We start from the raw sequence: 72,089 nt of genomic DNA on the forward strand, positions 1-72,089 counted from the left end.
GAACTTGTTTTATATTAGTAAATAAAACATCATCTGACACTTTTGTCACTTATGTATGGGTGCTGATGAAAATAATGGGAATGCTCAGAGGTTACGGGACATTGTTTATCAAGGCATGTAGGTGACACCACCAAGTGTAAGTAGTGCTATTCAGCAGAATGATTGATCCTGACTGCATATTTTAAAGCCCCTTTCATTGCTTATCGAAACCTTTTAGGTAATGCACTCCTCTCAGGTATCATTTTATGTTTGAAAAGCTTTATAATTCATAATGAAAAGTTGCTTAGTTACCCCAAGTGAATCCATAGCTTCATTTATTCTCCGTGCAAATGATTGGACTCCATTTTGACCAGTGTTTATGGTGTTTGGCAATTTTTCAGTAGCTACTTTGCTCTGATATGATGAATTTCTTGCATAATCCTCTGCTTTGCATGTGAGGAGATGAAATAATCTTAGCAGGTAGAAAGAAAATGAAAGACCTGCATGTTTTAGTTTTGGAAACATCCAAAACATAACATCACTATGAAAGAGTGCCCAAAACAATACCAGTTAGTCTAGATAAAGACACCCATAAGAGACAGGTATGTGCTGATGAGACCACATCTGGGACAGCCAGCCTTTACCTTGTTCTATGGCCATCTTACTCTGCATTAAGACATTGCAGCAGGGAAGAGAAGGGAGCCCCAGAATTTACCAAATTGGACTCAACTGCCAGGAAAGTGCTGTCATTTTTCTCATTGGTATCTTTTTCTAAGATTATCATGGGTCTCTTTCTTTAACAAAATGATGTAAAACAAATCCTCATATGTATTAAGTGGCTAAACATGAAGCTATTGCCCTTGTACGGAAAGAGTAGAGACATACATAGCTGTTGAGGAAATGAATGAATTTATTGATTCAGGAGCCATCTGTGTGGTGATTAACTGGGCCTCGACTTTGGGAAAGTGTCAATCTTCCCCCGTCCTTAGATGATTTCTGTCTCCCCAACACTGTGGAATTCTTGCGTGCTCCAGCATTTCTGATATTGTCTCTATTTCATCCAACCCCTTGCCTTCTCTGTGAACCAGTGGTATATAATTGTGAAATGATGCCTGTAACAGGAAGCCTGGGGAAAAAGATGAAGACAGCATGGGTCTTGAAGTCACACCAACCCAATTTAACCCAGGTTAAAATTTGCAAATTTCTGATTGGCGACAGTCTTGGGAGAATTACTTAATTCCACACAGCCTCAGTTTTCCCACCTAAGAAATGGGAATGACAATAGAGAGTCTGTGTGTACCTTCTAGGAACACTCATTTATTTTATTTAACACTTTGGTGGTACTTCCTGCCTACATGCCAGGTTTTGCTCTAAGCATTTGATGTACCAATAAGGTAGCTACTGTCTACTTTACAGAGGAAGCAACTGAAGCACGAAGGGGTTAAGTAATTTGACCAGGGTCACACTATTAGTAAGTGAAAGAGCCAGGATTAAAACCTAGTCGGGCTAGCTACAGAATCTGTGCTCTCAACTACTGTACAAAGATGCCTTCTGTCATGGTAGCTGCCATTATTATTGCCATTGCTATTATTATCATGATCACTGCAACCCAAAGCACACGGAAGGTTTGGAGTTAAGGGGAGAAAAGTGGCCCATGTGGTGCCAGTTAGAGCAGTGTTACTGAGTCAAGGCCAGCCCTTCCTTTTCACTCTTAACTCAAAGCCTGTGGACAGACATCATCCCCAGTGAGCAGCCCAGAGCTGATACCACAGCATAGCATCCTCAGTTTTGTAAAGTGATAAGTGTTCACATAGCCCATGGGCTCAAGGCAGGTGTAAACCATCAAATTTTCTTTTCTTCATGTCAAATACACATGTACTCTTGATATAATGTTAAAATATCCCCTCTTGTGAAGATCTTCACCATTCAATCCATGTGTAGGGCATCTTTTTTTGAAAATTAAGTTTACAGAAGAGAAACATTTTTTAAATTAAAAGATAGTTCTTTTTGAAATCTTTCATTATGTAGATGGCAATAACAAATGTATTCTCCTTTTCAAAACAGAAATTGGCTGAGCTTCTTTCAAAGAGGATGGCCACTTCCCCCCTTCTTGAAAGTGAAAAGATGATGTAAAATTATCACCATGAGAGAAAGAGAGATTGAGAGTTGTCACCTTCTGGAGTCATCAGCTAAAGCTACTCAAAAGAGGTCCTGGCTTTGTCAATTGCTTTTACCTAACAGATATCCCTAAAATCAGTGGAAACCAGGATTTCAAAGAACATGGAAGTAACTATTGAGCTCAGACAGATGAACTAGAGATGGATGAGAAAGGGGAAGGCATCTCAGATCAAAGCCTATTGTTCAATATAGGAAACAAAGTCATACTTACAATCACAGATGATTGTGATCTAATTCTTGGTGAAACAATGTAAAACCATATGGAATACACCTTTGTTTCCTAAAGACTGATCAGAAAGAATAGTTTAAATTCATTTAAAATTTCTATACGCGTCACCACACTTCACTTCTTATCAAGAGCTACTCATATCTAGAGAATTTGTAAAATCAGTTTAAAATGACAAAATATTCCTGGAAGTTGTATGTGGATATTTTTTCCTGCCTATGTATAGGACTTTTTTCTACATGAATGTTAATAGCAGAATTATTCATAATAGTCAAAATATAGAAAAAAAAAGATGTCCTTCAACAGATAAACAGGTAAATCGGGGTATATTCATACAATGGAATACTGTTTAGCCATAAAAAGGAACAATATACATACTGATAGTTGGTACAACTTGGATGAACCTGAAAAACATTATCCTAAGACATCAAACACAAAAGGTCACCTGTTATATGATTACTTTCATAGGCTATATCCAGAATAGGTAATTCTATAGAATCAGAGAGCAAATTAGTAGTTACCAGGGTCTGGGAGGGAAAAATTTGGAGTGAGTGACTATTCAGTGGATGCAGGGTGCTTTCTGGGATAACAAAAACATTTTGAAACTAGAGGGAAATGGGGGTTGCACAACACCGTGAATACACTAAATGCTCCTGGCTTGTGCACTTTAAGTGTATCCTATGTGCATTTTTTTTGTTATTGTTTAGTCGCTAAGTCCTGTCCAACCCTTTTGCAACCCTATGGACTGTAGCATGCCAGGCTCCTCTGTCCATGGGATGTCCCAGGAAAGAATACTGCAATGGGTTGCCATTTCTTTCTCCGTGTACAGAATTAATGAATTAACACATCCACAATAACCAAAATCCTCACAAGAGCAGTTGAATGCTTTCATCTTCCAATCTGGGCGTATGTGAGAGTGAAGGCATCGTGTAAACTCTGCAGAGGAACCCATCCTATCATGGGCTTACTTTCCTGTAAGACTAAAATGTCTCTGGCAAGTTTCATGAAATTCTTTAAACGCAAAGCACACTTATGTTTGAATGAAAGAAATGGAATATAGTTGCATGATCAAAATTTTAATATCTCCTTTTAATAGTACTTGATTACATGAGGTGAGCAGTAGCATTTGGTTATCAACTAGTAAGAAAAAATTTAAGGATGGCAGGAAAAAGATTTTTGAAAGTGGGAATCCTGAAAGGAGACCTCTGCTATGTAGCTGTCGGCATCAGAAAAGACTTTCCACATCTGAAATGCTGGCCACTTTCCAAAAACAAGAGAGGAGGCTACGTGCACATCTTAATAACTCCCTCACTTTAGTTTTTGTTTCTCCTTCCTCTATTTCTAAAATAAGCTATCTTAAAAAGCCTAAGGATGAAAGCAGGGGGAGAAAAGACACATGTATTGATAATCTGACAATTTTTTTTTTATTTTTAAGATTTGGTATGTCCAAAGCATATGCTCTGCCTCATGGCCAATATGGAAATGTCAGGGGTTTAATTGGCAGCTGTGAATAGCAGCACCTGCAAACAGCTCAGGGCTTGTTCCTGTGGTCTGGCAACATTCTTACTTTCTGCTTTAAATAAAGGCTTACTCACTGGGACAGAAATAACTGACAATGGATGATTGATGATTGCCCATCACGCAAGGGCTGACATCTACCATTCACCAGGTCCGTTTTCCAGTGCACGTCCAGATTTCATTAACAGGGGTGTGACATCCAGGAGCAGACCTGCTACAGATGGCTCTCAGTAACCTATTCAGAGCACCTAGAAGGGAGAGACCTAGTTTTGTTAACCTGGAGAAACAGAGCACTGGCATTTCCATATGCCTTGGGAAGATGGTTTTTAAAATTCTCTTTTCTTTTTTCCTGCCTTCTGTGATGCTTTTGTTTTGTGAGAGTTTGTGTAGTTTCATGTTAAGTATCAGGTTGCCTTATACAGTTCTCTGATTCTTATTACAAACTGGCTTGACATTTGAAGGATGTGATCTGAGGAAGAGGCATCCTAAAGGAGTTATATTTCTAATTATTAATGTGTAAGACTGATGTCCAGGGACTATTTCAGTTTTGAGTACAGTAATGTTTACTATTTCAATTAAGAGGGACAAAGAAAGTGCAAATAAATCAATCCACTGTGCAAACAAATGGCTAACATGCTTTTCCACACCTGGACATCCGTCAGCCCATGGTGGGCCTCTAGGTACAGCCAAAACACACCGGCAAATGTAGTATATTGGAAAGAGCCCTGGTGTTGCAAACCTTGGAAAATAAACACTGCTAAATTAAAGCAGCCGTGCAGTGTTCAATAAAACCCAGAGCACCTCCGGGCAGGTCTTTTCTTGCAGGAGGCTAACATTTAGCTTTCCTTTCTCCCTGTTTCTTCTCCCCAGGGTTGCTTTTACCCACTGATCATCTTTTGCACATCTGCCTTGAATACTTCTTCCCTCCAACTAAGGTTTGCTCTTCTCTGATGCGCTTATAAATAATTTCAACTTTTTGTGACTGAATCACGGTGTTTCTTGCTCTCTCTCTCCCTTTTCTTTCTTTCTTTCTTTCTTTTTTTTTTTTTTTTTTTTTGTGGTCTAGCTTTGGGACACTAACAATCCCTACATGCAATTTTAGGAGGGTGATGAGTCATTATACTAAGTAATTGGGTCTTCTCCTGGAATTTTGCCCAGGGGCTTAGTATTTCTTCTGCAACTTACAAACTTATTTCTACAAATAGTTGTATTATAGGCACTTCATTCACCAAACCGGAATCAAACAGCCAATTTGTTTTGAGCCCCTTTCTGAGTCTCACCATATTCTCCTAAGGAAACAGGGGAGACTGATGCATTATCATTTCCCAGATAGAGAAACTGGACCAAGAGAAGCAAAGCAACTGGTTCCACACCTCCCATCTCTAGCTAGCAGGAGCCTCAGTGAGCATCTGAGACCCCGCCTGGCACCAATGGTCTCTCCACAGGACTGTTTGGTGAGTAAGGATGTGGACTATACCTCACAAATCACCTGCTTATTTGAGTCCTTGACCCACGTGAAACAGTTGCCAGAGAATCACTACCCTGTAAATATCCTAATTCAACCAAAATCATTTTGTGAACACCAGTGAACAAGGATAGATTCCCAGGCATGTCCCAGATATGTGCAAAAACACTATGCTAGTTGCCACTCAATATATTACTGCAAAATCAGGGAGGTCTGCCTTGTCTCTGATGTGCTGAATATGCATCCATCTAGTTGGCTGTCCAAATCACTTTATTTTTTGGGGGGCCATAAAATCTGCTGTCTCCCTTTTTAACTGCATTCAGTTTTACAGTCTCTCCCAGAAAGAGCAGCTAATTATATTTCAGCAGAGAGAGAGGCAGGTGTTGGTTAAGATATAAGTCCTAGTTTTAGCCTTGACAATTCATGCAGTTCAGCTGGATCCTAGAGTAAAGTCATCAGTCTGGAGAAGTGCCATCTCATCATTTTAAGTCTTCCTGGGTTTGCAGGGGACCACGTGACTATAGATGTGAACTCTGAGGTTGGAAATGACAATAATAATTGGCAATAAAGTTTGAAATGGTTGAGTTGTTGTGTGCCTACAAGGAAACCTGGTTCATCTGTAAATCCAAATGAACAGACATGGAAAATGGAAAAGATCACTGGGATAAGCAGTCAGACTCCTTAGGGTTGAATTGTGTCTACACATTTACTAGTTATGTGACCTTGGGCAAGTCATTTACCTTCTCCACTTCTGTTTCTTTATCTGAAGTAATATCAGTATCAACCTGTAGGTCGGGGTGAGGATTCAATGAGGTAAGATATGTAAATAACACCTCACTGTGCCTGAGACAGAGCTAGGTATACATATTCTTTTTTTCAGAGAGCAATTGTATCCCAAAAGGCTAAGCTATCTGGGATAACAGCAGAGATAGTAAGGGCAGAAATGAGAGGAATATCCAGAAGGAAATCATTTTCTAATAAATGCTGGCATTTCAGAACATATCTGAAATAAATGTTTATTCTTGAAATTAGTGTATTCCTCCAGTAGTGAGATTATCTTAGTTTCCAGGAACACGGTATTTACAGTCCAAATGTCCAATAATTTCTGTGAAAATACTCTCAAATTCTTCTGATGTATTTGCGGGCATCTCTGGGTGTACGTGTTGTGTATGTATAACTTTCTTATAGATCTGGACATAGTAGAGGGCAGTATGGGCCTTCCCTCACAGCTTAGTTGGTAAAGAAACCGCCTGCAATGCAGGAGATCCCGGTTCGATTCCTGGGTCAGGAAGATCCCCTGGAGAAGGGATAGGCTATCCATTCCAGTTTTCTTAGGCTTCCCTTGTGGCTCAGCTGGTAAAGAATCTGCCTGCAAGGCGGGAGACCTGAGGTCGATCCCTGGGTTGGGAAGATCCCCTGGAGAAGGGAAAGGCTACCCACCACTCTAGCATTCTGACCTGGAGAATTCCATGGACTACAGTTCATGGGGTCATGGCAGTATGGTATAGACCAAGCAACTAAAGGATTTACTGAATTTTCACCTTTCTGACTAAGTGTTTTAGTCAAAGCCAGTCCTGGTCCAACTCTGTTGACAGTAATTCCTAGACTACCTTCATGGAGTCACCAGTTTTCCCAGGAATCTGCCAAGTGCAATGGCACATGATAGACCCTGCTACTTTCCTATCTCTGGAATAAAGTAGACCATGCATCTGAGTGTTGAATTTTGTCATTTTTAGTGATGAATAGTTCAAAAAATTTTAAGACTGCCTCTAGCATCTGCATCTGTGTATACCAGGTTTTCTTAAATGCTTCATTGGAGTTCTAAGGGTGTAAGTTATCCATGACTCCCTCTTCCATGTTCTTCTAAATATGATTTCTTGTGTACAAATCACCTTCTTCTTGTGACCATAACATGCTACCATTCATATTTAAGATTCTACTCAGGTTTACCTCTTGACCTCTCCAGAAAAAAAATTAATCCCTCATTCTCCAGGCTATATTTTTTACAAATACAAACAAGATTTTATATGTGTTAAGCTGTATAGCATTTCTTTGTTTTGTATAAATATCTAGACTGAAGTCTTTTCCACACAGCAGTCTTTGAAAGCAGGGCATTTCACTTATCTTTATACCTCCAATCCTTGTCAAGACCTTTCCACACAAGGTGTGGTGTGAAAAGAGCTCATAATAGTTACATAGTTACTCAAGGATTCATCTAAGCAAATATATGTGAATAAAATTCTCAAGCACTTCTTGAGAAACATGCCTTAGATTGAAATAGCTCTTTATCTGATGCCTCTGACAGCACAACCCAAGCAATATTTGCACGTGTGCATGCTAAGTCACTTCAGTTGTGTTTGACTCTTTGCGACCTTATGGACTGTAGCCTGCCTGATTCCTCTATGCCTGGGATTCTCCAGGCAAGAATACTGGAGTGGATTGCTGCCCTCCTCCAGGGGATCTTCCTGACCCAGGGATCGAACCCGTGTCTCCTATGTCTCCTGCATTACAGGTGGATTCTTTAGCCACTGAGCTACCTGGGAACCCTAATGTTTGTTGACTATCCCCTTAAATTCTTTAACTCACCAAGTCCTGATTGAATAGCTAGAATCACGGCAACTTAATTGGTGTGCACACAGCAAACTTTAAAAATGGTGATAATGACAGAGAATTATAAGCTTTGAGATTTTCAAGTCTTAAGTGACTCAATTCCTAATATTGGAAAAATCACTGTTTTCCTATCCTTTTGCAACAACATATTTTATGTGAGTGACTTCCCTCTTAATTTAGACAGAAGGAGAATACCCAAAGCAATTAATAAGGACAGAATATCTATCTATTTATTTATTTGCTTATTTTATTTTTGGTTGCACTGGGTATTCATTGCTGGGTGAGGGCCCTTCTCTAGTTGCAGAGAGTGGGGGTTACTCTCTAGTTGTGGTCACACGGGCTCATCATTACGGTGACTTCTCTTGTTGTGGAGCACAGGCTCTAGGGCGTTTGCGCTTCAGTAGTTGAAGCACATAGGCTCAATAGTTGTGGCTCATGGGTTTATTTGCTCCACGGGCATGTGGAATCTTCCGGACCAGGGATGGAATCCTTGTCCCCTGAATTGGCAGGTGGATTCTTATCCATTGAACCACCAGTGAAGTCCCAGGACAGAATATCTGAAATAATTAAGGAGCAAGCTGTGAGGACTGGGAAACAAACACATTCATTGCTTCTGGGGGTGGATGTTGTTCTTACTGGAGGGTAGTTGGGGGCGGGGGAGAACAGGGATGCCCTCCACCCTCAATCTCCTCCAGGCTTTTAGAGCAGAAAATTCTTCACGATTTTCATTAAGGACCATCATATCAAGAAGGCCTTCATTTAGCTATAACAGATTGCTTTGGGGTGTAATGTTTTTCAACTTGAGAGTAAGTATTTCTTCAATCATTTTTTTCACAGGGAGAAAGTGGTTATTTTGAATGCATGCAAAATGCAAATAGAGTGACTATGGATATTTGGGGAGTTCACGCATACTAAGTCCAGAGCATCTTTGATTTAAAAATGGAAAATTGGCAAGCAATTCATCAACACTGGCCTCTAATTGCTTTGTCTTCACAAAATAAAGATGCTATTTTAATGGCAGAGATGTTTCCCTTTGGCAAGTGGCTCTGGAGTAGGCGCAGAAAGTACAGGGGTATTTTCCTCTGAATATACAATCTGCGTCTTCAGCTCTGCAAGCCTGTGACTGACAGAAGGCATTTTAATTTTAAAACATGTTTTCCAAAGTGCCTAAACACACACTTACATGTTAATAGTTATTGCATGGTATTAGATGGAAAATACACACAAACTTAAAAAAAAAATTGTTGACTCCATGCATGGCCACACAATGGAATATAATGGAAACCAGAAAAGCAGAGGACTTGTGTCATTTTACAGGCAAGGAAAAAAAAAAGAAGAAAGGAAAAAAGAAACCTTTAACAATTCAGTCATGTTAAAATTAGGAGACAATACTGACAAAAGAAAACACACCCAACATTAAGGCAGCGTAGTCCTTCTCCATCACAGCAGGTCTAGACAGCTCCCACAGCTGTGTCTGCTCTCTCCCCAAGTAATGTGTGGCCCTAGCTGGAGGGTAGCGTGAGCTCAGAAGGGAATGTCAGCACAGGGTCTTAATTAACTTCCCCCTCTTGCAGGGGTGTCTGTATCACAGTGTGGTTTTGCATCTTCTCTGAAGCAGCCTAGTGGGAGAGCCTTAGGTGCACCACACTTTGGCTCACCAAACCACAGGGTTCCCTCACTGTCCTGAGACAACAGGTGGTCCCTTCCTGGAAGAGCAATATGAGGCTCTGCTTGCCCTTTGGGCCAGATTTCAACCTCCTGAGATGTTTTTCCTGGCTCTGAAGGAGATTCCCTGTTTCACTTACTGTGGTGTTTGGTCAAGACTATGCTTGGGGTGTGTCTCAATGCAGCCCCAGATGGGTCTGAGGCTGGAAGGCAATGGGTCGTTTTCTCCATGCCTGATGGCTCTAGGTGTTCTTCAGCTCTCAGGAGCAAGTAATCAGCTCTCCTCCCCATGTCCCCAGCAAGGGTTCTAAATGCAGACATCGAAATGCCTGACAAGAAGAGATTGATGTCAAGCAGGGCCCTGTGAGGCTCCTGGGCATGGAGGTCTTTTTGTCTCCCGTTTCTTATAGGCATGGAGAAGGCAAGGGCAACACACTCCAGTACTCTTGCCTGGAAGATCCCATGGACGGAGGAGCCTTGTAGGCTGCAGTCCATGGGGTCGCTAAGAGTCAGACATGACTGAGCGACTTCACTTTCACTTTTTACTTTCACGTGTTAGGGAAGGAAATGGCAACTCACTCCAGTGTTCTTGCCTGGAGAATCTCAGGGATGGGGGAGCCTGGTGGTCTGCCGTCTATGGGGTCGCACAGAGTCGGACACGACTGACACAACTTAGCAGCAGCAGCAGCAGCCTTGTAGGTAAGCTCTAGCCTCCATCGCTTTTCTGAGTTCCTAAGGGCAGAACAGTTGCTAATCAAAGGAGTGTGTGTGTTAGTCACTTGGTTGTGTCTGACTCTTTGTGACCCCCATGGACTGTAGCCCATCAGACTCCTCTGTCCATGCAATTCTCCAGGAAAGAATACTGGAGTGGGTTGCCATTTCTTTCTCCAGGGGATCTTCCTGACCCTGGGATTGAACCCAGGTCTCCTGCATAGCAGGAAGATTCTTTACCATCTGAAGTCCAAGTGAAAGTTGCTCAGTTGCGTCCGACTCTTTGTGACCCATGGACTATACAGTCCATGGAATTCTCCAGGCCAGAATACTGGAGTGGGTAGCCTTTCCCTTCTCCAGGGCATCTTCGCACCTGGGGCTTTAACCCAGGTCTCCTGAATTGCAGGCGGCTTCTTTACCAGCTAAGCCACAAGGGAAGCCCAATCAAAGGAAAAGCAGCAACAAAATGACAAGAGGCAAGATTAAAGGGACCAGAAAGGCCCATCAAGATTAGGAGACTGGAGCACTTAAGACCCTGCCCACATCCTAATCTTGTCAACAACTCTACCCTTTTGAAACTTTGCAGAAGAAACAAGAATACAAGACTATTACTGCCTTGATCCTTATCACACGCTTCTGTCTGACTATATAACCTCTTTCTACTCATCAGGGAGGGGAGCACAATTTTTAAGGAGCTAGCTTACTGTGTTTCACCTTTGTTTGGCAAAGTAATAAAGCCACTCTTTCTTTCTCCTCCATAACTGTGTTTCCATATTTCTGTTTGGCACTGGTGCACAGAGAGCCAAGATGTTGGCAACTATAAATATAATATAAAATTTTTAAAAATGCCAGACAAGAATATTGCTAATAAGATCATAGAGCACAATCCATCAAGTTAGGTGCAGCTCTTTACTCATGAGCCTGCCCCCCAGTTCTTCAGGGTAAACAGTGACATTACATCTAATCTAGTGTCTCCTTCAAAGACAATAATGTCTCTTTCTTCTGAACTCCTGTGACATTGATGACTTGTCTCTACCCACAGCTCCCAACTCAACTGGTAGGAGTCTGACACTGTGGGGGCCTCAAGGGAGGGTGACAGGCAGCATCCAGTGTCGCAACGCTGTTATCAGCCAAGGGAGGAGGGTTTTGCTGAAAGCTTAGGTGATCAATGGCAGTGACAGCCCTGAGAATCACCCCGGGGTTTGAGGATAGCAGGGTTGAAAAATGACACACAAGTGGTAAACGTTTTAGGGCAGGACTACCGTTTACTATAAACCTCATGGAGGGCAGGAACTTTTGGTCAGAAAAAACAATTTACTACATCTTCACTGAACATAATGGGGCTTCCCTGGTGGCTCAGAAGGTAAACCGTCTTCTGTCGGGAATGCAGGAGACCTGGGTTCGATCTCTGGGTGGGGAAGATCCCCTGGAGAAGGAAATGGCAATCCACTCCAGGACCCTTGCCTGGAAAATTCCAGAGATGGAGGAGCCTAGTAGGCTACAGTAGCAAAGAGTCAGACATGACTGAGCGACTTCACTTTCACTGAACATCCAAGTAAAATTGGATGACAAAATGGAGTTATTCATAAGGAAGGCTCCCGTTCTTTCCTGAACAGCTCTCTGGTCTGGGAGTCAGGAAACTTGGGCTCTTGTTCCAGAGCTGGGCAACTAAAGAGTTTCCAAACCTTAGTATGTCCTCCTGAATCTGCTGCATCATTGGTTGCCCCACTTCACTGAAAGACTAAAAGACACATTTTTTGAAATTATGAAGCTCACCTTTACTCCAGTTTATTCATTTGTAAAATGACATCACCGATGTGACATGATGATTTCTAAAGCTCCTTTTTTCTCTAACATAGACCAAGCTATGATTCTGACTATTACTCTCTGTAAGGCTTTCTCATTGTTCTCAGATACTTGAAATAATACACCTTGTGTACTTAGAAGCTGGATATTCAAAATTCTTTTTAGATAAGTGTTTAAGTGGTGTGCCATTTGCAAATGCTCGTGCTTAGTCACTCAGTTGTGTCCGACTCTTTGCAACCCCATGGAAATAGCCCGCCAGGCTCCTCTGTCCATGGGGATGCTCCAGGCAAGAATACTGGAGTGGGTTGCCATGCCCCCCTCCAGGGGATCTTCCCAATCCAGGGATGGAACCCAGGTTTCCTGCATCACAGGCGGATTCTTTACTGTCTAGCCACGAGGGAGGACCGTTTGCAAATGCTATTTGGGGCCAATTTTTTTTCTTGTTGAATCTGAGGTGAATCATAGGAGTTTGCCTCCAAATCCCCATTGTTCACAAAAGCATGCCCAGATCTGAGAGATTTATAACTTACCTAAATGCATCATTATCATTGTCATCATCATCATCTTCATTTCTTCTTCATTTTTCCCCTCTAGATTTAATGTAGTAGGCCACACTGACCGGGTTAAGAATTTTTCAAAAATATAAATGATCTAAAAGTTACTCTACTTGGCAAAACAAAGGCAGAGTAAGTAATTTTTCCAAATATCTCTTCAGACATGCCTTATAAGGAAGGTTTTCTTTCTAGGGGGATTTGGGCTCTCATTAATCTATTTCTGCTTTCAACAGTAAAATGAAAAATGGAATGAGATTATCAAAATGGATAGTCTGGTGTGGACCTGATAACATGTTTTTGAAAAGTGGTTTACATTTGACATTAGTTAAGCTCCCTGGGCCGGAGCATCTCAGGTCTGCTATGTGAGGCCTGTCTCTACTCCCAGCTTGGATACAAATATGCTTTATTGGTTTTAAATGCCTCTCAGGCTAGTTGGAAGGATGGATGAATTCTTAGGGCAGTAAGTATTAAGTCATTTGCAGTACTGTAAATATCCCCTCACCCTATCTTATTCGATATTTATACAAAGACATTTTTATGTAACATGCTTTTTCCTCAACCTGGATATATTTATTTTAAAATTTTATTCTCTTCATAGCATATAATTTTTGATGCATGGTACAGAAAGTATAAAGTGAGCAATTTAGATATTTAAAACGTGATGCATCTTCCTTCGTACCCTTTGGTACACTTAAAGTCCAACTCCTAATATCAGGAGAGTCTGAGAGGATTGGAAAGTCCTATTTCTAGCAAATTACAAGAACATTGGCAGTTAAACCAGCTAACTTACCACTTAAAAATAATCTTCTCAAAGCAGTATTTCAGAACAGTAACTTAAAGAAAACCAGCATGCTGACAACAACCTACCTTTATAATCTTGCTTCGCTGGTTATGATGATTGTGCTTCTAATTAAATGTGTGATTAGCAGAAGTGACTGAATCTACACTATGGCAGATGTGGCCAAGATAAGGGTGTCGTCCCTGTATCTCACTCAATTGATTAAAAATTTCTTGAAACCCCTAATGCTCTTCACGCCACTCAGAATCAGGTTTGTGGAGTAAATCATGAAATAAACTTCCCTCTCCTGACGTCCTTTAATGAGTGGAGCCCCGTCCTGCTCAATCCAAAAGCCACTGAGAGAGGGTCCATACTAAGTTAAAGAGCTTAGCTCTCACTGAGACTAAATTCAATGACTTCAGTTCAGTTCAGTTCAGTTCAGTTCAGTCGCCCAGTCGTGTCCAACTCTTTGCGACCCCATGAATTGCAGCACGCCAGGCCTCCCTGTCCCTCACCAACTCCCGGAGTTTACTCAAACTCATGCCCATCGAGTTGGTGATGCCATCCAATCATCTCATCCTCTGTCGTCCCCTCCTCCTCCTGCCCCCAATCCCTCCCAGCATCAGGGTCTTTTCCAATGAGTCAACCCTTCGCATGAGGTGGCTAAAGTACTGGAGTTTCAGCTTCAGCATCAGCCCTTCCAATGAACACCCAGGACTGATCTCTTTTAGGAGGGACTGGTTGAATCTCCTTGCAGTCCAAGGGACTCTCAAGAGTCTTCTCCAACACCATGGTTCAAAAGCATAAATTTTTTGGTGCTCAGCTTTCTTCACAGTCCAACTCTCACATCCATACATTACCACTGGAAAAACCACAGCCTTGACCAGATGGACCTTTGGTGGCAAAGTAATGTCTCTGCTTTTTAATATGCTATCTAGGTTGGTCATAACTTTCCTTCCAAGGAGTAAGTGTCTTTTAATTTCATGGCTGCAGTCACCATCTGCAGTGATTTTGGATCCCCAAAAAATAAAGCCTGACACTGTAGCCAGTGATATTTCCCCACAATGTGCAAAGAAACAAAAAGTTAGCAGGTAGCCGCCCAGAATGCAGATTCCCAAGGCTCCACAAGCCAGCGGTGCTGATTCAATGGGTCCTGGGTAGGGCTAGGGGCACTGTACCTTTAAAAACAGGCTCTTGGGTGATGTTGGTGACCATATCAGTGGCCTGAACTTTGAGAAGCACTGGAGAAGATCCTGCTGGGAACCCTTAGGTGGAAGGCTTTGCCCTGGACCTACATCAACCGTGTTTGAGGTCTGGGAACTCAATGTCTCATACCTCCCACAACAAATTACAAGAACATTGGCAGTTACATGAGGATGCTCGAATGCATTCTCCTTATTGTACAGAAAAGTTCCAGAGTCTAGACAGAAGTGACTTACTTGAACTCATGAAACACAAAGGGGCAGAACTAGCTGAGGAATGCACACTTCTCTACAAAGGACAGCCATCTTTCTTTGGCAGAAGGGTCTTGGCACTAAATTCTCCAGTCGAAGGCACAAGCTAAATTAATGACTGAGGTCAAAGAGGATGGAGGAGTCACCTCTTCAGTCCCTTCGTATTGCTCTCTTTTCATCCTGGATCTGCTCCCCATTCTTCAGCCTGCAGCCCGGGTTTTGGAGCTCCCTTCCAAAGTCCCTCCTGCTCACTGTCTCATCACCATTTGGTGTCCTGTATTTCAGTAGATCGGTGATACTCTATTTACTCTTAAAGTCAAACTGTGGCGTTAAGAGTTCCTAATGTGGCAACATTGCATCAACAGAGGGAAAAACAGGTACTTGTAGGCATTCGCAGAGCAGCTGCCACCTCCGGTGGGACCTCTCACTAGTTTCTCAGCTGCAGTTGTACAACTTTTACCTTTCATGCTCTGTAGATATACGTTAGCCGGCTCCCCCACCAGCCCCTAGTGGATAGCTCATAGTCACCTGCTGGCCAGTAGGCTCAGCAGATGCGCTACCTAGGGGAATTGATTTTTATCCATTTGGGAGCATTTGGGGAAGGATCTTGGGATTTTTTTTTTGTCTGAAGTCGTAGACATCTTCTGATATTTCTACCCAAACTCTGTTTTAACCCAGGATGTTAATAAAATAAAGATGATTCAGTAGTGATATTCCAGGGTGTGGTTGAAAACAAGGATTTAAAAAAATGTTTTAATCTAGTCTAAAAGGCCATTCCAGGACTTCCATGACAGGAAGACAAATCTATGATGTTTTCTACTCCTCTATAATTTCTCAGCTGAAATCTCCATAGCTCTTTATAAATTCTCAACAGTACTTGCAAGTGAGAAAGAAACTCTTTATTTACCCCTATTGTGGGCAATACTTCTTAAGTAAGATCACACTGCAGCCTTACCAATCAGCTGGTTAATTAGAAAATTTGGTAACAATTGTTCATTCAACTTCATAAAATATTCATTATTCAAAATAACCATGGAATTGCCAAATCTCCATACCACTTTTTGCTTGACAAAGTTTTGCAAAAGAATTTAAAGACTAAGTGTGTTTGTGTGTGTCTGTGTACAAGGCTGAACCGCCGAAGAGATTTGCCCAAGGTCACATAATAGTTCCCTGCCATTTCCTTTATTGTCTGCCCTCAAATCCTCTTTCTGTAGTAAGCAAAGGAAGGGAAATGACGCTGGCTTCCAAATTTCATTATAAAAGCTTCCATTAAAACAAAACGTATTGCGTATTATAATTGTAACCAGAAGCAGTGAGGGCAGTGGTTTTCAACCTTGTGAGAATTGTGGGGCTGCTATGAAATGCGACTGTCTTCAACGAACCCCATCCTCTATCTGGCCTGTGAATTATAGGGCATTTTCAAAAAATTACTACACTGCACAAAACCCAGACACATTTTATATCTTTTTTTTTTTTTAGTTACTAAAATGAAGATAATTTTCTTAACCAAAAAAAAATATGGTAATAGTTCTTGTGGTACACTAGTATTCTGTTTTCCCTAAAGTCCAAGTTTGAGTTTGCATACACAAAACTGTTTGGAAAAACAAAAACGGTAACGTCAATTAAAACCTGTTTTTGTTTTTTTTCCCCCTCCCAAACAACAAGCTGCAGAATTCAACTGCTATTTTTGTATGTAGTGGTTGTTTTGAACCTGCTGGTGAATGTAAACACAGTTTCTGTCTCTTTTTAAAGTTACAAAGGAGTTCAATGAACTTCAGCCATGAAAACAATGACAAGTAACATTTTTTGAATGCTTACCCCGTGCCAAGTCCTTAACAGCCATGAATTTATGTAAACCTGCCTGGAGAGACAGATATGATGATCTCCCTTTTACAAGTAAAAAATTAGGCTTAGAGAGATGGAGAATTTGCCCAAGTTCACCCTGGTGGGACAGTGGAGGAAGCAGAGCATCTGGCCCCCATGGCCCTTCTTTCAAGCTGCTTGGCTGCTTGGGTGAGACACTTACCTCTGATTCACACTGAGGTTCTGAGTCTCCGAATAGCCTCCTCTGCAACCACTGGTTTTACAAAAGATACTTGGAAACCACTATTAAGAATGTGGAGTTCTCCATTAAAATTCTCAAATTAAATTCAAAATCTGTTTTACTCACACCCATGAAACTTGCAGAAAATACCCAGTTCCAGAGGAGCTATTACCCAGGTCTTTGAACTTTAATTACTCTCAGGACTCTGAACTTCATGGACAAAGCAAATAATGCCTTTGAAAGCTAAACAGAGGTTCAGCAGATGAAAGAGACATCACAGTTTTCTCCACTCTTCCTCCTTCTTTCCTTATGTAGACCTTGCTTTATCAAATTGGGGAAGAGATCTGTTTCATGTGCAAAGAACAGAAAGCAAGGGAGTTGGAATGGACATCTTTCTGAAAATCTTGTTTCAACTCTAGTTAAGTTGAAACCACACACCTGCAGATTGACACTTGTGTTCCCAAAGCAGATATCTAAGACCAATATTCTGAAAAGAAAAGTACTGAATCCCTTCCTAGGCAATGACATGATACTCATGTTGGGATAGACCATGCAACCTTTAGCTTTTCTGTAATGCACTCAGAAGCCTGGGTTGGACAGGCTCCTTCTATCAATAAGAATGGCCTTTTAAAGCACCAGCAGTCCTGGTTGGAGACAGACAGATCCTGAATCTCCTTCAGGAACTGCAAATAGGGAGTTCTTCCTGTTAGACTAATGAATGGCCTGTCTGGGACACTGGTTGTTTCCCTTTAAAAAAATGTCCTTTTATGTATGTAGAATTGGAACTTTTTTTACTAACAATTCCCGTAACCTGTTTCAAGATTTTTCACGGACTTGCCATACCTAAGAGACTCTATCTTAGTTTCAAAGTGGAACTAAATATATGGTCTATATTTAATAATCTCACATTTTTGCAAAGTGTTAGGAGATGTAATCATTTTTTCCTCATAAGGAGATGCCTACCAACAATTTTTCAATCACTTTTACTTTTGGATCCAAGTGAAGGAATAATTGAAAGGTGTATCCCATGTTACACCAAATAGGTGCCAGATTTTTTTGTCAAAGTATTTGATACAATTATGAAAGAATTCCTCAAAATTAAGCTTTCTTTTTAAATTCCATATTTGGATATCCAAGTTGTTCACATATGCCCAGATGAAAAATGAACAAATCATGATGGATTTTTTTAAAAATTATTGAATGAAGATAGTTGATCTTTTTAGAGTTTTTCCAATATGCATGCAGGCCACCAAAATATATTTATAAGTATGAATGTATAAATGTATTTGAGAAGTCTGCATGCATAGTCATACGTGTTTTCTACAGATTTAACTTCAGCTCGAGTAGCAACAGTGACCTCTAGTGAGTCATTTTAATTTTCTCACTCTGCAGCTTCAACTCATTGTTTCTTTAACCTCTAGGGCATTATTTAAACAGAATTTTCCAGTTCATATTTGTATTTGGTCTAATTTCTGTATTGACTCTATATGCTGACAACTGATTCTTAAGAGACCTTCTTTGATCCTGGTAATGTATGATAAAGTAATTGTGCCTTCAATTCATGACTTAATTATAGTACATAAAGCTGTCATTTACATGAATAATCACCCACCCCTCCCACTGCCCCCTCTCCCCAAAAAGGCCTTTATTTGCAAGAAGAATTTAAACTTTGGCTTGAATAACTCGTTGAGCTCTAAGACACCAGCATCCACACGAAGTCATGTCATGTTTGCAAGACTGCTCCTTTTATTTGATGACACTCTCTGTTTCTTTTTATCAAAATGAATTTGAGAGAAAGATCAAAGAATCTATCTGATGGGCAAAACATTATTTTGGTAATTGAGTGTTTGGGGTTTTGTCCTGGATGTGAGCTGATGTCAGGACAGAAGCCACAGAACGAAGGGCTGCAGCTCTGGCAGCCTATGTCAGCACTTTTATTCCAAGTTCCTCTTTTCAGGAGTTTATAACATTGCAATAAAATTTATTATGGGCTGGGACTTGGCTTACGGGAGCCTGGGCTAACACTGTAAAGTAGTATGGAGAGGTGTCTTTTTTTTTTTTCCAAGCGGGTGCTTGAATCTGTTGTGTCCTGTCTCCCTTTAGAGGGAGTTCAAAATAAAAGTCTGGTCAGACGGACTTGATTCCCTTTGGTCTGTAGGCACAGGCAGTTGAAAAGAGCCCCCCACCTGCTCTATGGTAAACTCTTTTAGGATGATTTGGAAAGGAAAAGAAAAAAAAAACAGCAATAAAGGAGTAAACGTTTCCTGTAAATGAAGGAGGCTCTTAAAATTGCAGTTGTTGGAAAAGATCCTCTAGGGTTGGAGAGGGAGACATGAAAAGGTATTCGAGATTGTTTTCTATAATTGGGTGATCTTCAGTGCCCCCCAACAGCTGGGTTTGTTGGCAAACAAGAAGCTGCATGTGGAAAACATGCTTCAATCTGTATAACTAAGCAAGGCATCAAAATAAGCATCCTCCCCAGGTTAAAAGCAAAACAAAACATAAAGAACACAGACCCATGGAGAATCAGGCAGGAGAATGTGAGTATGTGTGAGTAAATCTGATTTTTAATGATGCAGATATACAATATATAATATATGCTGTACATTTGTATTTACTATAAATCTTATCATGCATGCCTCCCTTGCTATTGTCTTTCTATTATTGCCAGGAGAGTCTGTATCTCAATGACAATTCTGAGATGGCACTTCTCCAAAGAAAGAACAAACAATTGAATCAGAGAATTGATGAATCCCGTGGGAGGAAATTAATTAGAGCTGTATATAGCTCAATAAAGAATTTCCGAGTTGGAAGGAAATTCTCTCGTTTCCTTTGCTTGACCAACCTCCCTCGTTTGCAAGTGAATGAGGCCTAAACCATCAGCTTATCCAATATCAGAGCTAAATTCAGCTAGAACACACAGGATATCCTCACAGGTTGCTTATGACCGGCATTTGTTCTAATTGGACAGAGCCCAGGCTATCCTGGCTAATGATTCTTGGATATTTTTTAATATCATCCCTGCCTATGGTCACTTAGTAAGTTTCTGGCAAACAGCTAAGTCCTGGATTTCTCTGCCAGTTATCAAGAATGGTTCAACTCTACAATGTGTAACCACTTTTCCCCATTAGATCTACCCAATTAGCCAACTGCTCTCTACTCACTGCATCAGTTCCTCTGCAGGATGAATGCTAATGGCTCCTCACCGTGGAACTAAATGCCTTCAGAGAACCAACTGCAGCTGTAGTTTGTTTCCAAACTTGCTTATGCACTCATACTTTTTAATATATTTGTCTCATGTAACATAATATTACACAATCTAAATATGAAGATAGAAAGGGCTATAACCGTGAAAAATTAAGCTAAGTGCTTTGGAAAGACTTGATATAGGTGACTTTTTTTTTTTAAGTTGGCTATTTCAATTGGAGTGGGTAAAACAACTGTAAAAGACCAGAAAAAGCTGTAAAAAAATGTGGACAGCTTTTTGGCAGTCATATTGTTTTGCAAGTATCATGAAGTTTTCTCAGAAAAACTCCAAACTGGAAATTGCAGAAATGCATTATGGCTTGTGGGTTACACAAGAAAGATGTTGTTGAACTCCAAAGAGGGTCCAGACAGAAGAAAGCATCCAGAAGAGAAGTGAATGTGTGTTAAAATAAATGTTTAAGATCGCTTCAAATCCTTTCCTCCTTGAACTAACTTTGGATTAACTGATTAACAAGTGGTCTTATGTCTGATAAGAGGGATCTTCCACTATTTTTAAATCCGTTGTGTTGGCAGAAGCCCAGAAAAGACTTTATGGTCTTCAGTTCTGGGTGCAGATATGGGGGTGGGTGTGGGAGTGGAGTCAGTAGAGGTGAAGGATGGAAGCCTTGGAAGTGGTGAAGCTTTGAAGAGGAGACTATGATAAATCTGAATAGATCCCTTACAGATGTTGTGAATTTAGAAGGCAACTGGCAAAGATTGGTCAGTGGACAATAGCATCAGTTAAGAGTAAATTTGAATGTGAAGGACTCACTCAGAAGGTGGGTTACTCACAGAGAACAAAAGGTATCTGTTGCTCTTAAAGGTAGTTCATATAAGCATATGCACAGATTCCTTGCAGGCTGTCCAGTCCCTCCTACATCTGCCCACTTCCAGAATATTTGCAGATAGGGAGATGCAGACATATGTGTGCAGGTTATTTGCAAGGTTGTTTTATGCCTCCCTTTTATCTGCCTTTGCAGGATTGTTCTCTGGGTAAGATTTGCCAGAAATCTTATTCTCTCCATCCATGAATTTGGCGAGCTCTCTGCTGTTATCCTACTTTAGAGGGTTCATAAAAATGTTTTGAGTCCCTGCAATGGAAACATGTAATGCTGGATATGTTTTGACTTTCCTACAAAGTCACTGCTCTATCTTTTAAAGACATAATTTGATTGATTGGAATACAGTTCTTCTGTTAAAACCATTTTGGCTTTAAAATGCTTGAGATTGGGATAGAGGGATGGTGTTCAGTTTGCATCCTCTGGCTTTTGTCAATTTATGTCAGACCTTAATGTGATCTTCCCTTTTCAGTATAAATAATACAGAAGTTCCTCATTTTAAAACAACTAATGAAATAAACTTTTTTTTTTTTAACTCAAGAAATGAATACCGGGAAGAAGAGCTTCTTTTCTTAATATCTCTTTTTAAATCAGTTTCAATTCTTCCCTTTTGTAAAGAAAATATTTGAGTTTTTTCTTTTTGAAGTAGTTTTGTGATTTTTTTGAATATTGTGAGATATTCCTCCTTACATGTTCTTTGTTATTAATATTTTGAACAAGAGGAAAAATATTCACAGAAAAAACAAGATAATTCTGATTTTATTTATTGTCACTTTAAGCATCTCATATCATCAGTAGATTTCTTTCTAAATTTAAATAATAATGTTACTATATCCAAGGGAGATGGACAGTAGTACTATAGCACCAAGATAGAGATGTTTGCCGCAATATTGTTTAAAATAGCCTCTACAATATTGTAAAGTAATTAGCCTCCAACTAATAAAAATAAATGAAAAAAATAAATAAATAAAATTAAAAAAAAATTTTTAACAACATGAATGTCTGTTAATAGGAAATTGGTTAAATAAAAATAATAAAATAGCAATGCAACAACTAGAGGATGTTGTCATTTATATCCACTCACATTAGTTTCCATGATTTTTGGGTGAAAAAAGCAGATAGAAAATAAATAGTGTATGATCCTATTCATATAAAATTACATGTATATCTGTATACATATACATATTCACACATACATGTATATACACACATATATTTGTATGTATATATGTATAGAAGAAGAGAAATTTGAGAGAATAGACATCACAATGGTAATAGTGCCTACCTCTGGGTGGTGAGATTTAGCTTATCATTATTACTTCTGTACCTACAAAAGGAAAGAAAGCTTCTTGGAAAAGTGCAAAGGACACAGTTGAGGTATACTTGGAGATCCCTGGGGTGCATACTGCTGGCTGCTGTGAAAAAAGTTAAAGGTGGTCGTTCAGTCATGTCCGACTCCTTGCGACCCCAGGCTCCTCTGTCCATGGAATTCTCCTCCAGGGGATCTTCCTGACCTAGGGATCAGTCTTGCATTGCAGCAGATTCTTTACCATCTGAGCTACTAGGGAAGCCCCAGCATTTATTCCCAGCCCCCTTCTCAGTAAGTACCTACCACTACTGAGACTGAAAAAGGAATACTTTCCCAGTGTCCCTTATAATGATGAATGGCCATGTGACACAGTTCCAGTGATAAGGTAAAAGACAACGTTTTGGGGCCCAGAGAAATCTAAGAAAGCTTTGACTTTGTTGTCCAGTGACAAGGCAGCCCTTACAGAACAGTCGGAAGGGGAGCCAAGATCAGGCAGAGGTGCCAGTCCTGACAGCATCAAGCCTTGAAATCAAAGAGAAAGCAGTCATCCACCTCCAGCCTTCCCTGTTATGACAAAAACTGACCTCTCTTTGTTTTTGGTTTCTCAGATATTCAACTATTTGCAGCTGAAATCATTCCTAATTGGTTAGGGTGAAAACGAAATCACCTTTCAACCTCTCCACCAATACAGCTGTCCAGAGTTTATATCCAGGGCAGCTGGATATAAACTATTTATTGTCACTATATTCTCTCTCTCAATCTGCCTGTGGGTCTGCACACACACATGCATACATACACGTGTGTGTAATATATTTGAAAATGTATGTTTCATTAGATATCTTATTTTCTTTGACTAGAAACAATCATATATTACATATTTTAGTATTGTCAATATAATATAATTATTTAAATTTAAATATATTACATATTTAAGTTCTCTATAACATGCTTCTATTTAAAATATTAAGTAGCAGCACAGTTACCTGTTTTTGTTGGCTTATATATCTCTACCTCATTTTTAAACAGCATTATTGATATTTAATTCATCTCTCATATGATTCTTCCATTTAAAGTACACAATTCAGTATTTTTCACATATGCAGAGTTATGCAACCATCATGACAATTGGTTTTTTAACATTCTCATCACCCTCCTCACACTCAAAATTCTACAACCATTAGCAGCTCCTTCCCAACCCTAGGCAACCACCATCTTATTCTTCAACATGTACTTTGATTTCTGGAGATGCATTTAAACATAATCCAGGCATTTCTTTCCTGATAACTAGGTCATTTGCATTTTTTCACTGTCACAGACAACTCTGATGAGTATCCTTACACACTTCCTCTTTCTCATTCTATTGCATTGCTTAACTTTTCTGCTTATACATATTCCATCTTTAGAATCAGGAGAAGGAATCTACATGAGGAAATGACATCTTGGGCTGCAGAGAGGTGTTTCGGGACAGGGACCAGGTCCTGCTGGGGACTGGCTCCAGCGGGAGCGCTATCTGTCAGGGGAGGTGTGTGACCTGGCTCAGGCTGTGTGAGCCCAGGGAAGGAGGCCTTTGGGTAACATGTCTGTCTACCCCAGAGAGTGTTGTGTGGCACATGGTCTGCAGCAAATACAGGGAGCAGGGCCCTGGGAGCAAAGTCATTTAAGGTGGCATCGACTGATTGAAGGTTTAGAGAGGGTTTCTGCTATTGTGGGGTCTTGCTGGTCATGGTAAGGAGTTTGGATTTTTATTCTGGGTATGACAGGAAGTCATCAAAACCTTTCTGGTGGAAAAAGAGCATGATCTGATTTTTATTTTGCAGAGATCAATCTGTGCTATGTGGAGAACTGACTGCTGCTTGGAACAGTGAAGATAGAAGGTGGGTGGTGGTCCTGGTGAATGATGTCTTCAACCTCAGGAAACTCTATTAGGAGGAGAGAAAATATATGTGAGTTATAGTGATGCAAGCTAAAAAGTCATATATGTCATTTAAAAAATCACATAAAAGAGCCACATAAAATGCTTTTGAAATTCAGTGGTAGAAGGGATCATTTTCAGCTTTGGAAATCAGAAGTGACCTTGGGATTAAGGATTGTGTTGGCCTCAAAGAATGGGTAGAAAGAGGCTTCTGGAAGAAGAGGAAGAAGGTTGGCAGATGGACACATTCAAGAAGAAAGAACTTACAATCTATAATATTTAGCTCTTACTCCTTAGCTGCCAGGAATTCAGCAGGGTCGTTTGCATTGAGGATCCAGCCTCAGACTGGAGACCTAGGTGCTTTGGCCAATACCACAGGCTTTGGGTCCCACCATCTTTCTCTTTTACAAGTGAAACATCCTTTAAGTCACTATACTGGACTGAATTGGTGGCCCTCAAGGATATATTCACTTCCCAATTCTCAGAACCATGAAATTGCCTTACTGCCAAAAGAATGAATATCAATGTGTATAGCAGAAGATGTGATTAAGGATCTTGAGAGGAGTTTTTCCTGGGTTACCTGGGTGTGCCAAAATGCAGTCACATGCATCATTATAAAGGGGAAACAAAGATTTGAAATAGACAGACAGAGACACAGAAGAGAAGAAGCAATGTGAACACAGAGGTGGAGATGGGGCCACAAGCCCAGGAATGCTGGCAGCTACCAGAAGCTGGAGAGGTAAAGACAGATTCTCCCCTCCAGGCTCAGAGGAAACTTTGATTTCAGTATAGTTAACACTGATTTTTAATTCCTGGCCTCCATAAGTATGAGACAATATATTTATGCTGTTTTTAGCCACCAAGTTTGTGGTTATTTGTTATTATAGCCACAGAGAGCTAATACAGTCACATATATGTGGTGTGTGAAAATATCCTAGGGAATGCACTAATTTGAGAATCACTGACTTATTATGCCTCCAAGCTCAGGAAAAGTATTTGCACATTTTTCAAGGACCTTTTGGAAACTCAATGCCTTATTTTGAATGGGTAGGCTTAGAAAGAAGGATTGCAAGGCCATGTCAAGTGAGGGAAAAGATATTTTGAATTGGGGGCAGAAGGCTAATTTGCTGTCATTACAGTGATAACCTTCAGGACACTGCCTTTTCCACCAATGAGTTTTGATGTGTTTGAGGTCTATCTTAACTACATGACCTTGAAGAAGTCCTTGAAGGACTCTCCATCTTAAATAGTTATCTCTAAAATAAAGAAACTAATTTTCACTCCAAAAGTAAGATCTGAATATTAAAGGAAATAATATATTTGAATGCATTATGTTAATTGTAATACATTATTAATTTGGTAGCATTATTATTTTTTGTGCATTGAGACCTTGCAGATTTCAGGTTGAGGAGACCTGCAGCATCCTAGGCTAGATGCCAGTTATCTCACTGACATTTTGTAAAGATGAAACAGAGACAAAGCAATTGCTGCCGTGATGAGGGCCTATCAGGTGACTAGCATTGTATGAAATGACTCCCTTCATCCTTAGAACAACACTCAGGTATAGATAGTATAGCACCCATTTTACTGAAGAGTGATTCTATTTAGAAGGGCTTACATAGTCTTGGCATATAATAGGTGCTCAGTAAATGGTAGGGAATTCTAACTTTGTTCCCCACTGGGTCCTGCAATTTCTGCCTCAGCTCTATGTACATGATAAGTCACTTCCATCATGTTTCTCTGAGACCCTATGGACCGTAGCTCTCAAGTCTCCTCTGTCCATGGGATTCTCCAGGCAAGCACATGGGAGTGGGTTGTCGTGCCCTCCTCGAGGGGATCTTCCCCACCCAGGGTTTGAACTATGTCTCTTATGTCGCCTTCATTGGCAGGAGGATTCTTTACTGCTGGCACCACCTAGGAAGCCCAAAACAATGAGAACCTGCTCTGACTAGAATTAATAACCAGGCACAAGCTGCCACTGCAGGCTGCCCAGCTCCTGAGGTGGGTACATGAGCAGAGCCAAGGATCCCTGGATTGCGGTTGCTTCCTCTTCCTCGAAAGTTCTAGGGAAAAAGAATTATGCCCGTCTCAGCCTCCAGACGCATTCCTCAAGCTTTCCTTTCTCTAATCACCAGAGAGGAGGGGCCACAGGCAGCTTCTCCCATCGCCTGCGCTTTGTGAGTTAATTGTCATCTTAGGCAGACGATGGTCCTCAGCTTTCCTTCAGAGCCTCTCTAGACAGTCTTGGAGATGCATCATCTCAGGGATCTCTTTTATTATTCATCTTCAAAACCCCTGCTTTGTGGAACTTAAATTCCAACCTCACATCTTGTTGAATGACTTGTGGACAGGACAGGGGCTTGGATTTTCCTGTTTGGTGGTGAACATGGCTGTAGTTTGCTGTTCAATGATTCAGAAGGCATCAGGCAAGTTGATTTTGGCACAACAGTTGGCTTTATTTTACAGGCAGACCACTGAAGGGCCTCTAGGGAGATGTATCATCAATTTAAAAGAAAAAATATATCACATAATACATTTTAAGAATAAGACCTTAAACATATCCTTGACAATGATCCTAAGAAGGAACTCAGTTTCTAAGACTGGGGGAATGCTAGATGCTGTTTATTTGGGAGAAGTGGGGGGATGTAAGAAACAGACATGGAAAAAAAACTGACAAAAGGGAGGACAAATAAAGATGAATCAACAAAGGCATGTAATATTAGGGAGGGAACAGCAATGTCCAAAAATAATGATACCCCAAGGGATAAGAGTTTCTGTACTAGAAGCCTGATGCACAGGAAGAATTTGGGTGTGACTGGGCAAATTTCAGCAGCATTTATGGAGGTCACAGCATTGAAGTGTTGCCTTTGAAGGATAGGGAAGATACAGAACAGAAGCTAAAGTAAGCACATACTCAATAAAGAAAATTTTAGATGTGAAAGCAACAGTATAGGTAAAAAAAGGGAAACAAAGCCTCTTAAGGGTTTTCTCTATTGTATGATTCAGAGATTAATATACGGATCATTATAGTGAAAGTGTTAGTTATTCAGTCATGTCCAACTCTTTGGGACCCCATGGACTGTAGCCCACAGGCTGCACTATCCATGGGATTCTCCAGGCAACAATACTGGAGAGGGTTGCCAATGCCTTCTCCAGGAGATCTTCCCTACCCAGGGATTGAACCCAGGTCTCCTGAATTGCAGACAGATTCTCTACCATCTGAGCAACAAGGGAAGCCCATATAGATCATTATAAATGGATAGTTATTAATTTAGGTGAGGGGCAGGTGGGTAGACCAGAACTTGTCCATGGTAAAGGCTTTAAAAATTCCTGTGTGGACACTGAGGAAACCAGAATTGAAAGAGACATGTGTACCCCAATGTTCATCGCAGCACTGTTTATAATATCCAGGACATGGAAACAATCTAGATGTCCATCAGCAGACAAATGGATAAGAAAATTGTGGTACATATACACAATGGAATATTCAGTTCAGCCACTCAGTCGTGACTGAATCTTTGCAACCCAATAAACTGCAGCATGCGAGGCCTCCCTGTCCATCACAAACTCCCAGAGTCCACCCAAACCAATGTCCGTCAAGTCAGTGATGCCATCCAACTGTTTCATCCTCTGTCGTACCCTTCTCCTGCCTTCAATCTTTCCCAGCATCAGGGTCTTTTCAAATGAATCAGCTCTTCGCATGAGGTGGCCAAAGTATTGGAGTTTCAGCTTCAGCATCAGTCCTTCCAATGAACACCCAGGACTGATCTCCTTCAGGATGGACTGGTTGGATCTCCTTGCAGTCCAAGGGACCCTCAAGAGTCTTCTCCAACACCATGGTTCAAAAGCATCAATTCTTCTGTGCTCAGCTTTCATTATAGTCCTACTCTCACATCCATACATGACCACTGGAAAAACCATAGCCTTGACTAGACAGACCTTTGTTGGTGAAGTAATGTCTCTGCTTTTTAATATGCTGTCTAGGTTGGTTATAACTTTCCTTCCAAGGAGCAAGCGTCTTCTAATTTCATGGCTGCAATCACCATCTGCAGTGATTTTGGAGCCCAGAAAAATAAAGTCAGCCACTGTTTCCACTGTTTCCCCATCTATTTGCCATGAAGTGATGGGACCAGCTGCCATGATCTTAGTTTTCTGAATGTTGAGCTTTAAGCCAACTTTTTCACTCTCTTCTTTCCCTTCCATCAAGTGGCTCTTTAGTTCTTCTTCACTTTCTGCCATAAGTGTGATGTCATCTGCATATCTGAGGTTATTGATATTTCTCCCAGCAATCTTGATTCCAACTTATGCTTCCTCCAGCCCAGGGTTTCTCATGATGTACTCTGCATATAAGTTAAATAAGCAGGGTGACAATATCTAGCCTTGACGTACTCCTTTTCCTATTTGGAACCAGTCTCTTGTTCCATGTGAAAAGAAAGGAAGTGAAAAGCAAAGGAGAAAAGGAAAGATATACCCATTTGAATGCAGAGTTCCAAAGAATTGCAAGGAGAGGTAAGAAAGCCTTCCTCAGTGATCAATGCAAAGAAATAGAGGAAAACAATAGAATGGGAAAGACTAGAGATCTCTTCAAGAAAATCAGAGATACCAAGGGAACATTTCATGCAAAGATGGGTTCAATAAAGGACAGAAATGGTAGGGACTAACAGAAACAGAAGATATTAAGAAGAGGTGGCAGGAATACACAGAAGAACTGTACAAAAAAGATCTTCACGACCCACATAATCCCAATGGTGTGTTCACTCACCTGGAGCCAGACATCCTGGAATGTGAAGTCAAGTGGGCCTTAGGAAGCATCACTATGAACAAAGCTAGTGGAGGTGATAGAATGCCAGTTGAGCTATTTCAAATCCTGAAAGATGACGCTGTGAAAGTGCTGCACTCAATATGCCAGCACACTTGGAAAACTCAGCAGTGGGCCCAGGACTGGAAAACGTCAGTTTCCATTCCAATCCCAAAGAAAGGCAATGCCAAAGAATGCTCAAACTACCGCACAATTGCACTCATCTCACACACTAGTAAAGTAGTGCTTAAAATTCTCCAAGCCAGCCTTCAGCAATACATGAACTGTGAACTTCCAGATGTTCAAGCTGGTTTCAGAAAAGGCAGAGGAACCATAGATCAAATTGCCAACATCCACTGGATCATCGAAAAAGCAAGAGAGTTCCAGAAGAACATCTATTTCTGCTTTATTGACTATGCCAAAGCCTTTGACTGTGTGGATCACAATGGAATATTACTGAGCCATTAAAAAGAATACATTTGAATCAGTTCTAATGAGGTGGACGAAACTGGAGCTTACTATACAGAGTGAAGTAAGTCAGAAAGAAAAACACCAATTCAGTATACTAAGGCATATATATGGAATTTAGAAAGATGGTAACGATGACCCTATATGCCAGACAGCAAAAGAGATACAGATGTATAGAACAGTCTTTTGGACTCTGTGGGAGAAGGTGAAGGTGGGATGATTTGAGAAATAGCTTTGAAACACGTGTATTATCATATGTGAAACAGATCGCCAGTCCAGGTTTGATGCATGAAACAGGGTGCTCGGGGCTGGTGCACTGGGATGATCCTGAGGGATGGGCTGGGGAGGAGGTGGGAGGGGGGTTCAGGATGGGCAACACATGTACACCCATGGCTGATTCATGTCAACGTATGGTAAAAACCACTACAATACTGTAAATTAGTTAGCTTCAATTAAAATAAATAATTTTTTTAAAAAGAACTAAAAAGAAAAAAAAAGGGACAGCACAAAAAAAAAAAAAGAAAAAAAAAATTCCTTTGTGGAGACACATGCACATCAGGAATTCATCAAGTAGGAAGGAAATTAATCATGAGATTCAGCCCAAATTTAAAGGTGGAGCCACTTGGCGCAAACCTGACAAGGGCAAATACAGAGTGAGTTAGACCCCAGGCACCATCCTTGCCCTCAGACTTCTCCCAAATGCAGCAACACTAACATCATGAAACTATAGCACTGATCTTCCACAAAGGATCTTAAGGTGACATGGTCATCTCTACTTCAGAGAGAGTTAAGGAGCTGAGGTCCAGAAAGTGACTTGCCCAAACACACACTGCTTCTAAGTGGCAGAACAGAGGTGAGGACCTGAGCTGCTGGCTTTGGGTGGTGAGCCATCTCTCCACCTAGCAGTCACCTTCTCCTGCTGGCAGTAAGTGAGGCTTTGAGCTCATCTCACTGAATCTGAGAATGGATGACCCCAGCAGAGGAAAATCCTTTCCTAGTAGGTGGATACCCTGAAAGATCAAGAAATGAGGTTGTCTCTAAAATCTCTTTCCTCCTGATCTGACCCCACTATACTAGTGATTCCCATAGTGATTCTTGAGAACCCTTGAGAAATATCTAAACTTCATCTACCTCTTGAGAGATAATGCATTAAATAACTATCAGCTGTTAGTTCCTTGTAATAACTGAGCCCATCAGATATTTTTGTAGTGGTAGCCACCTGGGGGACTGTAATAAGTGTAATAAGCAGAGAAGTGGATTTGAAATATTGTTCATGGCAGAGCCTTTTTCGAAAATGTAGTGTGAAGCCCTCATCTAATAACACATTTATTATAAAGTCCATTAGTTAGATCAATGGAGTTGCTTCAAAAATCTTTAAATTGAGAATTGAGAAAGAAATTTGCAGTCTCAGGAAGGCAGAGTTTTTAAATCTGGTGTCTGTACAAATGTTGTGTCATTGTGTAACCAGTTCCAGAAAAACTCAGATCAAAACCAGTCATCAGACTAGACTCTCCTAACCAGGTTGCACACACCAAGGAATGTTCACGTTGACCATCCCCTGGGGAAGGAGGAGGCCATACTGAAACTTGGGATATTTATAGTTCATCTTATTTTTGAAAATTTCTGGTTGTGACTATGTTTTATATGTAACTTATGTATGTATGTAACCTAAATAAATAAGTATACAGGTACTGAAGGATTGCTCAAAAATTTTTCTTAAGAGGATGCATACAGTGTGGACAGAGGTGATTTGAGGCCCCAACCAGGGTAGGGAGTGACTTGGGTAGATCCCCAGAGGGCCTGATAGAGGAAGAGCTGAGCTTGTTGGGACCCGAAGCTTATACGATTGGGAAGTCTTTAAGAAAAGGCATGTAAAATTGTGACTTATAAAATTAAGGATGAATAGAATTTGTATTCAGGATGAGAAAAGAGATCAGAACACATTACTGGAGGTTTAGGGATCGGGGTTCTTTTCGTCCATGGTTTCTTAGGCCGTGTATCAGAAACGTAACACAGAACCACACCTGATTATAATCTGCCTTCTCCTTCTAGAGCTCTCCTTCTAGAACTCTATCAATGCCCACCACTCAGAGCAGCCTGAATGAGTAAGAGGCTCAACTCCACCTGGGGCCACCAGCTCCTTAGAGACTGGGAGAAGAGAACGGATGCGGCAGGAAGGCAAAGGGTCAAGAAAGAAGGAAGAAGGGCTTAAAGAACCACCTTGTCCAGAACCTCTCTAGAACCCATAGGGCCCTACCTTATTTTGCATGAATTAAATTTCATCTCTGAATTCAGGTTAAAAGGGAAACCTTATGGGCCAGTTCTGTAAAGAGGCTAAGCATAGAGGATGAAGCCAGGCAGTGCTAATTTTGATTCTAGGCTGACCAGTGATCCCAGGGAGCCTGAGACTGTCTTGGTCTAAGCATCATAGCTTACAGATGGTTAGCCATTCCCATTCAGCTCTGCTACTGGTAACTATGAGACTGTGGACAAATCACCTATCTTGCTAGCCCCGTGTTTCCTCATCTAGGAGATGGAGATAACAGGAGTGCCCATCTCTGTCTTTTGGACACTGAATGAGATAACCCTCCCTGAAGGATTCAGAGAGATGTGAGAGGTTAAATACTTTCAAACTTGTTGGAAGTCAAAGGAGTAGAGTTTTGTTTTGTCTTTTTTAGAAAGAAAAAGAACGCAGTCACAGGAGTGAAAGCAAGTTATCTAGTAGGGAGACTGCAAGATACAGTAGAAAGGGCACAGGTTTTTGTTTCTATTTCCTTGTTTTTGTATCAGGACTGCAGGACTGGAATTCTGCTGCACCCAGTGTGAGCTGTGAGACTTTGAACAACTTAAACTCTTAGAGTTTTTGTTTCCTCATTTGTAATGTAGAAAAAAGAATATTACATCTTCAGAGTTATTAGGAGGATAAATAAGTTAGGTGATACAAATACAGCACTGAGCAAAGGGGCTTTTTCAGCAAGTGTTTTTGTCTCTGTTCTTATTTTTTAAGAAAAGTGACATACAATACTGAAAATTCTCAGATAATTTTGGTAGAGCACTGAGTGGAAACTACAGGATTTGAACCTGTCTCTTCTATGTAAGCAGACATGTCGTAAAGCATACAGACCATTTTCTGAAATATATGTTAAAACTGAATTGAGGAGAAAGACAACATTCATATGCATTCTATTTCATTAATGAAGGGATCCTTGAAAAGAAGATGGTGCAGACTATAGGTAGGAAACAGTCTGAATTTCCCCAATGCACATATTCCTATGTCCTGAGGTTCCTGGAAGCAGGGACAAAACTGAGTTTTCATATTAAAGAACTTTGGAAAATACCCTCTCAAAACTCTCTCTTTAGTGGAATGTGTGCCATCTGCAATACAACCTCAAGAAACTACGTGGGCATAACAGGCAGAGAGTTCTTTTTTTTTGTTTAGATCAAGTGTTTTCTTGTCTTTTTTTTAAATTGAAGTATGGTTCATTTCCAATGTTGTGTTAGTTTGAAGTGTACAGCAAAGTGACTCAGTTCTACATATACACATATATAGATATAGATACATAGGGCTTCTTTGGTGGCTTAATGGTAAAGAAGCCGCCTGTCAATACAGGAGACACAGATTTGATCCCTCAGTTGGGAAGATCCCCTGGGTAAGGAATTGGCAACCCATTTCGGTATTCTTGCCTGGGAAATCCCATGGGCAGATGAGCCGTGTGGGCTACTGTCCATGGGGTCTCAAAGAGTCGGACACAACTTAGTGACTAAACAACAACATAAAAGTATAGTCTGTTACATATTCTTTTCCATTATAGTTTATTACAAGATATTGTGCATAGTTTCCTATGACACACAGTAGGTCCTGTTGTTTACCTGTTTTCTTTGTAGTAGCTTATATCTGTTGATCTCAAACTCCTTATTTATCCCTCCCCCTACCGCCATAAATTTGTTTTCTATGTCTGTGAGTCTATTTCTCTTTTGCAAATAAGTTCATTTGTATCATTTTTTTTTTCATTTCTACATATTAGTTATATCATATGATATTTGTCTTTCTCTGTCTGACTTACTTCACTTAGTACAATAATATTGAAGTCCATCCATGTGGCTGCAAATGTCATTATTTCATTCTTTTTATGGCTGAGTAATATTCCATTGTATGTGTATACCACATCTTCTTTGTTTGTTCATTTGTCAATGGACATATAGTTTGTTTCCTGCCTTGACTATTTATAAAAGGTAGGGAGTTCAAAGCATGAAGACCGCATGTTTGGAGAACCATTCTGGATCATAACCCACTGTTACAGCACTCTAAACCACTGGGTTGGGAAGAAACATACCTAGTGGAGGTTTTGCAGGTGGTTGTTGGGTGCTTTCTCTCTCTTCTGGAGTTTTGTGCCAATTTGGAAACCAGAAAACCCTGAAATATGCTTGCTGACCTGAAAGCTATAAACACATCCTCCCAAAGGTTGGCAGAAGATACAAAAATCCTGGGAAAAGGGCTTACTGCAACTTAAGGAGTCTACAATCACATCGCTGGCATCCAAATGTAGCTTAGTTATTTAAGGAGCTAAGGATTTTCTAGAAGATAATAGAGGTCAAAGACTCATTTTTAGGTCAAGTTTATATGTGAATTTGTGATTCCTATGCATTTACATGGAATCAGGAGGCAAGGAAACATTATGTGGCAACCTTAGGGATATAAAAATTGCCTGAGGTCAAGGCTCCTGTAGGTAGTGGTAAAGAATCTGCCTGTCAGATGAAACTTTCCTCTTTATTACTCTGTACCAAAAAGCCAATTGTCCACCCAAATTTTAAAAAATTGGTGCTCCTCTATTTCCTGAGGTGGAATACGTAATGGGGTGGGATAGAAATCAGTAGAGAAACAATGGAGTGAAAAGAGGTGAGGAGGTAGAGGAGAGGGGAGGAGAAAAGTGAGTCTGGAAAGAAAAGTGGGAAAATATAGATTTCAGGTTGATGGTTTTGGAATTTCAAGTGTACACACTCATCACTATTTTTAGCTTTCATTGGCATCCTAGGGAAATATGTAAATTGTTCTGAGATAACTATTTCACAAGGAGCAAGTGTCAAATCCTTTAGATCTGTGTTTATAAAAGATGACTGATATGGATGGTAAAGACCACACAAAACCTGGACAGGCTGAATTTGTCTAATATCTGCCAGATTTATAAGCTTTCAACTGGTCCTTCAAGTGTTATCCATGTAACTGTGTATGCCTTCATTCCCTATGCTTGGGGCAAGGATATAAAACTTCCAATTAATTTTAAGAATGAGCTATCCCAAGCTCTTTTGTTACCTAATGTTTACATTCTTTGATATTTATCAACTACTTTCTAACATACCATACTCTCACAATTTTGTTGGATTTGGGTATTAAGAGTAAAATAAAATAGCCTTTCTTCTTTTAAACTTTATTTTGTATTGGGGTATAGATGACTCACAATGTTATGGTGGTTTCAAGTGAACAGTGAAAGGATTCAGCTTTCACAGGATACACACACACACACACACACACACACACACACTCTCTCTCTCTCTCTCTCTTTCTCTCTCCAAACTCCCCTCCCATCCAGGCTGCTACATAACATTGAGCAGAGTTCCATGTGCTATACAATAGATCCTTGTTGGTTATTCATTTTAAATATAACAGTGTGTATATGTGTTTCCTAAACATCCTATCCCTTGCCCCCATCCTTCCCTCTGGCAACCGTAAGTTCATTCTCAAAGTCTGTGAATCTCTTTCTGTTTTGTAAATTCATTTGTATCATTTCTTTTTAGATTACAGATATAAGGGATGTAATATAATATTTCTCCTTCTATATCTGACTTCCTTCACTCAGTATGACAATCTTTAGTCCATCCATGTTGTTGCAAGTGGCATTATTTCATTCTTTTTAATGGTTGAGTAATATTCCATTGTATATATGTACCACATCTTTATCCATTCCTCTGTTGATGGATATTTAGGTGTCTTCCATGTCTTGGCTAAAATTAGCCTTTCTTTTAAAGTAAACATCCTCACAAGGAGGATTAAAGTGTAGAGTAAGATAAGGATTTGATTAATTGTACTTATGAATTTCAAACACAAAGGATACTAATTTTACGGTCCTTTCAACTCTGCCAGAAAATAAACAATTGCTTATGCATAGAATGCTTTATAATCAGAGTTTTTTATTTTACATAATGCACTCACTAATGGATATTCAGTTGCAATAGAAAATAAAAATAAAAAAATAAATTCAGTGATAAGCCTTTTCTCTTGAGATTTCTACCCAAGTTTCCAAATAAGTTTTCTTGTCACAGAAGCATTCAAACTCTTTTCCATTTTTGCCAACAGTTTTGACCAGACTTAGTGTATGGTAGGACTATTCAAAAATCAACCTAATAAATTAATAAATAAATAAAAATGCACTCAGTAAAAACAGTGACAAAAAAATGTAAAGATTCAAATGTTCTATCTGCCTTATGGACAAATATTTGAAAGAGAGGCCAATTTTCAATCTTGGGAGGAAAAAATTTTAAACTTCCCATTGTTATTAACCAATGCAATCTTGAAATACCTTAGCCATAGGTAATAGTTTAGACATTGGATAAAAATGCTAACTCCTTAGCCTGATACAGAAGGTGATCATGGCCTAATCTAAGCCTCCCTCTGTAGTAAACAGTCCTGCAACATGCGTACGGCATCTGCTCCAGGCAATCTGGTTTGTGTAGGGCTCTGGTCTTCAGAGCCCATCTGGAGCTCTCCTCCCTCTGCTCACTTGCTCAGGCTTAGACTCACTTAGCACACCCTTCTGTTTCCTCTGACTTCAAAATCAGCTCCTTTAGATCCAGTGCCAACTTCACATGTTATAACCTCCCTGACCATCTAAATGTAATGTTAGCTCCTCTCCCTTCTGAGCCAATATATTTCTCATAAATATAATTCATTTGGAAAAACAAGAAAAAATTTATTCCCTTGCCATATCTTTCTAAATATCATTCCATGTGTAGTTATGTCTTGTTTCACCAACCCTGTTCTTAGCGTTTCAGGATTAGGAAGCATGTTCCTCAATGGGTTCAATTCAGTTGACTAGCACTGTCTATACAAAGCAACAGAAAGAGTCTAAGAGATGTTCAGGTGAGACCCAGAGAACACTTTATCATGGACTTACACTCCTGTAAGTCTCAGGAAATACTTATAATCAACAGTCTATATCACTATAACTCACCAGACAGCAAGCGTGATCAATCAGATAGAAATTACAAAGGAATAGCTTTTGGAACTCTCCTCCTACTAAACAAGCAGATACAGACTTTATAATTCTTCAACATTTTTTTAAAAAAAGACCCATAAAATCTTCCTGGGAGGATATAAAATCTGTTGTAGTTTCTAAAGTTACAGCTTACTAGAACTGTACAGATAAATTTGCTGTCTCATGTTGCACAAAGGATTTTAAACCAAAGACATGATTGCAATTACTAGCTTGTGTTTGTAAAAGCAGAAAAATAATAGTAAAAGTAGTTTTGCTTTGGGCATCTCTTTGAAGGATCCAAGATTGCTTACCATATGCCATTTTAACAGATACAGATTACTCTTGTTCACTGGGGTTTTTGTTTGTTTTCTAAGCTTGTGGGTTTGTTTCATTGATTTAATAAGAAAGAAGATCTGAAAATGAGACACAGCAGACTTACGGTGAGAGGCTTCGTGGATGCACATGCATGCAAGCCCTGTCTCATCAATCACTTCCTCTTCCAACCTAGCATTCTCCACTCCTTAGGTTTCTTGACTCCTCAAAGACACTTGACACCCATCATTTTTGTTGACCCTGAAGCTCTCAGTATATCATCAGGTCATTGTTTGGCACAGATATCAGCTGTTTTTAATGGTGCACTTTACTGGGCAGCTTTTTCCTACATCATTTAACAGCAATTCTAATATGTGTGCCCCCTTTCTTATTTACCATAGATAGTAATGTTTAAGAGCACCTTAAACACTGCACATGCTCCTTACCACTTGAACAACCCCATGGTAACAAAGAATCAACAGAATCTCTAAATTAAGACCCTGCAGAGTTCAAAAGATGGCTCTGGTCTTTCAGAGGAGACAGGATGGTCATGCTAGGTCATGAATGTGCTATCCACTCTGAATTTGGGGTCTCCTTTTCTTTCTCCTAATGACTTCAGAGCCTACACTGTAAGAACTGTATGATAATCCAGTAAGAAAATGACTGCATTATCAACCATGCCCCTAGACCTATTTCAATTAGCATTTCTTGAAAATGTTGTCTAGGAGAGAAATAAGGAAGCTGAAAACACATGGTCACTGTCTTCAGGGAGTTTGAAAGCAATCATGGAGAGAAGAAAAACCAGTGAGAAATTGTCCAACACTACCTACCTCTAGGCAGAAGTCTGTAGCTGCGATAGTAGAAAATCACACCAGATTCATACTGCTACCTTAGTGGTTACTGGGTTGAAATCACTTGGGATATACAGCTGTGGCCCTGTTAGAATGGAAGTTCCATTAGGCAGGGCTTATTTTATGTGTTTTTTATCCCTTCTACCTGGAATTATATGGGAAACTCTTTAGAAATGGAAAAGCGTATGTTGAACCAATCCAATCATGGTAGTGGGTGGACTAAAAGGGAAAAAAAAAAAAAAGCTTGTGGAGTCATCTGGTGTAGGAAGGCTTGAGAAGCACAAAGATCCAAAGGAAACACAAAAGAAATAATTATTAAATACAAAGAAACTATAATTTTCTTTCAAATGTTTCCGTTCTACAAAATGCATCACCTCCCAAGAAGCAGAGAGCAAATTCTAAGAAGGCAAGCATTCTTCCAGGCAACTATGATGCTGAAGGATGAGGGAACTGGCTGCAAAGTTATACACCTTGTATCCTGTTGGTTTTTTTTTTTTTTCCCCCTCCTTTTCCATTGAAATAATACTCTTGTAAACCTAAACTCTCTACTCATGAAAGCATTTCCATATTTTGTGATTAGGCCTTCTCTGCATTCCCTGCCAGGTTTCTGGAAGTCTGAAAACTGTCAGTACCTGCAGTCATGTAGGAAATAGTATTCGTCTTGATCATGCATGCAAAAACCCAGTTCTACCAGAATTATTCTGATCCGTGTGATTGTGGTTTGGAACATCTGGAGAATAACTTCTGAAGTTTGTTTTTCTCTGTTTGTGCATTGGTCGGACTGAAGTGAGAGTGACTGAAGATAGAAAATTTAGAAGTTTTGAAGGGTTCTGGTGATCTAGAGAAAGGCAGATTTTTTGTCCAAAAGGCCCACGAGTCTAGAAGACAAGCCTCAAGCCCTCTCAGCAGCAAGGATTCTGTGCCAGAGAAGACATCTTTCATGTATTTCCAGTAAACTCTCCTTTAAAGCATTCTGAATGCAAAACTGGGGGTTTACAGACAAATCAAGTTTCCCTGAAGCTTCAGGTTTTATTTTCTCATGAGTTTTGCATTTTACTCCATTAGATTCACCCGCATTCCAAAATGTCTGCTCCATACCCTCCTGATTGCTGAGCATATGGCCATTAATTCTCCCTTTGGAGAGAGCCTCTATCTTTAGCTCATTTTGAGCAACAGGGCTCTAAACTGTTAAGTTCTGAGAGTGGAAATTTCTCCCTCCCATAGTATTAGTTGCTGAAGACTTATGGCTTTCTCTCCTGAGGCCATATAGCCTATCACCAGGCTCGACAACAATGGACATCTATACGTTTCACCTCTCTGCTTTCTCAGTTAAATGGCTGCCACTTATTCGTGATTACAGCCAATATTTATTGTGTACCTATGATAGGCCAGGTACTGAGCAGGGTCTCTGTTAGATAAAGGGATAAATCACAGTGTAGAAAACAGACAGCAAAACAGTCTTGGCTTCCAGATTCTACCTGGACTAAAGCGAAGGTGTCCCAATTCACATGTCAGGTGAAGACTTTTGAAACCACTTAGCCTTGATGGTTGAATCCACTTATTTCAGCTCACAACTATGCTCCAAACGTATAAAAATAGAAACCTCATTTTCAAAGAATGAGGCAGAAGTCATAGATATTTTTTATGTGCCATACCTTCATTCAAGTACAATTTCACTAATTTCCCCAGGTGATTAATTTGATAGAATTCTGGTTGGTGGCATATTTTCTTTCTTGGCATTCCTGGGACTATCTTGACTATGGTTCTCCTACCATAAATCTATAGTAGGAAGTTTGATTAATAGAAAATCATAGATGGCGAATGGACCCAGCAGAATTCCATGGAGGAGGGACTAAGAAAGGGTGTCTAACTTTTTGTTTTTTTTTACTATTTCTACCCCAGTGCCTTTGTGCCAGGAATATAATATATATATTCTATATTATAATATTATATATAATAATATATATTATATAATAATAATATATTATATATTCAGAAGTGTATAGCCAACTTCTGAAACTTCCTGGCTCACCTCAGTCTGGAAAACCATTTATTTAATGAAAATCCTGGACTGTTCTGCTTTATGCTTCAGTTCATGCGTTGCCATTCCCTTGCTTGGGAAACCCATTAGTGGTGGCCCCTGAGCCCTTTCTGTGGTTGTCAGCCCCACCATCACCAGCCAGTATCCTGGGTATTCCGCTGGTTCTATGGACCACTTTGTTATCACAGAAGAGGGTTTGTGTCCTTCTCATCTGGAGTCCAGCCCCATATCCTTCCTTCTTTAAAAAACCATTGCCAAGTCTATTGACAGGTTAGAGAGATACTCACTTTGCTTTTTCAAAAGCTCATCCTTTTCTTACTTTTCCCCCCTTCTTTCTTGTTCCTCTCTCTTGAGAGAATTACCTTCTATGTCGCTTAAGTCTTCCAAGGGTCACACTGTTTTTAATCTTCCCAATCACCTTTTAGTATGTTTTTGTATATGCTCTTTTAATATATGTAGCTGATCATTAATGATTTTATTTTTTTTACTATTTTCAATGTAGTTTAACAAACACACATGGAGTATGTGCATCATGCTAGGCTTGGTGGCAGGAAGAGTGGAAGATACAAGGGTGACTAAGGCCACTGTGGAATCTTCTCTCAAGGAGCCTCCTGCTTAGTGCAAGAAGGCAACCACACACATCACTTGCTACAGCCTAACACACCAGGAGATCATCAGCACCATGAAGGCTTCATGGCACAAAAACAAGGGCTTCCTTCCATCTGGAAGGACTGCAGGCTGTTTCACAAGTTAAAGATTTGCAATATACATACATACATGTATCAAATCATTATGTTGCATAAATAAAACTAAAGCAATATTATGTGTCAATTATATCCGAATTAAAAAGAAAGATAATGTTTCATCTCAGCAGTGTACCAGAATTTTACTAACAAAAGGGGTGGTGGGAGACTAGCAAGCCCAGCAAAAGGAAGTGAAGGGCAGAGACATTTGGGACATGAGAACTCAGGATATATTTTGGAAATGACAAGTCGTCTCTTGTGAATGGGGAATAGTCAGGAGCTTCCATCAAAAATAAGCCTGGAAAGGGAAATTAAAGTCAAAAGAGCACCTGCAGGTTAAATAAGGGAATGAAGAAACAGAGCTTTAGAAAGTTCTTAAGCTGCATTGCAGAAAGTCCCACTAGTATGGCGTGCATTCTGAAAAGCAATTTCACCTTTCTGCTATAGCATATCCAGCTGACCCAAGGCAACAAGAGAGTTCTCCTCTCTGTTTCATCATTTAGCTAACAGTGGCTATCAACTTATTTAAGAGATTCCACCAAACATGAAGAACTCAATGTAGCAGTGACTTTGGGCAGAGAACTGTACAGAGTTGTCACCTTCTATCAATGCATTCTGCTCCCTACATGCTCAGAACTGAAAAAGACTAAGACCTTACAGTCTGTCTGGAAGGGGTGGCTCCAAGGCATTGAACTTTCAGGATTCTGAAGATAGTCTTTATTTTCCTTCATGTCATAAAATATTAGGGAAATAAATAAAAATCTATCTTTATGTTCAAGTTTTTCCTCTCTTAATCTTCCTCTTGGTTTTTTCCCATTTTCTCCCACCAAAAATAATCAGCTATTGAATAAAGTAAACCATGTACAATCTAGAATCTGGAGAGAATAGTCAAGAGAAAATGCAGCATCTGAATACAGAAGAAAAAAGTGGAATAGATGTTGTAAGCTTCAGAAAAGTATAGTAAACACTTGCTGGATGGCATGAAGTGGCTCCTACAACTAGGTGGAGATGCTACTCCAGAAGAACCCCAATGAAGCAAGTCTTCTGGGCTTTTTTTTTTTTTTTCTTTTCTTCTGGGTTTAAAACAGGGTGTGATGCTTCTGAACCTCCGGACCTTCCAGTTTCACTTGGCCTTAGCAATCATAAGCTCTGGACTGCTGCACACTGTGTTATGCTATTCCCTTGGTTGTCTTAGAAGCAGAGAAAGAATCACTTATGAACAAGAATTTTTATTGTTTTCATCACACTAGCTTCAGTTGGGCTATTACAAAAGACTTTCTTTTATGAAATTTCTCTTAGAAAACAATGGATTATAAGATAAGAGGAAATGACCTCAGGCAAGTGAAAAAATACTGCTAACGCTGTAAGAAAACTTTGCAGAAGTTTCTCTCGATTTTTGTGTTCTGTCAAACTTCAACCGTGTTCCATCTTTCCTTTCTCCAACTCCAGGTAGCAAAACTGTGCGATGATTAATTTCTCATCTAACATTTTTATCATCCTGAATGCAAGTGGATTTATTCCTCCCTCACCTAGATAACTGTCGTAACAGAGATGGTTTGACCTCATCTTCTTGAAAGAGCTCCCTCCTTCTAGCCAAGATAAACAAAACAAAACACCACCATAACCTTTGAGAAGAAACTGATTTGTTGCTTTCTGCCATTTGGAAAACAGAAAGCAGTGTCTCTGGCCCAACTGTTATTGAAACCATAAGCAAGTTTGCAGTGCTCTTTTGGGGGTGAACCAGAGAGTTTCGCAGAAGACTGCACAGAGATGGAAAGAGATTCCCAAATCATTGCCTGAACTTTGCCCTCAGCTCTGTTCCCAGCTCTTTTTCTCTAGAAAAGGAGCTAGCAGGTGGTATGCTATGCAGCAAACCAGGAGCAGGCTGATCACAGCTGTGCATGTTTGGCAAACAAATGTTTAATTTTGGAATTGGTCTCAGGCCAGTTCCACTGAGTGGGGAAAAAACCTGTGGTGGTCGCCCAGGGAAAGCAGAACATGTCCACAGATACCAAGAATCCAATTCATTCCCACAGAGAGACACACAGCATCAGCTTCCGTGTCACTCTTGATGGCTTCTCACCCTTTGTCCCAGGCCCTGATGGAGGAAGAGGGTCCCAGGAGAGAAGAGAAGATCCCCTTCTCAGAAGTAGAAGTCACGAACAGAGGGAAGTGACTAACCCTCAAAGTTTCTCACCATCATCTCTCTTTTACAGAAAGTAGGATTCTGGCATCAGATGGAATCTACAGGCATGTCTTCCCACCATTGGGAAATTTCAAGTTCTCAATGTGTCACATTCCCAGCTCAGCTCCCAGAAACCATCTGATGCTGTGGAAGGAACTCAAAGATAATGTCGTCGATGACAGGGTGCTTTTTATCCCTCCAACTCTGGGCAGCCTTGGATGGAACATCTAATGTATTGGTGCTTCCATTGCTCCATCTGTACAATTGTTGGAACTGCCATTTTCCCTTTAGATTTCTGACCATGAGATCTTATAATAGACATAAAAGTGATCTGAAATAAAAGTCCACTCACTCTTTATCTATAAGGGCCCTGCATTTGTGGTGGCATCAACTAAGAAAGATCTAATAGCATATCATTTGGAATCAGTGATTTGGATTATGGCTTGGAATCAGTATTATCCCAGAAGAGACTAACTAGTAGTGAGAAACCCCACATATGTGAAATTTAAACAACTGGAAAGTGCAAGTAATTGATTGGTAAGATGGGATTCTAAGTCTGAATGTTTGTGTCCCCTAAACATGATGGTATTGGGAGGTGGGCCTTGGGAAGTGCTTATGTCATGTGGATGGAGCCCTTGTGAGCAGGATTAGTGTCTTATAAATGAGGCTCCAAACCTAGAGAACAAACATGGATACCAAGCAAAGGGGTGAGATGAATTGGGATGTTGAGATTGGTGTATATGCACTACTACATATGAAATAGATAACTAATGATAACTGTTTTCCCAAGTGGCTCAATGGCTAAAGAATCTGCCTGCAATGCAGGAGACACAGGTTCAATCCCTGGGTCAGGAAGATCCCCTAGAGTAGAAAATGGCAACCTACTCCCATAGTCTTGCCTGGAAAATTCCATGGACAGAGGAGACTGGCGGGCTACAGTCCATGGGGTCGCAAAGAGTCAGACACGACTTAATTGACTGAGCACATACAAAAGGAAAACCTACTATATAGCACAGAAAACTCTATTCAGTTCTCTGTGATAACCTATATGGAAAGGAAATCCAAAAAAGAGTGGATATATGTGTATGTATATCTGATTAACTTGGCTATACAACAGAAACTAACACACCATTGTAATGCAACTATACTCCAATAAAAATTAATTTGAAAAAGAGGCTCTAGAGAGTTCTCTAGTCCCTTCCAATCAAGTGAAGACACAAGAAGGTGAAGTTGCCATTTTTGAAAGAGAAAGTGGGCCCTCAATAGACACCCAATCTATTGGCATCATAATCTTGTACTTCTCAATCTCCAGGACAATGAGAAATAAATTTCTTTGGTTTATAAGCTATACAGCCTGTGATATTTTGTTATGGCAGCCCTGACGGGAGGACAACACAGGAGGAGAGAGGAAACTCTCCTCCAGTCCTCTATGACGAGAAACACAAATGTATAAATTGCTGTGAGGATCCAGGAAAAAAAAAAAAGGAATCTCCTGCACATGTTGTGTGGTGGGAAGAAGAAGATGCTTTAGAATTTCCCCAATCTCGGTCTCTCTTTTCATCTTTTTTTTTTTTAATAATCCAATAATAATTGATACCCACAATGAGGATAGAATTTCAGTAGTGATATAAAGTAATTTCTGTGCCATCAAATCATTTATTACTTTAAGGAGAATTCCATTTGGCATAAATCCAAAGCTCAATTGGTATGTATTTTGCCACTCTAAGAAGTAACCAACATAGATAAACTAACCAGAAAACCCAATTATTTTAAAGAAGTAAAAATAGACATTTTTGCACACCTATAGGAAAACTGCAAGTAGCTATCTTGGGAGAGTTCTACCACAATAAGAGAACAGTCTAATTCTCCATATCCAATTTGCTGGTTTTATAGAATGACTAAGATATTATCGTAATGGTGAGTACATGAGAATCACATGTCAACATAATCCCAGCCTCTTGGTAAACATTCCATGAAATATCGTATCTGGGAGTGAACTTTTTAGGGCCTCTCCTATCTACACCTTTTGCTATGCAAGATAAAGATTTCAAGCATTGTCAGGCAGCAATGAGTGTACATTTGATATTTGGGGTCACCAAAAGGGTTTCCCCAGTGTTCAGTGCTAAAGAATCTGCCTGCAATGCAGGAGACCCAGGTTCAAATCCTGGGTCAGGAATATCCCCTGGAGGAGGAAATGGCAACCCACGCCAGTATTCATGCCTGGGAAGCCCCATGGACAGAGGAGTCTAGCAGGCTAGAGTCCATGGGGTCACGAAGAGTCTGACACAACTAAGCAACTGAGTACACACTTACTCAAATTACAATGAAGGATCAACATGTTTATGAATTGTGCGTCAACTCCCACGTCCCCACATACATGTTTTGTGGGGAAATCAGATCATATACATTTTCTGAAATAATCCTGTTCATTTTTTTTTTGCCCACTTCCCATCACAGAAAGGTAAACTTCCTGATGGGGCTTGCTTTGCTCATCTGTGTCCCCAGTATCTGGATGTTCAAATATAGACTCCTGGTGGAGAATGTGGCCATGCCTGCAAATAGAAAAACAGATGAAAGTTGACACATATTTGCTTGAATATACATAAAATATCTCTGAGAGCACCATGCAAACTTGATAGCATTAGTTGATTTGCATGTCAGGAAGGAGGGAGATTTTTCACTATACCCTTTTGTACCACTTGAATTTTGAATCATGTGGTTATAGTAACTATTTAAAACCAAAGGAATAAACATTTTAAAAATGGACTGCTCTGTTTTTGTAAACAGAGTTTGGCTGTTTTCTGTTTTATGTGACTCTGTTCTAGATGTTATCATACTAAGTGAAGTAAGTCAAAAAGAGAAAGACATGTATCACAATATCACTTACATATGGAATATAAAAAATAGTACAAATGAACTTTTACAAAACAGAATTAGACTCACAGACATGGAAAACAAACTTATGGTTACCAAAGTGGAAAGAAGGGGAGGCATAAATTAGGAGTATGGGATTAACAGATATACACTGCTCAACAAGGACCTACTGAATAGCACAGAGAACTATATTCAATATCTTATAACAAACTATGATGGAAAAGAATAAGGAAGAAAACGGACATATACATATACATTTGTATAACCAAATCACTTTACTATGTACCTGAAACTAACACAATTGTGTAAATTAACTACACTTCAGTAAAAAATAAAATAAAGTTGAAAAATAGAGTGTTTTCTTTTTGCAGAGTTTGGTGGCCTCTGGAAGGTACAATTATTTTTTTGTTCTCACCAGTCCTATAAGAGTTTAGTCTGTTTGCTCGTATAGGGAAGCCCATATCATTCTACACTCTTATGTATTTTACCTCATCATCTTCAAATATTAGTCAAATATAACAATATTAAAAGGCTCTGACCCCCAATTTGGTTTATTCTATACCATGAGAGGAAAAAATCAAATGAGCCAATTACACAGGAAGGATGGAATTGCATAATTAAGAACATTCATGACGGTTTTACTGAACTGCATTAAAACGGTCCATTTTCCTATCATTCATTGCTTTTATTGGACACCATCCTGACTTAATAGAATGGTTCTTCTTAACACTGTTAATTTCTGGAAGGGCTCCAAGGCAAGTGAAATCTTGATACTCATGTTCTGGGAATACAAGTTGTGAAATAGTGGAGGTGGGTAGTTGAGGGGGGAATGTCTTGTTGAAGATCTATTTCACCCTGAAATGTGACAGGATGTTTCCTACCTCATCAAGACCTAGTGAATTTATCCCAGTGCTTCTTCCCAGCCTCTAGAAGGATGTTCTCTCACACAACAAGATTCAGACTCCTAACTCTGAGAGGGTATGGAAAGAAACTAAGACCATACTACAGATCAACTATTTCTTGTTTTTTACAGTCGGCATTGCCCACACAGGGAATTGTGAATGAAGGACTTCAGCTTATATAATTATATTAATTATAATTGCATTAAGGATATGAATATAAATAACAAAGTTGGGTTGATCCAATATCTTACTCTAAGAGAAGCCAACATTTTTTCATAGTTATGGTTGGGGTCATTCTTGTCATAGGCCAATGGGGTAGGCTGGCTTGCAGTTCTTCATGTCATTGCTTCTTAAATGTCCAAATAGAAATCCAACCTAAGTCTCAGAACCCCGGTCTCTTGCCTACCATCCAGTTCTCTGTTCTCTGCTGCATCTTAGGATGTTTAAGGATGATCCTGGCTAATAGAAGACGGGGCAAAAATATCCAAAAAGTTTAGAAAAAACTCATTGTTGAACTCAGGAAATTTTAGATGAACTAATTACCTAACTGGATACATCTGAATCAGTCTGGGGGGATCATACTAATTTTTACCAAAACACATTTAATATATTTCTGGGTTTATGACATTCCCTAATATATAACAAAAATTTGATTCAGACACTGCTGATTCAAACATTGTGTGTATTTTCAGGTAGAAGTTTCCTTTTTTTCCTTAGGTGGGGAAAGTTTGCTTCCCCAAATAGAAAAGTAAAAATAATTCTAAAACCAGCAGTTACCTTAGTGAATAAACTCCTTTCAAACATTTTCAAAGCCCCTATTTACTTAGAAACAGCAGATATTCTTGTTTAGAAGACACTTCTGAATAAGAAAGCATCTCACTCAATTCATGTGAAAGAAGCAGCACTGTATTAATTTATAGGAATTCTATAATTAGAAGTTGCCTAAATTATTGCAAATTAATAAGGTTTTATCAAGCTTTACATATGTATTGGGCTTCCCTGGTGTCAGACAGTTAAGAGTCTGCCTACAGTGTGGGAGACCTGGGTTCTATCCCTGGGTTGGGAAGATCTCCTGGAGAAGGAAAAGGCAACACATTCCATTATTCTTGCCTGGAAAGCATCGTGGACAGAGGAGCCTGGCAGGCTACAGTCCGTGGGGTCACAAAGAGTTGGACATGACTGAGCGACTCCAATTTCTTTTTCTTTCTTTTCTTTACATATGCATTACAAGTGGAATCTGCACACAATGGTATTATTTTCAGCTGAGTGCATTGTCAACCTCTCTCTCAAAATTTTCTTCATATCCTGACCACACTGAAACAGAAATAATGAAAAGACAAAATTTCATGATTTTTCTGAACATATATCTAAAGACTACATGAAAATGAAAAAAGAAACTATGGTCATGAGAAGTTTGTTTTACTTTACCTAAGTATTTGGTGTCTAAAAATTCTAGATTATGAACCCTGTCTTTAGGGGTGTCTGTCAAGATATCTAGCAACCAATAAAATCAATGTAACAAATAATGAGAACAGGTGCTGGTCTGTGGTTGGTATGTTTGAGTTAGTGCCTACTTAAGAAATACCAATTCTGTACGTCTGGAAGTAGGACTCTGCAAAGACATGGCCTAGTCGCTGACCTTGGCTGGGAACAACAGCAGGGCACAGCTCCCCAGGACTCCCAAGAGGGCAATACATTCCACTTCTTCTCTTTACATACCCAAGGTTAACAAATCACAGACAGCAAAATCGACGAGACCGATGGGCACATAAATGTTTGTTTATTAAAATGTGCACGGTGGCCATCCTGTTTAGGTGTACAGGTTAATTAAATTGTAGATGCATGTTCTAAGAATAGGACTGATTTCAATGTGCTTTGTGGCTGTGTCCATACATTCAAATAACTCTAAAAAAAAATCCTTTTGACTTTAGTCAATCAATTAGTGACTAGTTATTTCAAATTTCTTACAAATTAATGTCCTAACTCTGACTGTAATTTTTAAGTATTTGGGATATTAAAAACTCACCTCACAGGACTACTAAAATCAATTTTAATTGGTTCAATTCAGACAGTTATCATAGAATCTAAGATTTGGAAGAGACTCCAGAATTACTGGGGCTTCCCAGGTGGCACTAAGGTGAAGAACCTGCCTGCCAGTGCAGGGGACTCGAGAGACATGGGTCTGATCCGTGGGTCAGGAAGATCCCCTGGAGTAGGAAATGGCAACCTACTTCAGTATTCTTGCCTGGAGAATCCCGCGGACAGAGGAGCCTGGTGGGCTACAGTCCATAACTTCTCAAGGAGTTGGACATGACTGAAGAAAGTTGGCATTCACTCCAGAATCATTGAACCCCAGTTCCAATCCTTTATAAAAATCCTTTCTCCCAGATTCTTGTTAGTTTCTGATAACTTCCAGCTGTGAGGAGCTTACTATCTGTCATGAATATTTTTCTAATTAACAATTTATTTTACTCATTCCAGCTGTATATTGCTTTTAATTTGGGAGATTTTGTTGGTTGGGTGGGTATATTGTTACATTTTGCTCACATTATTTGAGCTTGTAAAATGACGTCTACAGGTAGAAAATTACATTAAGTAATGACTACTTTCCAGCTTGTTCCCAGTGGGGGGAATAAGAATAAAAATTTCTTCAGAGCACATTTTTTCATATTCTCTGGGGAAGTCCAAGTCTGCAGTGCATGCAAAGTGGTGAAAAGGAAGAAAGAAGGTCAAAGATCAACAAATCAATTATAAATGGGTATTTATTAAACAACTATTAATGTTCTCAGAATGCATTAGCAGCTCAGTGGAAAATGGCCTTTAGCATTTAGTGATGGGTTTAAAACGATTCACTAGGATAGTTTGGATACCTGGAGTTCTGAACTGAATCTTGAAAAACAGCTAAGATCTGGAGAGGTTTAAAGGGAGGAAAACAATTATATTCTGGAGTCCTGTGACTCCAGGGTGTGAGAAATTGAATATAGAACCTGTGGAGAAGAGAGAGGAAATGAACTTGTCCAAATAGAGTGGGTTGAAGAGTGAAGAGACAAGCTTACTGCCCAGAACAATGAAAAGGCCTGGCATATAGCTAGCCAAGGTCACTGAATCTTCCAGGAGATGGAAGGGAAATGCCTTTAATGAGTAAGCATTCTGACATCACTTGTTTTAGAGATGGGATAAAAAATATAAGACATGACTCACCCTTCTTGGTAAATTCACGAAATTAAACACAGACGAGAATTGTCTCTACATGCCTATTCTATTCCTTATAAAGACAAAAAAGAATGATTCTAAACGTGGTCATGGCCAAATAATGCAAGGACTCTGGAGATTTATCTCAACCAGACTTTCTCTCAGAGGAACAAGCTACACATATCATGCACACATTTATGTCCCTAACTAACATTTTTTTTTGAGTAGCATTTCTAGTCTCAGTGTCACTTTAATGTGAAATACAGTACAGCTAAAGGGTTCAGGGAATAAATACCCAACTGTAAGAAAAGTACATTCATTGAAACACTGGGGAAACTCTAGTCGTTGAGCATGTAACACGATTTATACATTAATCTAACTGCATGAACTAACATTCAAGCATTTTTCTTACTGTATTACAATTTCAGCCAGGTTCTGATTACTCAAGGTAATCCACTTTTAGGGTGTAATTTAACCCGCATGTGCATAGCCTGTTCTCTGTGTACACGTCACCTGTATTTTGCAGTAATTGGACCACTTCCACAGAAGAACAGAATGCCTAAGACCCATTTATCAGATATGACAATTCTTCTGTTGTTATCACTCTTTGTCCAATATGACAACCCACAGGCATTTAGCAAAACATAAAGATTTATCACCCGATTCCCCTATTCACGGTCACTTGGATATTTTGATTTTCAGTTTTATGTCAAGACATCTTCCTTCATTATGTGCCATGGATGAGGCATTTGTGCTATGCCTCCTACACATGAGTTTTTTTAGGTTTTAGGCCTTCTCTATACCATAAAATATGAACTGTCATGGGCAGTGTTCGGTCTATTTATCTCTGAATTACTGCCCCTCACATTAGAGTTTCCATCAGTTGAATAGAGGGGGAGAGATGGCTGCTTGTTTGCCCTCAGGAAACAAATGTCTGAAGCTGAAACACTCTTAACAGCAAGGGCTGACGCCAAGCAAGGGAATGGCGTAGTGATGGTAACAAAGAGAACTGAAGTGTGGAGTTGGGTAGATAACACTCTCAGGCACCAACCATCTTTCTCAACTCACCCGTGGCCCTGTGCCCCCTAACTCACATTTTCCAAGTATACACAGGGTCAGGAGAAGATAAGTATAAGATCTGGTTTACTGATTCCAGCCAGCACAAGACCCATTTAGATAAAACTACATTTTACAGCTTCACAAAAAGGAGATATTCTTACATGCAAAAATGTTGGGTAAAACATAAACAAGTATTCACCCAGGGCCTCTGAACGCCTTCTGTTCCACTGGGAGTTTTCATTGACATGTCTCCCCAATTATCCTTTGAGCTGAATTTTAACCATTTAACTCGTCCAAAACTCTTTACATACTGGCCAAGGGAATATTTTGTCCCAGTGGTTAATACTTCACCCTAAAATGAAGTAAACCTGGCTATGGAGAGGATGCAATTTATGCTGCCTGCCACACTGCCTGGTTGGGTGAGATTTTCAGTTAAAGTCACCCCTCCCTCACTTCAGTTTTGCCCCAGGGAAGGGAGATACATAGGCATTCAGGCCTGACAGGTAAGTGCTTGCCACTTATAAAATCCAATAAATAAATCCTAAATAAATATATCTGCAAATCGAAACCATTTTGAGCTACTTAACTGAGTGCATATCTAGTCCTTTGTACACATATTTGTACAAAGTGTTGCCTGTAATTTTAAAGATGCTTGCCTCCGGGAGGTTTCGTTTTTCCATTGAAGTCCCCTTGATTTACTGTACGCAATATGTTACAGCTTCCTTATTTGCTCCTTTGGGACAGTTACTGACAGTAAATCTCTATTAAAATATTCTTCCATATGGTTGCATGAAAATTTTATTGCAGTGAGCCTGGGGCTGAAGGTCACAGCTGAGTAGCTGCAGTTAAGTATTGCAGTCTATGGACTCCGAGGTACATCTGTTCTGGGAGCTGGAGTAAAATTAGAATTTTACTGTCAATAGCATTTCTCCAAAACTAGTTACATTTGTTTACTGTGGCTGGCTGGGCCTTTTCCTCCACAGTCCCTGAAATGCATGCCATCTAGCCCAGCAGCCATCACTTTCAGGTTGGAAGTTTTAGTACAGAATTTGTTGAACCTGAAGGTCATCTGAGAAGTCCCTAATGGATATTTCATTTATGATACATGAAAATTTAATTTTATCTTGTCTAATTTGAGTCTATTGCTCACTCACATTGGCTTTAGCCATAACTCATTGTTGTTCTAAACACTTCTTGGAAAGCAGATTGTACAAACTTAATAAATGCTACCAAAAGATGGTTTTTAATCTGCATCTCCAGAGTTAATGAAGGAAGACCCAGGCAAACAAGCTTTCATTGCTTTGAACGGCTGATTGGAAAGAGTGGGGTGGATTGGACATCATTCACCTGGGATCAGGGTGCTCTTAGTTCAGGGTTAGATAGTACTGTGCTCAGTCACCTCAGTCGTATCCAACTCTATGTGACCCCATGGATGATAGCCAGCCAGGCTCCTCTGTCCATGGGATTCTCCAGGCAAGAATACTGGAGTAGGTTGCCATTTCCTCTTTCAGGGGATCTTCCCAACCTAGGGATCAAACCCTGTGTCTGCTCCATTGCACTGAGATTCTTTACCCGCTGAGTCACCTGCGAAGCCCTCATCCTTAAAAATATTGAGAAAACTGAACAGTGTGCTACCTAGTCTAATTCAAATCTAGCCCAGCCTCTGGCGTGTCAGAGCAGTGTAAGTCACAAGGGAAAACCAGTCCAAGAAGTTCCATGACTTCACAAAGCTCACCAGCAGCTTCACCACAGCCTTCATCCAAAGAGTGGTTGATCAGTAGATTTGGAAATTTGAGTGACTCTCTATCAAGTTTCTTCTTGATATTCATTAATTTCCAATCTATTTCTTCGATCTGATTATCTTCTACTATTTCCAGAAATTTAGTGAAATGTTCAAGAAAAAAATAATTTTTTTAAATTCTTATATTTAAGGGTAAATCACCATACTGAACTTTCAAGAAACATTTGAGGAGTATCCAAGGAAAAGGAGAGGAATAGGCTTTAGAGGAAAGTAATAACATTTACTGAGTGCCAACTATGTGCATGCCTAAGGCTTCTCAAAGTACTCCCTCATAATTCTCACAAGATCCCTATGAGTTAGGCACAGTTGTCATCCCCGTTTTACAAATGGCAAAACAATAGCACAGAGAGATGAAGGAATTTGTTTAGTCACATTGCTAGTAAACAGAACTGGATTCAGTGTCTATGTTGTTAACCATTATATTCGCCTGTCTCCTCTATGGATAACATGGTGGAGAAGACACTGAAAGTCCCAAATGATTCCCCAGTGGCAAACCAGGCTTGAGAGAAAAGTGCAGATCCCGCTGTTTTGCCTCAGGATGTAGTCTAAGTCCATTCTCTTTGTCATTTATGATGATAAGGATTGTGCTTTTGACACCCAGCAGTGAGAATAGATATGGAACCAGCTAACCTTTGAATGCTGTAATAGTATTTTCACAAAATATATAGTGAAGCAGAAGAGGTCAACTTGATGGATCTGATGAACTAGGTTGAGTTCTCTCCCTGCTAAGAATTTGTTCTTTATAAACAGAAATCTATCTCAGAGATACAGGTACCACAGACTAAATCTCAACCTCACCCCTCATATTTCCACTCTGCACTTTCTCCCACCAACACACACACACACACACACACACACACACACACACACACACACAATAGCTGGGCAAAAGGAAAACTGGGTGCTTAGAAGGTTGAGGAGAAAGATGCAGTGGTTGTGAAAAGAGATAAATCCATAAGGTAAATATGAGCTAAAAGTCTTCAAGGGCTAATAGTTTGGACTTTGGAAAAGATCAAATGTTTTGGCAGAGGACCAGAGGCAGAACCAGGATCTGGGCACAAGACAAAGGCATCTAGTGGTAAAAAGGTGCTATTTGTTGTTATTCAGTTGCCCTGTCATGTCTGTCTCTTTGCGATTCCATGGACTACAGCACACCAGGCTTCCCTGTCCTTCACCATCTCCCCGAACTTGCTCAAGCTCATGTACATTGAGTTGGTGATGCCATACAACTATCTTGTGCTCTGTCATCCCCATCTCCTCCTGCTTTTAATCTTTCCCAGCATCAAGGTCTTTTCCAATGAGTTGACTCTTCGCATTAGGTGGCCAAGGTAATTGGGGCTTCAGCTGCAGCATCAGTTCTTACAATGCATATTCAGGACTGATTTCCTTCAGGATTGACTGGTTTGATCTCCTTGTAGTCCAAGGGACTCTCAAAAGTCTTCTCCAACACCACAGTTCAAAAGCATCAATTCATTGCTCAGCCTTTTTTATAGTCCAACTCTCACATCCATATATGACTACTGGAAAAACCATAGCTTTGACTAGATGGACCTTTGTTGGCAAAGTAATGTGTCTGCTTTTTAATATGCCATCTAGGTTTGTCAGAGCTTTTCTTCCAAGGAGCAAGTGTCTTTTAATTTCATGGCTGCAATTACCATTTGCAGTGATGTTGGAATCCAAGAAAACAATCTGTCACTGTTTGCATTGTTTCCCCATCTATTTGCCATGAAGTGATGGGATTGGATGCCATGATCTTCATTTTGTGAATGTTGAATTTTAAGCCAGCTTTTTCATTCTTCTCTTTCACCTTCACCAAGAAGCTCTTTAGTTCCTCTTCACTTTCTGCCATAAGGGTGATGTCATCTGAATATCTGAGGTTATTGATATTTCTCCCAGCAGTCTTGATTCCAGCTTGTGTTTCATCCAACTCAGCATTTTGCATGACGTACTCTGCCTTTAATTTAAATAAACAAGGTGACAATATACAGCCTTGACATACTCCTTTCCCAATATTGAACCAGTCCATTGTTCGATGTCTGGTTCTAGCTGTTGCTTCTTGACCTGCATACAGAAAAATTGTACAGGAGATTGCTAGAAGTAGTCAGAGGCATCAGTGCCTCAAATGGGTAGCACGTTCAGCTGGCTTAGAGGATTAGAGATACGTTCTTTTTTCCATAAATATTCTTGAAACTCTTTTTTGAAATAATTTTAGAAGTTGCCAAAAAGAAACAAGAGTTTCCAAATATCTTTTCTCCACTTTCCCCCAATGATAACATCTTACATGAGTAAGATGATTAAAAAAAAAAAGGAAATTGGCATTGATACCATATTTTTAACCATGCTATAAGACCTTCTTTGTATTTCATCAGAAAAAATAGTGTTTGGAGCACTCTTTCTGGTGCCTAATGCAAATTGTGCTGGGGGTTGAAGTATATAGTCTCTGGGGTTCAAGTGTCTTCAGCTTATTGACAAAAGCTGAAGACCAGTCACATACTGCTTGACTGTACAATTTTGTGGCTAGTATTTGGAAAAGCTGTTATCTCATTCAGTTGCTTGACACAGGAAAAGTATGACACAATTACACATCTCTGAGCGCCTTTTATTTTACTTAAGCTCACAGACCAAATCTGGGGTCTTTGTGTCTTCAAATTACAGAGGATGTACAATAGTGAAGGATTTCCAGGAAGGTTTTTAGCGGGGAAGGTATGGGAATTGGGGATTTTTCTTTCCTGGCCTCAAAGAACACAATTGGAATCTTTGAACAGCTTGAATTCTGAAAATACTATTTAGAGATCACCAGGGTATTTATGCATGTGTTGATAACTTAAATGCTGCTGCAGCTATTTAGTCACTAAGACACGTCCAGCTCTTTGCAACCCCATGGACTGTAGCCTGCCAGGCTCCTCTGTCCATAGAATTTCCCAGGCAAGGATACTGGAGCGGGTTGCTATTGCCTTCTCCAGGGAATCTTCCTGACCCGGGGATCAAACCCACATCTCCTGCACTGGCAGGTGGATTCTTTACCACTGAGCCACCAGGGAAGCTCAGATGACTTATATAGAATCCCTCAAAAACTTTGAGCTTTTGTCTATTCTTTTCTTGGTAATTATAGTTTTTATTAAGATACTAAGTAGAAACCAACTATTAGATACAGGACTGATTTCTACATTGTTAGGTTTGTCCCATTCTGAGGGAGCTCGTGTATATAGGTGTAATAGGGCAGGACAAATCTAACTCTATTCCATATCAGATCTGTTTCTTTATATTCTATTGCTTCTACTCTGAGTTAAGAAATTTGCTTATAGCCTGAAACATAAAGGATAGCCCATTCTCAAGGCTCTGACCTTTAAAGGTATAACACTTTTCCATTCACATAGAGATAAAAAGTTGTTGAACAGAGAATAACATTTGTCTTGTTTGGAGGTTTACAGGAACATCATGATCTGACTTATGTGGACCAGCGCAAGAACAAAGGATTCCAACACCAAGAAGTTTGCAGCAACCAACCACACTACCCCTCCCTCATCTTGCTTTTGAAAATGCTTTGCTGAAACTCTTCAGAGAGATGGGGGTTTGGGGAGCATGAGCCACCTGTTTTTCTTTCATGGCCCTGCAATAAACCTTTCTCTGTTCTAACTCTAGTGTTCTGGTATTGTCTGGCCTCACTGGGCATCAGCAACATGAACTTATGCTCAGTAACATTACTGTATACATAAGGTCAGGATTTGTCAATAACTGGATTCATGGTAGGGGGGAATGATCTTTTTAAGAACTTTTACTGTGTTTTTATCTAATTTTTTTTTGTAAACTGGAAGTCATTTCAAAGTACTTTATATGAAACATAAGGGCTCTAAAAGAAATGCATAAAATGATTATAGCTGTGTCCTGGAGAGTGAAAGTTAGTCTCTCAGTGTGTGTCCACTTTAAATTCTATTATTTAAGAGTAGATGCAGTAATGCTAAGTAAATACATATTTACTAACTACCCATACGCCCATCCACACATGGGTGCCACACACATTGCAGAAATGTGAAGGAACAGCAGGCCGGCTCCCCCTCCACTCAACTTGTGCCATGAAGCTCCTTCTATTTGCTTATTTGAGAAGGGGGAAAAGATCATTTTAAAGTTAAATTGCCTGGTGAACCCATCTATCATTTGCAAAAAAGTAATGAGCTGGAGCTGGAAGCCTATGTCTCTACTTTCTTCCTCTTTCTCATGGCCAGGATGTAAGAAATAAAAAGCCATTTTTCTTGATGTGTGATCAAACGATGGATTAAGACTTGCCAGGCGTTGGTGATCAATTGTCTGATAATATGTGACAGATCTTGTCAGATTGACGAAAAGGTACCCCAACCCATAGGGAGAGAAGGCTCTGAGCTGTGAAGGTGCTTTCTTAAGCAATTGCCTGAGAAGCAAAGCCTCTGTGATATCAATTATCTTCTGTATCAACACTAAACAGGATTTTTACTGTGAGAGCTGCCACTGTGGGTTGATGTGTGTAAGTTAATAACTAATTAGATGCATTTCAGTAATCACTTCACTTTAATTGGTTTTGTATCTTATTTTTCAAAGGAGGAAGGTATAGACTTGTCCTAATATTTTACCCTAATAATGTTCCACAACACATGAAATGAATTCCCCTCTGCTCTCCCCCACATTCTGACAGGCCAATAAAAATAGTATTAGGTGATTAAATAAAGAAAAAAAATTAAAGAAGCAGACATAATGATACACGGTAATAACAAGCAGCTGGCAGGCTCCTGGGTGAATCTGCCACCTGATGGCTCACCCCAGGATCTGGGCAAAGCCTCCAGCAGTATCTTCCTTAGCAGGATCCACATTGCAGAAGTCCCTCTTCTGGGAAAGGGAGGGAAAGGGAACCATAAGGAGACATATCGTTTACATCTTTCACAACAGTTTCAAACTGGCACATGAATATCCACTCATCTCTGGCCCTGATTTAAGAAAATGAGAGGAAAAAACTTCAAAATCACCTGGACTTATTTGGGAGCTCAGGGAAAGTATAAATCAAAGTTAGATTTCCTTTTTTCTTTTTCACTTAATCCCAAGCTTGGGGAGAAAAGCTTTATTTTTACATGAGGCCCAAGAAAGGACTGAAATCGGTTTCAAATTCCTTTTTAGTGCAGGCAAGGAATCTGGCGACTCAGCATTTTCTCCCCGTTTTGCTGGTAAGGACAGTGTGCTGAAGCAATTCTTCCTGTGTAAACAAGCCATCTCCCCATGCGAGAGACATTCACATTTGGTGTTTCAGATTCAATCTGAGGAAAGCTATGGCTGAGTCTCGATGTTGTGCAGAGAAAAGTGGGGGGCAGGTAGAGGGGAGATGATCAGAAGGGGAGGTTAACACTGAAAATTCAAATCTATCAGTCATGAGGGACTAGAATCTGAAATAGACACATCTCATGACAACTGAAAAATCTTGTATGCACCCATTCATTGTATATATACATACATACATGTATATACATATACATACATGCAAGTATGTATGTGTGTATATATAGACACATCTCATGACAACTGAAAAATCTGGTATGTACCCACTCATTGTAAATACACACGTACATGTATGTACATATATGTGGGGCTTCCCTGGTGGCTCAGTCATAAAGAACCCACCTGCCAATGCAGGAAAAGGGGGCTCCATCTCTGGGTTGGAGAGATCCCCTGGAGAAGAAAATGGTTACCCACTCCAGTGTTCTTGCCTGGGAAATCCCATGGACAGAGGAGCCTGGTGGGCTGCAGTCCATGGGGTTGCAAAGAGTTAGACATGACAGTGACTGAACAGCAACAATGTGTGTGGTGCGTGTGAATGTGTGTTTGTGTGTGCATGTGTGTGTGCTTCCTATGTGCCAGAATCATGCGAGACCCTGGGGATTCAGACATGACTCAGGCAGAGCCTTGCCTTCTTGGAACTTGAAATGGAGGTACATTAGAGATGATTTAGCCCAAAGCTTTTGTGTTTGATAAACTGAATTCCAGGGAGCTAACTGGAATTCTTTAAGAAGGTGGGATAACTAGAGAAATGTAAGCAGATATGCTCTAGCCCATCTCCATCATCTACCCACTATCTTACCCAAAGATCCCATTCTGGTCTTTTTATATAGTGGGATTCCCTGTTAGTCTTCCTTTTTCAAAATAAAAGAGTCCTACTAAAAAAGGAACATGAGGGGAGAAAAGAGAGAGCAATCCAACTTTTTATCTTTTGTAAAGAAAATTTAGTTTTTGAAGATGAGAAGCATTTTGTGACATATTTGGTGACAATCTGGGGAGTCCTGCTGGCCCGTGGTCAAGATGTCACAATGGGTTGCCCAGGAGGCCAATGTAGCCTGCCCTCTGCCACCTGCCACTTAATCTTTTTGGGAGGAAGAGCTTGCCCACCTGTGAAGAAAGAGGCTTAGAGGCAGGTGTCAGCAGCATGAGCCCCTTCCGACAGAACAGAAGCAGGAGCTGCACTCCTGTCATACTCACTACGGAAGCTTAGGGACATCTTGGTTTACCAGTTGATTTCTGTTTTCATCTTAGGTTTTCATGCATAGGAGAGCATCTTGCCCTAATCATAAGAAATGTTTGGGAGCTCCTCTGGACTCCAGAGCATTTGCTTGTATTCTGAAGGACATCAACTCTTATTACCAAATTTATCATGAAGCAGGGTTTCAAACTCTTAAGACTCCAGTGATGATCAGGGTCAACATGATAGAAGGCAGAATCGTGGCAAAATGTTGACTCAGTGAACTACGAGGGCGGGACAGTGGTGAGAAGTCAAGTTCTAGTCGAAGAGCACAGATGAAATTGATTCATAACAAAATTTGAGTCATGCAAAATTGGTATATTCCAGGGATCTTCTGTACCATATCATGCCTATATACATAACAATACTGTACAGTATACTTAAAAATCTGTTAAGAGAGTAGATCTCATGTTTAGTAAAACCCATCAAGGACAGGTAGGAGCACTTTCCTTTCCCTCTGCTATGGATGGCAGGCATGAATCAGAGAATGCTCAGCCTTGGTTTGTCTGGTTTGAGAACAGAAATCACCCTGACCCTTGGGCGTTCTCTGTAGACAACCAGGAGCTTCTACATCAGGCAAGGCAACTGGGCCGTTCCCATCCTGCCCACTCCCTTTCTGGCTGGTATCATGCAAAGGTCCAGCCCCTTTTGTTCATTCTAAACATGAGCTGTTCTTGTCTTATCAAACTTTGAACTAGAACACCCATTCTTATGTCTATCCTAGAATTTTTTTTAAAAAAATATTTCAAGGATGAAATCCCCAAGGTAAGATACTACCATTCTGAGAAATTGAAGGAAAGAAGAGGATGAACCTGAGATATTGTGAAGCCAGTACAGGAGATTAAAGAGAGGTGAAAAGATGTTTTCACAGGGCCTAAGACATTGCATTCAACCCATTAATAATCATTTGTTAATTGAATGAATGAAAGCTGAGCATAAGAAGTTGGATTTTATCAAACTATGATTAGGGATCACTGATCTTCAAACCTTGTATTTGAACATCCAGAAAGTTTCCCTGATGAATACAGTGACTCCAGCACATGTCCAGCATCAGAGGTATGGGCAGGGAAATAAAGAAATCTGAGATAGGTTGAAATATAGTTACTGTGGAGTCCCCTTGTACATCTGTTTCCCTTGCCCTGCATATACTACATCATGATGCCAGGATCTGGTGGAAAGGAGCATTTGGATGGCTTTTTCAATAAGAAATTGTAGAAAAGGATGAATTCCTGAGACCCTGATCATATTGAGAGGACTAGGAACTTTCCAGAATGTTAATATAAATGACCTTGGAAAAGAAGAGAAATTGGTATTGAGCTTTTGCCGTCTTCCCAAGACATAGTTCAAGTGGATTCGACATAAACTTATAGAAAGACAGTTTAATTGAAGCCTTAGAATAAGCAAAATCCAATAAGATTCTCAGTTTAACAGAAAAGAAGTTCTGATTAAATATGTATTCATTCATTCTCTTGAGAGCTTGTATGGGCATTTCCACAAGATCAGAGGCAAGCTGCTCCCTTCCCTTCTGCAAGGCTCAAGCTGAAGTAGAAAGGAGAGGAAATTGGTATGTGGGTGGATGCTAAGCTGCTTCTATCAAGTCTGACTCCATGGACTGTAGCCCGCCAGGCCCCTCTGTCAGTGGGATTCTCCAGGCAAGAATACTGGAGTGGGTTGTCATGCCCTCCTCCAGGGGATCTTCCTGACCCAGGAATCGAACCTGCGTCTCATGTCTCCTGCACTGGCAGGCAGGTTCTTTGCCACTAGCTCTACCTGGGAAGATAAGTGTCTTTAATTTGGTGAAAAGAAAAAAGCAGATTCTAGTACTGGATAAATTAGGATGAAGAATGGTGACGTCAATATACTGAGATTATCTGTAAATAGTGAAAGGTCAGAACTTTCATAGACAATTTCTTTGAAACAAAATGTTTCTACTTCTGCAACAGGAAGTGAACTATTTGGAGATTTCAAAAGAAAGCTTATCAGGCTTCTTGTAAATTCAGTATTAATTTAATACTTAATTCTCAGGGGTCCTCCAGTCAAATGACTCAACATTGTTTTACAGACAAGAAAACATAGGCTTTGAGAGACAGATGAACACCTTTCAAAATTAGTGGCCTAACAGTGGTAAGAACTTACTGATGCACCCTCACTGGTACTCTTTTCTTCATGCGATTGCCTTAGTAAAATTCATGAAATACTTAAACTCTGTGTTATGTATGTTCACCTTGATTTGGGCACCATGGGAGACTAGGAGACAGATGACATCATAAGTGCTCACAGGAAAATGTAAACCTCATTGGGAGGAAAAGACATACAACACTATTAGAAATAGCCTTACACGGCAATTCATGTGCCAGGATTAGTGTTGGCACTAATTCCACTACGTATTAATTGATATTTGATCTTCGCAATAGTTGTGTAAGGCAAAGAGACCCATTTGACAGAAATTGAAGCTTAGGCTAAGTGATTTGCTCCTGGTCAAATAGCTAGTATGGTGCAGAAATGGAATTTGAAGTTGGTACTTAAAATTGAGGTCCCTCCCGCTATTTCTCGCTACCTTTCACTCTTGTAAAACTCTTGGTTTTTCATTAACAGACATAAGAGGCACAATAATCAGTCATCTCTAGAATCAGTTGTCATAAAATTGATAAGGTGAAATAATTTTTTTAAGCATTTGAATTTAGCAAAGCCACTGTTTGAGAAGTGAAAGATACTTGAAAAAATCTGCTGGTTTCACGAACTTGTGCATTACTTGACAGGTGTCAAGTATGATGGAGATAGAGCCTCAATCATTTTACTAAATTCCTGCAGAATCAGAATATTCTGAGGACTGTTTGCTAGTCAGTATTAAACCACAGCATCACTGCAGAACTCATGGGAAACTCATGAATAGTGAATGTCCTTTTATAGGGACTTTTTTTAGGTTTCCAGATGTGTTTTCTAAAACAGTGAGGGATCACTATAAAAAGGGGGGAGATTTACTACAAAAATGGGCAAGATCCATGAACAAAAATGATAATAAAGGAAATAGGTACATTAAACCACAGCTCTGCAACTCTAAAACTACAATGTTAAGAGTCAGCCAAACACAATCTACAATAAATAGTTTGAGCTAAAATCTAAGCCCATGCATTAAAAAATACTATAGTCATAAAAGAAAATTAAAAGGAATGCATTCTTATTGTAAATAATACTATGACATTTTGCACTTAAAAAATTAAGGCTAAAATATCATGCTGCAAAGAATAGTTGCATATAAAAATGCAAGCCTTAATCACTGAGAAATTCATGACTTTTTAATTTGCTTTCCAAAATTACCCAAGAGATTTTTCTCAGTGAGAACAAAACACATGGTTAAATTATTGTATCTACTCACCAATTTATTATTGTTTTGTTTGTGGCTTGTTGGATTATTTTTTGGCTTCACAGAAAGCCAAAACTAGTTTGGAAATAAGTTCTCCAAAAATACTAAGCTGGAGATGAAACCAAGCATGGAAAACGTTGGCTTGTAGAATGTGATTATGAATCACTAAAGATGATACCAGAAATCCACATGAAATATCCACCCTAGACTCAAAATGGAGATATGAAATGCATGAGCTGGAAGAGAATATCTAGTGTCACAGTTATTGAGAGTCAGACAACACCAGAGAGAAACAGAAACCAGGGTAGAAATTACTGCAGCTTCTGACTCCTGGTGCAAAATGGAATGAAGTTCCCAAAGATAGGGAATTCAAGAATTATATTTATATATTCTGGGGTTTACCAACTGGAATTCTTGAGCTACATTGGAATTTGCCTTCAAACTAGATTCCAGCAGTCAACTTGCATTTTCATAGCAATAGTAACCCAAACAGGACATCTTGATACAGTTTAAAGTGGTTAACTTAAAATACTTATTTCCTCAAAAGAGGAATACAGTCTTTGACCATTGTTTCATTCCTCAGTCTTTCTAGAGGATGACTCCTTAAACTTTTATTTTTATATCTTCTTGGTCCGTTCAGTTGCTCAGTATGTCTGACTCTTTGCAACCCCATGGACTGCAGCACCCCAGGCCTCCCTGTCCATCACCAACTCCCGGAATTTACTCAAACTCATGCCCATTGAGTCGGTGATGCCATCCAACCATCTCATCCTCTGTTGTCCCCTTCTCCTCCTGCCTTCAATCTTTCCAAGCATCAGGATCTTTTCTAATGAGTCACTTCTTCGCATCAGGTGGCCAAAGTATTGAACTTTCAGCTTCAGCATCAGTCCTTCCAATGAACATTCAGAACTGATTTCCTTTAGGAGGGACTGGTTGGATCTCCTTGCAGTCCAAGGGATTCTAAAGAGTCTTCTCCAACACCGCAATTCAAAAGCATCAATTCTTGGTAAAGATGTGTTGAAAGCACCTGCTAAAAATTTTATTTAGAATCTAAAACTCTAAAGCTTGATAACTTGATTTTTAAGCATTTTCAAAATGTTCCCAAGTCAAAATTATGGTATAAGAATGTCTAGGTCAAAAAGTTATATACTTTTTCAGAGTATAAAAGCCAAATGCTATTTAACAATATATGTACTACATAAGATCTGTATGAAGAAAACTGCAACTCTGATTAAAGATATCAAAGAAGAATTAAATAAATGGAGAGATATTGCACAATCATTTGTAAGAAAACAACACTGTCAAGATGTCAGTTCTTCTAAACTTGATCTGCAGATTCAATGCAATATACAATCCCCTTCAAAAGACCAGTTAATTATTTGTTGGGTATTGAGAAACTAATTCAGTGATTTACATGAAAAGGTAAATCAGAATAGCTAATTCATTATTGAAGGGCAAGAACCAAGTTGGAGGACTATACCACTCAAGAGCTACTGTAAAACTTCAGTGAACAGGACAGTAGAGTATTGCAAAAGAGCAGACAAATAGATAAGTGGAGCTAAATGGTATGATAAGCTCATCTTTGACAAAGTAACAAAGGCGATGCCATGGAGCAAAGATAGTCTTTTCAACAAATGGTGCAGGAATAGCTGGACATGCACATGCAAAAAAACGAATCTAGACACAGATTTTACACCCTTCACAAAAAGTAACTCAAAATGGATCACACACTTAAATGTGAAACACAAAACTATAAAACTAGATGATAACATAGGAGAACCCCTGATTGGTCTTGGTTATGGTGATGACTTTTTCATACTACAGCAAAGGCACAATCCACAAAAGAAATAATTGATGAGCTAGACTTCAAAATTTAAAACCTGCTCTGTGAGAGACAAGCCAAAGAGAGTGAGAAGACAGGCTATAGACTGAGAGAGATATTTTCAAAACATACATCTGATAAGAAACAGCTATACAAAATATATAAAGAACTCTTAAAATTCAACAAGAAAACAAACAGCCTGACTTTTATATTATATTTTATATTTTTTTATTGAAGTATAGTTGACTTGCAATATTATACTAGTTTCAGGTGTACAACATAGTGATCCAATATTTTCAGAGATTATACTACATTTATAATTATTATAAAATATCAGCTATATTCTTGATACTGAACAGCCAATTTTTAAAAGGGGCCAAAGACCTGGACAAGCATCTTACCAAAGAGGATGCACAGATGGCAAACAAGCATATGAAAAAATACAATGAGACACCACTGTTCACCTATTATAATAACCACACTCTAAAATGCTGACAACACCAAGTGCTGGTGAGGATCTGGATCAACAGGAATTGAAGTAAAGTGAAATGAAAGTCACTCAGTCGGTCTGACTCTTTGCAACCCCATGGACTGCACAGTCCATTAAATTCTCCAGCCCAGAATAATGGAGTGGGTAGCCTTTCCCTTCTCCAGGGGATCTTCCTGACCCAGGGATCTAACCCAGGTCTCCCGCATTGCAGGCAGATTCTTTACCAGCTGAGCCACAAAGGAAGCCCACAGAAACATGTGTTCATTGCTGGTGGGAATGCAAAATGATACAACCACTTTGCAAAACCGTTTGGAATTTTCTTACAAAACCAAATATATGCTTACCTTATGATTCCACAATCATACTCTTTGATATTTAACCAAATGAATTGAAAATGTATGCCCATATACACAAAAATTTTACAGCAGCTTATATGTAATTTCTGAGACTCGAAAGCAACCAAAATGCTCTTCAGTTGGTAAATGAATTGATAAAATGTGATACATTGAGACTGGAATTCAAGACTAAGAAGAAATGAGCTATCAAGCCATGAAACACATGGAGGACATATAAATGCATATTACTGAGAGAAAGAAGCCAATCTGAAAAGGCTGCATACTATATGATTCCACTTTTATGACATTCTGAAAAAGGCAAAATTATAGGACAGTAAAGTGTTCAGTGATCATGCCAAGAGTTGTGGGGAGGGAGGGATAAATAGGTGAAGTGCAGAGGATTTGGGGGGCCAATGAAATTATTCTGTATGATACTGTAATGGTGGATACATGCTGTTATGCTTTTTTTGAAACCCACAGAATGTGCAATGCCAAGAATCAGTGCTAATGTAAACTACAGACTTCGGGTGATCCCAAGGTCAGCATAGGTTTATTGACTGATTGTAACATATGTATCACCGTGGCACAGAATATCGGTTGTGAGGAAGTTGTTCGTGTGGGGAGACAGGGAGTATATGGGAACTCTCTGTACTTTACACTCAGGTTTGCTCTAAGTCTACAACCACTCTAAAAATATGTTTATTAACAATAGAAAAAAGCCACGTGCTTATATGACTTGTGTGGAGAGAGTGGGGAGGGGGTGGAGAGTGGCAGTGTTTCCAAGACAAGAGAGGAGGGAAGGCTATTCAACCAGAAATCTGCTCATGATACAATTAACAAGGGAGGTGAGATGACTTCGAAAATATCCACTAACAGTTTAGGGATTTGACTTGCCTTTTTGATTATTGGGAAATATATACTAAAAAGGTGTATATAATGTAAAAACACAACTCTTCAAGATTGGTCTAAAGACAGAGAAGCTCTATCCAGTCAGCAAAAACAAGACCGGGAGCTGACTGTGGCTCAGATCATGAACTCCTTATTGCCAAATTCAGACTGAAATTGAAGAAAATAGAGAAAACCACTAGACCATTCAGGTGTGACCTAAATCAAATCCCTTATGACTATACAGTGGAAGTGAGAAATAGATTTAAGGGACTAGATCTGCTAGACAGAGTGCCTGATAAACTGTGGACAGAGGTTCGTGACATTGTACAGGAGACAGGGATCAAGACCATCTCCAAGAAAAAGAAATGCAAAAAAAGCAAAATGACTGTCTGAGGAGGCCTTACAAGTAGCTCTGAAAAGAAGGGAAGCAAAAAGCCAAGGAGAAAAAGAAAGATATACCCATTTGAATGCAGAGTTCCAAAGAATAGCAAGGAGAGATAAGAAAGCCTTCCTCAGAGATCAATGCAAAGAAATAGAGGGAAACAATAGAATGGGAAAGACTAGAGATCTCTTCAAGAAAATTAGAGATACCAAGGGAACATTTCATGAAAATGTTCAATAAAGGACATGGCTCAATAAAGGACAGAAATGGTAGGGACTAACAGAAGCAGAAGATATTAAGAAGAGGTGGCAAGAATACACAGAACTGTACAAGAAAGATTTTCACAACCCAGATAATCACGATGGTGTGATCATTCACCTAGAGCCAGACATCCTGGAATGTGAAGTCAAGTGGGCCTTAAGAAGCATCACTACGAACAAAGCTAGTGGAGGTGATGGAATTCCAGTTGAGCTATTTCAAATCCTGAAAGATGATGCTGTGAAAGTACTGCACTCAATATGCCAACAAATTTGGAAAACTCAGCAGTGGTCACAGGACTGGAAAAGGTCAGTTTTCATTCCAATCCCAAAGAAAGGCAATGCCAAAGAATGCTCAAACTATGGCACAATTGCTCTCATCTCACACGCTAGTAAAGTGATACTTAAAATTCTCCAAGCCAGGCTTCAACAATATGTGAACCATGAACTTCCAGATGTTCAAGCTGGTTTCAGAAAAGGCAGAGGAACCAGAGATCAAATTGCCAACATCCGTTGGATCATCAAAAAAGCAAGAGAGTTCCAGAAAAGCATCTATTTCTGCTTTATTGACTATGCCAAAGCCTTTGACTGTGTGGATCACAATAAACTGCGGAAAATTCTGAAAGAGATGGGAATACCAGACCACCTGACCTGCCTCTTGAAAAACCTGTATGCAGCTCAGGAAGCAATAGTTAGAAATGGACATGGAACAACATACTGGTTCCAAATAAGGAAAGCAGTATGTCAAGGCTATCTATTGTCACCCAGCTTATTTAACTTATATGCAGAGTACATCATGAGAAACGCTGGGCTGAAGGAAGTACAAGCTGAAATCAAGATTGCCAGGAGAAATTTCAATAACCTCAGATAGGCAGATGACACCACACTTATGGCAGAAAGTGAAGAAGAACTAAAGAGCCTCTTGATGAAAGTGAAAGAGGAGAGCGAAAAAGTTGGCTTAAAGCTCAGCATTCAGAAAACTAAGAGCATGGCATCCGGTCCCATCACTTCATGGGAAATAGATGGGGAAACAGTGGAAAGAGTGGCTGACTTTATTTTTCTGGGCTCCAAAATCACTGCAGATGGTGATTGCAGCCATGAAATTAAAAGACACTTACTCCTTGGAAGGAAAGTTATGACCAACCTAGACAGCATATTAAAAAGCAGAGACATTACTTTGCCAACAAAGGTCTGTCTGGTCAAGGCTATGGTTTTTCCAGTAGTCATGTATGGATGTGAGAGTTGGACTATAAAGAAAGCTGAGAGCCGAAGAATTGATGCTTTTGAACTGTGGTGTTGGAGAAGACTCTTGAGATCTCTTGGACTGCAAGGAGATCCAACCAGTCCATCCTAAAGGAAATCAGTCCTGAATGTTCATGGGAAGGACTGATGTTGAAGCTGAAACTCCAATACTTTGGCCACCTGATGTGAAGAGCTGATTCATTGGAGAAGACCCTGATGTTGAGAAAGATTGAGGGCAGGAGGAGAAGGGGACGACAGAGGATAAGATGGTTGGATGGCATCACCAACTCAATGGACGTGGGTTTGGGTGAACTCCGGAGTTGGTGATGGACAAGGAGGCCTGGCATGCTGCGGTTCATGGGGTCTCAAAGAGTTGGATACAACTGAGTGACTGAACTGAGCTGAATTGAAAGTTCCCTGAGAACTTTCTGGGGGGTAAAACTATTTTTATACAACAATTGAGACATTATTTGTTTTTTTTTTCCACCGTGCTGACATTTGTACCCATGATCCCAAAACGATGGTGGATAAAAATGCTGGAGCCAAAAAATGGGTCAATGGCACCACATAGGAACAGTAGTTAGTATGAATGGAGTGAGTCTATCACTTCAAGGCAAACAACTCAGTATTTGTTGCAAATTGTAAAATTTGAACTTTGAAGCAAATAATTAGATTTTCGGAAAACTTGTATTCAACACTTAGAACTAGGCAGGTCCCAATATTTAAAGACTTTTTAGATGAGACCAGATGTAAAATAAAATGTATCAGCAATTAGAAGATTCACATAACTCAGTGAACCATGGTTTTCCAAACGACCAGTACATGATATAAAATTATTCTTGGTTAAAGGACCAATTCAAAATGCAAGAAGATAAATAGGTTTTACTATAAGGGTATTAAAAATTCATTGATATAGTCCTAGATACCCCATTGCAATCACCTTTAAGAAACTACCACCTGTCAAGTTTGGATATAATATCAAAGAATATCTAGAGTTATATGAAAAAAGAAAACTCTATTAATATAGTCTGAAATTCTCCAAAGAAATTTGGTAAAATGAAAAATGTTGCCACTCCCCTCATTCATTTTTGTTTTACTCTGTTTGGGTTCTGTTTAGGAAATATTCATTTTTATAAGAATAAGTGATTTACATAATCAAGTAAGTTTATTATGGTAATTTTCAAATAAGTAAGGAGAAATAGTTTTAATTGGTCAGTTTTCATTTTGAATACAGTAAATATCATTAGACATAACTCACAAAAACAGAAGTTTCTTGGAGTCTGCAATGGTTTTTAAGAGTGTAAAGGGGTTCTGAGACCAACAAGTCAAGAACCAATAATATAAAGAGATAATGAAACAAATACTATGTACCTAACAGAAAGATTAAAAAATGAAACATGAGTAACACTTTTGAAGCCACTGTATGTTCCACCCAGAATATAGCTCTTTCCCTTCTCCCGAGGCTGAGCATATTACATTCATCTTAAATTAACCATTGTTTTCTGCATAGTTTATCTCACATGCATATCTCCCTGTACAATATTTCATCTTACTATTTTTGAATGGCATATAGATGGAACTATCCTATATGTCATAGTTTGGGTTTCCCTGAAAGTAGGGCCTGACTTGGGTGCAGGTAGTATATTTTGGAGGTGATCCCAGGAAGCAAAAGTGTAGGGGTGGAAATAGAGATTAGAGAAGGGATAGAACAAATGAAAGTACATTAACTGAGCTGGGTGTTGCAGTGGGCAGCTGAGGCATAGTCCCTCTGTGTACTCTCTGAGGTAATGTGTCAAAGACACATTGCAGAACCAGCCTACCAGACCAAAGGGAGACAGGGCTTTATTCACTGACTTAATCTCCATTTGCTAAAATTTGATCTTGGGGTCTTAACTCCCTTGCTTATTTAGGCTGAGTGGCTTCCCATGGTTCTGAGAAAAACCTGAGGCAGAAAAGCAGAGTACCACCCCCTGCACCTTTGAACTTGAGGTGTACTAGGCATGACTAGCAGAGAAGGCAATGGCACCCCATTCCAATACTCTTGCCTGGAAAACCCCATGGACGGAGGAGCCTGGTAGGCTGCAGTCCATGGGGTCTCGAAGAGTCAGACACAACTGAGCGACTTCACTTTCACTTTTCACTTTCATGCATTGGAGAAGGAAATGGCAACCCACTCCAGTGTTCTTGCCTGGAGGATCCCGGGGACGGCGGAGCCTGGTGGGCTGCCGTCTGTGGGGTCGCACAGAGTCAGACATGACTGAAGTGACTTAGCAGCAGCAGCAGCAGGCATGACGGGTGTCCATCACAGCTGCCTGAAATCAGGTGAGCTAAAGGGACAGGGTGAGGGGCACCACAGGTGTCAGCCACACTGCTGTTCCGTCGCTCAGTCATTTCCCGGAGTTTGCTGAGATTCATGTATACTGAGTCAATGATGCCACCCAACCATCTCATCCTCTGCCTCTCCCTTCTCCTTCTGCCACTAATCTTTCTCAGCATCAGGGTCTTTTCCAAGGAGTCAGCTCTTCACATTAGGTGGCCAAAGTATTGGAGCTTCAGCTTCAGCATCAGTCCTTCCAATGAGTATTCAGGATTGGTTTCCTTTAGGATTCACTGATTTGATCTGTCCAAGGGACTCCCAAGAGTCTTTCCCAAAACCACAATTCAAAAGCATCAATTCTTTGGTGTTCAGCCTTATTTATGGTCCAACTCTTACATCTGTACATGACTACAAGAAAAACCATAGCTTTGACTATACAGACATTTGTTGGAAAAGTGATATCTCCGCTTTTTAATATGCTGTCTGTGTTTGAGGTTTGTCATAGCTTTCTTTCCAAGGAGCTAGCATCTTTTAATTTCATGGCTGCAATCACAATCCACAGTGATTTTGGAGCCCAAGAAAATAAAATCTGTCATTACTTGTATTTTTTCCCCTTCTATTTGCCATGAAGTGATGGGACCATATGCCATGATCTTAGTTCTTTGAATGTTGAGTTTCAAGCCAGCTTTTACACTCTCCTCTTTCACCCTCATCAAGAGACAAAGTTTTAGTTCCTCTTCACTTTCTGCCATTAAAGTCGTATCATCTGAATATCTGAGGCTTTTGCTATTTCTCCCAACAATCTTGATTCCAGCTTGTGATTCATATGGCCTGGCATTTCACATGATATATTCTAGATGTGAGTTAAGCAGGGTGACAATATGCAGCCATGTTGTACTCCTCTCCCAATTTTGAACCAGTCAGTTGTTTCATGTCAGGTTCTAACAGTTGCTTCTTGACTTACATACCAGTTTCTCAGAAGACAGGAAATATATTATTTTATAACTTTCTTTTATCACTCCAGAGTATGTTATTGAGATATTTGGAGTTAATGTGAGTAGTTTTAGTTAATTCAATCGCTGCATAGTATCCCATTCTCTGTTTCACAACTTAATTTCCATTGTATTGTTTGATATTTGATTTATTTCTCCATGTGGAGACCTTTATTAATGCTACTTCAGAAACAAAATCACATAAACATTTCTATGCCTTTGTATTCCATCTATAGTTTCCATAACCAGTAGAAATGAGTTCTCCACCTCACTGCATTTGCATTTCAAATCTTGCATGAATTTTATTGGCTAACCTAAGTCACGTGTGGCTGCAGGGGATTCTGGGAAATGGAAATTTTAGCCTTTAGCCTCTGCAGTACAGGAAACACTATAGAAATAGCGCCATACCCAATACACTAAGCCATCAGGCAACAGCTATGAAAATATAAAATACACACACCCTTAGATCCCATGATTTCATTCTCATAATCTATTCCATAAGAATGAACATATTAATATAAAGGAGCATATGTACAATGACATTTATTGCAGAACTGTTTGTGGTGAACTAAAAGTGAATGTTCTTTAATAAGTAAATGGCTGAACATGTTGAAATATGACCACATATTGGGATATTATGTGGTAAAAAAATGAATTAGAGTAATACCAGATGACTTGGAGTGATTCTCCATTGAATG

Source organism: Odocoileus virginianus, chromosome 2 (assembly GCF_023699985.2).
Source record: "Odocoileus virginianus isolate 20LAN1187 ecotype Illinois chromosome 2, Ovbor_1.2, whole genome shotgun sequence".
Taxonomy (NCBI): Eukaryota; Metazoa; Chordata; class Mammalia; order Artiodactyla; family Cervidae; genus Odocoileus; species Odocoileus virginianus.